The following is a 72,089-nucleotide window of genomic DNA, read 5'->3' as shown; positions in this document are numbered from 1 at the left end:
CATGGCAGCATCTAGACTATCACACAGATGGGCCATCAAGGAAGCCATGCTGGCATCATCCTCTGTGCCACATGCCATCTCCCAGGGCTAGAACTGTTCCTAGGTGGAGATCGCAGACCTTGTGGCCATCATGTAGTGGGCACAGACTCAAGTGACAGAGTCACAGGGAGACTTCAGGGGCGGAGCCCTGGAGCGTATAAAAGGAGCTGTGTGCCCAGCATGAGGGAGATGCACTGGGGACAGAGAAGAGAGAAGAGCAGGGCTTAGAAGAGCTGAGGAGAGCTGCTCAGCAGGGCAAAGCAGTAGCCCAGGAAAAGCCCCTGAAGACTTCTGTCAGCGGGGAGGGGGGGACAGCTCCAGCAGTTAGGCTCTTGGTGCACAGCACGGCACACGGCATTCAGACCCTGGGAGCTGCGTGAGGTGGCTCAGCTCTGTAACCTCTGCCGTGTGGCCAGAGACACGTTGCACAAGCCGGTGCACAGAGGAGGATCTTTGGAGCCCCTGGGATGGTTCAGGTCCTCAACCCCCAGAATGAGGCTGGGAGCTCGGTGCAGGAGGTGCTGCACTGAGGGTGAGAGACCCTGGGAGCTGCTTGAAGTGGCTCAGGTCTATAGCTGCTGACAGGGGAAAGCAGCTCAGTGCAGATGATGCAGCCAAGAGGGTCTGGGAACAGACTGAGCCCCAGTGCTGCACAAGGTTGTCCGGGCCTCCAACCCCTAGCACAAGGCGAAGCATCCACTACATACAGCGGTGCCTGTGGCCCTAAGCCAGGACGGCAGCAACAGAGTCAGGTGGCAGGAAAACCCGGTGGGGACAGAGCTTGACCTGGAGAACAAGAGGCAACCCTCCGGGACTGTGGAATAGTAATAAGTTACCCTGGAGAGAGGGTCCCCACAGGGCCTCCCACCCTGAGGGTTGGGAAGGGGCACCACGTGGGCCACTCCTGGGTGATAGCGGGAGAGCTTAGGAGTCTTTGGGGTCTTCCTCTCCTTTTTTCTTTCCCCCCACCTCCTTTCCTGTAGTGGTACCTTCGGAGTGGGGCCCCTGACCTGGGGGCACCCAGGTACTCTAAGGACTGCTGATATATTTGTGGACTGTGCTTTACAGTTTATGTGAATAATTTGAAGTAATAGTTTGTATGTGAATAGAGTTATAAGGTTGTCCAATCAATATCCTTTGGTCTGGTTTTGTTCTATTGTTCATCTGTATTTTAAATGATAACTGGGGTGTGTGTGTGTGTGTGTATGTATGTATATGTATATACATATGTATGTGTGTATGTGTATATATATATATATATATATAATAGGCTTTATTCTTTTGTAAATTTGTACATATATATATAATCTATGTCCTTACCCTTTAATGGTTTTGTTGTGATAATAAATCTGTATATAGTATATAGTTAAGTAATTGATTGACTGGACCTGACTCTATAGGGGATGGAGGCGGCCACTGGGCTGTTGTGTCCCTCCACAGCACACTGCCCTGCCAATTGGAGAGGGAAGTACAAACCTGCGTACACCTGGGCTACAATAATATATGTTCATGCAAATCCCACAGCCATGGCACCTTCCAACTTTTACAGCAGTTGAAACAAAACATATGGTAAAACAGTCTCTCAAAGATAACTGGTCTGAGGATGTTAAATTAAAGGCTGGCGTAAGTAATTGTATCTTATTAATCCCTAAAGCTAACCAAACTCAGGCTTTGTTTGGAGGCCTGCCAAAGAGTGAGTTATGTCATGGGGCTTTACTCTTGGAAAATGAATCCTCTACCATCACTCTGTTGGGTGTTTGCAAAGACCCTAGTATAAGAGTCCTGCTTCATGACTAGAGCTCCTATTCAATGAGAATACAAATAATGAATAAGAATGTAAAGAATGAGCAAGAAAATGATTCTAAATAATTACTGAGTTCTGCATTATTCAACAATTTAAAAGAACATAACCAGCAAATCTCAGAGGAAAGCCCCATGTCTCTAATCAGAGGATTGCAGTATGAAGCATCTTGTCGATTGTTCTGTAGTACAGTACATGGTAAAAGGCAATGAATAATCTTTACTTTTCATCTTTGCTATTGATCTGAGTAGGAAATTATTTTCTTGCTTAATGAAAGTTTTCAAGTAGTTAAAAAAACCTTTCTGCTCTGCCTTTGGGCCTCTCCCACTGCAGAAAAGTCAAGAGCTCTGTGATGAGGACATTTATTTCTTATACAGGAGACTGCTGTTGAAATCTTTGCTCTGTCTGTTTCAAACAGGGAACTGAACCTCAGTTTCCCCCACCCGCTTCCTCAGTGGGTTACTGACTGTTCTACAGTGGGTGAAATGTTTTCTCTGTGGCTTCAATCAGGAATTCCAGCATAGCCAAAACTAGTATCCTTCGCACCCTCTGAAGGTTTTCATTTTGACAAACTGAAAAACCATTTAATAAGAAAAATCCTGACTCACTCTGCTTAACTATGACTGTACCTGCTCCAAAATGCTCTTTGAAATGGTAGACAAATTAAAGTAAAATCTTTATTCGATCCTTACGGAAACTTCCACTGCTACTAGTAAATGGTTTTGCCTGACAATGGACTGCCCATCTGAGTTTAAAAACACAAAACAAAGCAAAACAAAAAACCCAAAAATGTGCCTTCATGTCCCTTAATTGTTGAGAAAGCTATTTGAGTAATCTCATTTCACCACAAAATCATTGTAATATGACTTTCCAGATCACTGTAATGTGCTCTGAGATACCTTTGACTTGAAAAGTGTCATATAACAAGCCAAAATCTACTCTGTTTTTTTTAAATTAGACTATTAAGGCAAGAGGCCTTTGAAGTTAGTCAAGTATATGACACAATGGTCATCAGATGAAGAGTTGAGATTTATCTTTTAATCAAACTGAAGGGAAGAGCTGCTTCGTCAAAAAAGCCCCTTGCTGACTGTCTGTCAAATCTGAGGATCTCATCAAAACAGGTTGAATAATCCAGTTTTTTTTACATAGAAATGCCAATTTTTTTCTTGAACATTGCTATTTAAAAAAAATGTTCCTAGCCAGATATCTGATTTTCCTTATATCTGATTATCTCCTTTTCCACAGCTGATGTAATAGTGATAGGAAGAGGAATGCTTGAAGAGGGAAATAACAAAAAAGCAAAAAGCTTTTAGGGAAAAAAATGATAATATTTTTAAAATAGGCTCAATAATGAATGTATAGCAATGTGTTGCCTACAAGAAAGGACTTAGGCTTTTTATGTTTTTTTGCCTGACACCTCTATAACCTAATCTACTAGAATGATCAAGATGTCAATATAAAGTCTGGATCCTACAAAGACATGTGCATGTACTTTATGAACCTTGAATAGTTCCATGGGAGCTGGAGCCCTGAATTCGGGACAATATCCCTGTTGATATAATTGTAAAAATTAGGGCTGGAAATGACCTTCTATTAGTCACCTAGTCCTTTGCTTATATCCCACTCATCCCTGAAAAAGGATGGACTTAATCAGATTATGGTTCGAGTAGACGAGGGATGTCAAAGATATAGCTGGACCCCGCTGCATGCTAGTTCCAGTGCTTACAGCACCCAGTCCAGCTGATTTAGGACTGTGCTGCATATGGCACCTGCTCCAGACTCAACCTGCATGTGGCATCTGCCCTGGACCAGCCAGTTTGGGTGCCACATGTGACATGGTCCAGAATCAGCCAGAGAGAGTACGGGGAGAGCAGGGGTCTGTGAGTGCAGTCTGGCCTGTGGAGCCATCCCCACACTGTTTATCCAGCTCAAGGATAGTCCCTATCTGCAGTAGATCATAAGCTGAACATGAGCCAACAATGTTGGCTCTTGTTGCAAAAAAGCCAGCAGCATCCTGGGTTGTATTAAGAGGACTGTTACTTGCAAATTAAGGGAAGTGGTTCTTCCACTTTGTTCAGCACTGGCAAGGCCTCACCTGTGTCACAACCCAAGGGTGTGATTTTTGTTTGTGTGTGCTTCGGCACTGCTAAATTATTTCCCGCCACTCGTAGCTTTCTTTGCAGGGTGCATTTCTAGGTTGCAAAAGAGAAATGCACGGTGCAAGGAGTTCCCGCCATTCGCATGCAAATTTGTGTCCCACTATTGGCCAGTTCTAAGTTATTTCCACGTGGCGGCTAGCGATTGGCTTGCTACCTGTATAAGAGGCTTAAGCGGTTTCCACCCAAGTTGGAGATCTCCAGAGAAGAACCCTGCAAGGGGGGACTCCATAAACATCTTGAGGAGAACTCTAGGTGTGCTGTGGAGCCTATTGGACCCAGCGCGTGTACCTTAGGGCTGGCTATAGGGGTCTGATCAGCCTCTCGCCTCTCCCCATCGCCACCTGATCCCTCGACGTACCCTTCCCTGCGCGCAAGTTTCACGGAGCCTAGCAAACTTTGTGTGAGTGTATCCAGAGCTCTGTCCGGGTTCGAGTCCTGCAGGTTTATCTTCCCGTCGCCGAAAACCCCCTGCAACGTACTCTTGTGCCCTGCAGGTTCGAGTTTTGTTTTGTTTTATTTTGTAACTGCAACTCAAGCAAGTTTTCCTGCCTGCACCGCGACCATCTTCGGTGTAAGTAAAATAATCTTTAATCAATCACTAAGCTTCCATGCCTAATTCTAGCGTGCCGCCTGCCTTCCCCGACCTGGCGTGTCTGGGCTGCTGGCCACAGCCCGCCGCGCGAAAAACCCCTGAGGGCCTCGGACAGCTCCCGGCCCGCACAACCTGGAGTAGTGTGTTCAGTTTTGGGCCTCACACTTCAAAAAAGATTTGGACAGATTGGAAAGCGTTCATTGCAGAGCAACAAAAATGATTAGGAGTCTGGGAAATGAGACTTATGAGGAAATGCTAAAGATCTAAGGTTCTTTAGCCAGAGAGGACTGAAGGGGGATTTGATAAAAATCTTTAAATACCTGAAGAGTGATTAAAAAGAAGATGGAGATGGGCTTTTCTCTGTGACTATAGGGGACAGGACTTGGAAAATGCCCTCAAGCTGCAGCAGAGGAAATTTATGTGAAGTTGGAAACCAGGAGGAACTTCTGACTATAAGGGTCATCAAGCATTAGAACAGGCTACCTAGAGAAGTTGTGGAATCTGTATGGAAATTTTCAAGAGCAGGTTGTACAGACTCTTGGCTGGGATGGTTTGGTCAGGGGATGGTTTGGTCAAGTTGAATCTGCCTTGAGCAGAGACAGGATTACACAACCTTGTAAGGTCCCTTTCAGCCCTACTTTCCTATGATCCTATGATCATATATGCAAAGTGAAGCCACAGCCTACAAAATCAAGCATATATGTAAAAGTTTCTAGGCCTGAGATCTTATGAAATAATACTTGTCTTATTATTGATTATTGTAACCTTTGTCTTTCCTTTCTATTTTTCCTGTGTTTGTGTCCCTCATTTGTCTTTCTATGTCTGGGTTTACCTTCGTTGTTTGAAAGTTAGGTGCCATTGCACCAGTCTGGCTTCCCTAAAAGGAATTTTACTAAAAGGAAAAATCTTACCACTGCAGTCCGCTAGGGCAAAGCATTATTAGGTTACAGTCAGAACTTCACCAAGATTTGAGGTGGCAGACCCTGGACTCAAAACTAAATGTGCAGACATGCTTTATTAATATGTAAAAAGAGGAAGGCAATATTTGGTAACCTACCTCACAGGGATGCTGTGAATACTGTTAATATTTGTATAGCACAAACAACTTTAAGCACTATGTAAATGTTGAAGATTAATATTACTTCTCTATCAGTCATTACTATTACTATAAAGGGATGAGATAACTCAACCCTTTCTGGGAGAGCTCCCAGATACGCAAATTAAACTACTAGCATAAAAAAAATGTCCTCTTCGAATTGCAAGGCCACTAAGGGCACAGCCTGAAGTTAAATTTGTCATGCAACTAGTCTCCTAAGAGCACTCTACAGCTATGCTATGACACATGTTCAAGGTTGAAGAGCATTTTTAAGTGGCTGATTGCATGGCAAATTAACCCTTATCAAATGAGGGATTGGATAAAGGTGCTTCACTTCGGAGCACCTTAGGGAACTTGTGTTCCCTAGAGTTAATCTGTTCTACAATTGGGCCTGGGCTGATGTAGCCCACCCCTTCCCTCCCATCCCTCCTCCCCAGCCCTCCCATCCAACTTAGACTGGGCAAACCCCAGCCCTCAACTTGCTCCCCCTTCCCTCTCCCCCTCCCTTCCTGAAGACAGCACTGGAGCTCGCAGGGGGAAGGGCTGGAGGAGAGGGGTGACTCCTCTTCTGCAAGCAGGCTCCTGCAGGCAGTTTCAGTCATCCCCCACCCTCAAACACAACATGTGAATGTCTGTTGAGTTTGGGGGTGCGGTTTAACTCATGGCGCTTTATGTAAAATGCCATGAGTTAGAACAGGGTCCTGCACATCTGTCAGTGCTCAAAGTTGTCACATCATCAGTATTAAACTGACATAAGAATGTTCTTCTGTTTGTTGGCTGTAAAACAGTTTGGTACAAGCTTACCCCACAGGAAAATATCTAAAGGCACTCTTTTTATTTACATTTCTTCAGGGCCCTGATATGTTGCAGCCTTTGCTCCAAGTGTTGTAATGTTGCTGTTTGCTATGTGGTTACTTTTCATCTTGGACCAGTGTGGGCTGGAATGGGGAGGTGAAGCACTACAGAAGCAACACTTCATTCCAGGCAAACACCAGAGAGCCTGAAGCCAGGGGCTAGACTTAAAGCTCACCTTTCAGCATTCTTGATCCTGGTGATGCTAGTCTGTCATGTATGATTTATAAAGGAAGAGCACTGACAGACTGAAAACAGCTACCAACAATCTTTTACTTTGGCCAGTGACTGGGACAGAGTTTGCCCCATATACATTTGTTTTCTACGGGATTCATGTAAATGTGCTACAGTGTACAGTTACTTAAATTAGCGCAGTTACAGAAGCTCTGGCTATTCATATGCCTGAAACAGCTTACCTCGGTTCATATTAGAAGTATAATAGTATACTGTATGCTTTCTAAACAAATCATATATCTTCAGAAAAGCCACGGGCACTTATCGTGATTACTGGTCCTGGAAATAAATCATTGATTAATTAAACAGCAAGAAATTAAGTCATTTCAAAAAGAAAAATAGGCAATGAATATTACCAATTTAAACATGGCCAATTAGAGCAAATTTGTTTGTTTCCCAGACTTTCCAAACACTTTAATCTTTAGACTTGGGAGAGAAAAAAAAATCAAGCCAAGAGATATTTATTTTGAAAAATCAATAAAAAGAGGGGTTTTTTTTAAAATCAAAAGATTAATACAAAAATGACTTACAGCAGAATGGTTTCCAAGTAACTTTAAACTTAATGTAATAGAGTCCAAAAAGTCACAATAGCAGTGATGTGAATATTTTCCAGCCTGTCTTTCCTAGCCCACTTTTTAATTTTAATTGCATAACATAGTACAGAAAATATTAGATATGGGTTGCCATTCTGTAACCAAACCATGTAAGCTATGTATCACATAGTCTGGGTTTCAGTAAGGTATATATTTGTCATGGGCAGGGAGAAGAGAGTTATAAATTACATGCTTTGAAGCCTAAGGCACCCATGATTTAGGGGAACTATGCACACTTCTTAGATTTAAACAAGAACAACTTACAATTTTTTCAACCACACCTAGAATAACCTCCCAGTGATTTGGGAAATGTTCAGTTTTCTGGAGTATATGTACATACTGGAGGTATCAGAGATTCAGAGGGAACTCAGACACCCCATGGGCCAATTCTGATCTAACTTAAACTGGTTTGAAATTGCAGTGATTTATGACATTGCTTTGCATTTAGATCTGTGGAAACAGGACTAGAACAGGAAATTGTATCAAGAGTCTTCAAGAATATATTCTGTGCTTTATCAAAGCACAGATCCATGCAGTGGGAGAAGGCATTCTAAGCATGTGAATGCCTTAGTCTTCAATCAGTGGGATAATGAATGTGCTTAAAATTAAGTATGTGCTGAAGTATTTTGCTAATCAGAGTCTGAATGTAAAATATGAACAATTACTTGTGTAAATATATGTGTTATTTATGGTATATACTAAATGTATATAATATATACACACATGTATTATATATATAATATTTATATATACACATATATACAAATATATTATATATATGCATAGTAACTTACATGATATATATAATACATATGCGTGCGTGCATGTGTGTGTGTGTGTACATATACATACATATATGTTACTAAACTTGTTTCAGGAGAAACAGATCATAGCTGTTCAAGAAGAAAAATTTCCATCTGTTTTCATTAAAAACATGTTTTACAACTTGTTTTGCTCCCTGGCTTTATAACAGTTTGCCTTTGCTGTGTTTTATTTGTCTTGCCCGCCTTCAGGTCTCTCCCCACTTGTTTTTCTTCCTTGTCTTGCTGTTCTGGGAACTGAAGTTGAAAGAGAAGCAGAGCCTTTTTTGAGGTTGCAGCACATTGCATTAACTGGGACAAACAGCCCCTCTTCCTCCCCCCTTCCCAGCCTGCTCTTTCCAAGATGAGTGATAACGTCAACAGGGCCCTTGTTCCTTGCTGTGTCCCATGTGCTCTTTCTCCTTTTCTCAGTCTGTCACTAACTTTAATTCCACATGCACCAGTGAACAGCAGCCACTGACGCTTGATCTAACCACTACACAGAAAAGGCTTTTATAAAGGCTGTAACCTGAGCTTCTTGCAAACACATTTCTAACTTCCATCTAGTCAAGATGCACCTCTCCTCACATTTCCTTTTATCATTGGGCTCTGGGGAATTGAACTAAGCAGTCTGTTTATTCTAATCTGTATGCCACTTGGCTGCTGTATGTTATCAGTGGCAAAATTTTATATTACAAGTTGCCAGCCAGTAACTAAATATAAATTAATTCTCCCTCCTCCCAGTTCAGGGGCTGAGAAAGAAAAACAGGAAAGACGAAATACTATGAAAAGGGATATTTCAATAGTAGGAAGGAAGGAAGAAGGGAAAGGCTGACTGGCTTTAATTGGCTGGCACTAAGACATCATGGTTAGAAGCACTTTGGGGCTAGGGACAGAATTTACACATAAACTGTTTTAAGCCATCAGAAACTGGTTTAAAGCTGTAACAGAACATAAATTCAGTGCACATAAACCAGTTTCAAAATGGCTGAACTGGTTCAATATAGTATCAGACTTAACTGATTTGGGTCAAACCGGTTTATGAAACTTCAGTCTCAGACCCCTTCTTGGTTTGAGTTAAATAGAGTCCTCCTGCTTTCCAGCCCTGGGTTTGGCTGTGCTGTCTGCTCTAGCAGGGAAGGTTTAGGGGAGGTGGGGAGGGGGAAAGGAAGAGTCAGGGACTGCCCTGCCCCAGGCAAACTCTGGCTGGGGGCTGGGACCAGGGAGTGGGGGGAGGTTAAACCTCCCTTCCCCAGAGTACAGAGCTGCTTTGCCCTGTTAAACTTACTGAGAGTTACTGCTGGCTGCAAATGTGGACTACAAATCCCAGAGGCACCTGGAAGCAGGAAGAGGAAGTGATGAGCAACCCTGCAGAGTCCTGCTTCTATGATGCTGGACTGCAGATCCCATAGAGCTTGGGGCCAGCAGGAAGAGAAAGTGCCAGAGAGCCATGCTGTAGTACTCCTGGCTTCTGGCCTATGCCACTGCAGGTATGTAGTGTATTTCCTGAATCAAAGGTAAATGTGTGTCCAATTTTTCTCAATTTAATCTTTGCAGCTTAGATTAACTTGCAAAGACTGAATCAATTTAGCCTTGGGCTTTTTGATTGTGGTTAAACTAGAAATAAGAACATATGATTAAATAAACTCTGTTTTTTTCTTGCAGATGGGGGAGGAGTGTTTGACCATTAGAATGGTCCTGCCATATGATTAGCCTTGTCTATTTTATTTTCACAATGGGCTTCTTGGGTATTTGGTGAAGGACCCAAAGTGGTTGTGTCAAATCTATGTATATATATGAGGCCTCTGAAAGGCCTGCCTCACCATAGATTTTTTTTTTATTATTCAACATACCCCTTTCTTCACTGCATTTTCTGACAGGCAGATGTGGAAATGTGTACCTATCTGTGAGAATGATCCTGTTATATGTAGCATGCAAGTAAGTTACTTTTTCAAAAAAAGAAATGCTGCCTTATTTTTAAATTGAAATGCATTTATAAATACTTCTGTTAGAAGATGCAGCTCCCTCACTGATTTCCTGGCTCCAAGAACCCAGTTCAAGTGCCTCAGGTATCATGATGACCTATTTAAAACTCTTCATTAAAATGAATGTGTTTCATGTCTCCCCAACTTTTGAAAGAAAAAAATTCACAACAAAATGCAAATTTAATAAAAGTTTAATAAAACTTCTGCATAAAGGAATCTGGCAGATAACATAGAGACCAGACATATCTTAACAAATAAAGGGAAAGGCACGTGGAGGAAGACTTTGAAGTTTGACCTTCAGAATATATAATAATAAGGCATTAAACTGGTTGCTAAAGATCATAAATATAATCAGTAGAGACAAAATCTGTCTAATTATGCAGCAGTAGAAAAATGTTCCCTTGAAATATCAGGAAATATTCTGAAACCAGTTTTCCCAGTGTTCCAGTCCAGTAGTTCTGCCTTCAAAAAGCAGAGCATCATCAGTCGGTTTACAACAATTTACATCACCACATACTGCAATGATGTAATTTTTGGCAGTAAGGCTTATAACAGAAAAGCTTGAGGGAATTGAATTTAACTTTAATAGTATGTCCAAAGAATTGAGAAATAAGGGACTGCTCAGAAATCCAGTGAAGTTAGCAATGACTAAATATGAAAGGCAACAATTTTAATGGTGCTATTTTTACTGGATCAACTGTGTAGTTGGGAGAGAGGTTAGACAAGTTTTGGGGTATAAAGTGCAATTTGTGCCCTAAAACTTGTACAGCATCTCTCTCAACTCTACAGTTGATTCAATAACATACATCATGAAAAATTTCTTCCCCTTCACATATTCCTGGACCATCACAGTTAAACACCATTCCAGTCCTACTCAAAATATGAAACTCATCTTTTGTGACGCCTGAATCTGAGTGAGCTCTTTTTTACTGTACACACCAATATAGATCTCTCAAAAACCAACCAACCTATACATGTATGGAGCTACTGTTCCTCCTGGTGGGCAGAGAAGAAAAAAAAAAAAGAAGATACATTACTGTTCAGCTACCTGTGAGACACTCAGAAATAAATCTTCAAAAGGACTTGACTGCCACAGTGCTGCTTCTGGCTACACAACAGCCAGCACCCTCAGCAGGGAGCTGCTTAACTCGGCCAAAAGAAAATGTTAAGGAGAAGTGTATTTTAAATCTTCTCTCTAGTTTGCCTTCAAAACCCTGATTCTTCTCTTAGTGTTAGATGCCTCAGTACTTTTTTTTTTATAGAACTAAGGAGGGCTCTTCCAAAACATAACCTGCAGAGGAACCCCCTGCCCTTTTTCTAATAGCTCAGCAATTAGGAAGCACACTCAAGCTATTGGAAACATTGTTTTATTTCCCCCCTTGTCTGACTAATGGGATTCAAACTCAAATCTCCCGGCAGAGTGCTCTAAGCCAGTGGTTTTCAAACTGAGGGTCTGCAGACTATGTCTAAGGGGTCCACAAAAGATTAATATAATCAGTCCAAAGTATGTGAATACCCATACTTACAATTCAAAGGGGTCTGCACCTCCATACAGAATTTTTTGGGGGTTCACAAATGAAAAAAGGTTGAAAACCACTGCTTTAAGTACTGGGCATAGGCTACCTTGGGTTCTTTGGGGAATGGAAGCAAATGTATAGGTCCTTGAGGAACTCTATAAGCAAAAACTGAGGTCTTGAGGGATTGTAGGTATGTACTGAGTTAGGCAGGAGCTGAGCAGGGACTAATGGTTAGAGCACTTGTACAGGAGTCTTTGTCCCAGGCACGATGTTAAACTGCATCCTCTGCTGCCTTGTGGACACTTCTTGGTTGAAGAAACTTTAAGAGACCTTCCCCTGACAGAAAAGGCACTCACGTTGAAGTGACAGTCAGTTAGCAGCTCTATTCAAGTTGCTCTTTGGCAAAAGCTACAACCTCTGTGCTACTGAACATCTAGACTTGTTCTGACCTTTGGATTTTGGCTCAGCAGTCTAAAGGGGGGACAACAGGTCTATGGCAGCCTCTGCTTCTTTATAACTCTGCCTAGGTGTAGGTGCTGAAGGTCTTGGCAAAACAGTTGCAGGGATCTAAGAAAGGCATAAGGTCCCTGATGCAGCTACTAAGGTTTCCAAGCAGCCCTGTTTAGGGATGGTTTGTTTCCCTTGCATGAGGGTGGCCCTAGACCAGGTGGGTCAAACAAGCCTTGCCTTGCTGCTTACATCATGGCTCAACTGATTTTATAAACAGAATTGCTTGCTGGCATATATGGACTTTGACCCCTGGATCTGACTTTGATCTGGATTCAGATCTGAGGACAATGAGTTGAGTGCTGAGTAAAGAGCTTGCATATTTCAGAACTGATATTGCAACTGTTTTAGAAACTTGGATCTCAGACACAGGCTTCATAAAGGAGAAGCACTGCACCATTTCCTGGCATGGCAAACCTGAATGGGCAAGGACAGAGCATGGTGTAGGTTTTGTTATCAGAAATGAACTTATGTCATCGTGTAAAGCTCCGATTGCCAGATCCATATGTACCATGACACTTCGAGTTAGACTACAGAAGAGATTCATCAGCCTTGTCAGTGTCTATGCTCCAGCTATGCAGGCTAGTGATGAGGAGAAGGACAACTTCTGTTAACAGCCGGAATAACTGATTGGGACGATTCCATGGAAGGAAGCCATTCTTGTACTTGAAGACTTCAATGCAAGGCTTGGGTCCAATGCTGAGATCTGGCCTGGGATTCTGGGTAGGCATGGCATTGGATGTATGAACAACAGTGGTCAGAGAGTTCTTGAGCTCTGTGCCAGTCAAGGCTTATCAGTAACCAACACCTTCTTTGCTGGTAACATCAAAAGAATATTGTGGAGACACTTGAGGTCCAAGTACTGGCATCAGCTGGATTTGGTACTGACAAGATGTACACACTTGAAAGATATCCTGCATACACAATCCTTTCAAAGTGAAGACTGACATAGACCTCTCACTTGTCTGCTACAAAATGAAATTTCAAGCTAAGATACACTGCAATAAGCCTGCTGGATAACCTTGTATAGACTTGTGCCAAATCAGTGATTCTGTCAAGAAATGGCTTTTCAGTGAAGAAGTAGCAAAGTTATCTGGAATGAATGAAACTGCATCAGATGCATGAAGAGTCCTGAAAACAAGTATGTACAATGCAGCAATGAAGAATTTTGGGAAGAATACTAAGAAAAATATTGACTGGTATGTAGACCATTCAGAGGTACTGCTGCTGCTTATTGAGAGAAAAATAACTGCCCTAATCACCTACAAGTCTACTCCTACAACTGATTCACTCAACTGTTCAAACACTTCTAGAAGGTGTGCTCAAGAATTTTGGGTGGGTCTCTGTGAACACATCTAACAGGCAGCTGACTCAGGTGACAGTAGACAGTTGTATGAGAGCATTAGAAAGGCCATTGGACTGACAAAGTACCAGACAGCTCCATTGAAAGACCTGGATGGTAATATCATAACTGATAAGGGGAAGCAACTGGAGAGGTGGATTGAGCACTATGGAATGATATATTCAAGGGACTCTGGAGTAGGCCAATATATGCTAGAAAAATTGCCTGGGTTTGAGGGTTATGACTTTGCTGGTTGAACAATGCATTGAAGTCCAAGATCTGACTGTTTACCTGCTGAAATTTACAAATGTATAAACAAAGGTTGCTGCAAAGATTACATGAGGTATTGCTACTCTGGTGGAAGGAAGAAACTGTTTTGCAATTTTTCAAGGACACTTGTTTCATTTAGCTCTATAAAACAAGTGAGACAGAAGTGACTGCAATAACCACAGAGGTATATCTCTTCTCAACACTGCAGGAAGAATTTTAAGCCATGTTCTTTCACCTAGACTCCAAACATTAGCTGAAAGAATCTATTCTGAGAGCCAGTGTGGCTTCTGCTTGGAAAGTCCACGATAGATATGATCTCTGTAAGATGACTGCAGGAAAAGTGAAGAGACGAACTGTATCTTGCTGTACATGGCTTTTATAGATTTAACAAAAGACTTTGACATGGTTAGTCAATCAGGGCCTCACACTGCCCTGCAGAAGCTTGGTTGTCCAGCTATACTGCTAAACTTTGTGAAATCCTTACATGATGACATGAAGACAACTGTAATTTATGAAACCAAGAGTCTGACTCCTTCAGCATCAACAACAGAATGAAGCAGGGCTGTGTACTGGCTCTCACATTGTTTAACATTTACTTCTTACTGCTGCTTCAACACATGTTCCGAGATGTTTGAGAGGGTGTTTATCTCAGCACTACACAGATGGAGACTGTTTAACATTATAAGGTTCAGAGCTAAGACAAAGGTGAAGGAGACCATCATAAAGGACCTGTTGTTTGCAAATGATGTAGATCTTGTAGGTCACAGTGTTGATGCCCTACGTCTTATTACCAAGTTCTCTGACTCATGTAAAATCTCTGGCCTAGCAATAAGATTGAAGAAGACTGTTAGCATGCATCAAGACTCTTTGGAACCAGTTCCAGCTGTCTAGATGGTACTTGTCTGGATGTTGCTGACCAATTTTTCTACTTTGGGCCTACTTTTACCAGCAATGTAGATCTTGCTGCTGAGCTCACTAGTAGAATTGGTAAAGAAGCCAGGACCTTTTTTTTTTTTTATGCAAGACAGTGTACCTGGTGCTGAAGGTAGGTCCAGTATCACCACGATGGCACCCATTTAGCACATTGCCAATTCCAAGGCTTTCCAAGTGGGTGGCAGTGGTACAGCTTTCTCCATGAGGCCTCTTCAAATCACTCCAGGGACAGCCAAAAGTGACCATTGTTGCCTGATCTGGCCCCTGAAAGTGCTCTACAGCCATGACCAAACACAAATGCATGCCTGCATAGCACTGTAAAAGGGTCTGATCCCAGGAAAATCTGAACCCTCATTCAATTGAGGATTAAGATGAAGGTATTCTAAGAGCATCCTCAGTAATTTCTGTCTGTGCTTGCTGGGAACGGGGCTCAGCTGATGCAGCCCAGCACTGCTCTCAGCACTGTTTTTAGAATGGGAAGGGGACAAGGGAGAAGAGGTATCTTAGTCAGGGGGTTTCCCAGCCAGTGATGTAGGGTGGGGTGGGTGGATTAGAGCTCCCCCACAAGGTGGTGTGCTCCAATTCACCCACCCTTCACTCCAGTGTGGCTTGGGAAACCCCAAAACAGACCTCCCTTCCCTGCCTTCTCCCCCTTCCATCCTGAGTAAGGATGGGAGCTGGGACAGTGGGGGTGAAACTAGGGGAAGAAGCTGCAGAGAGGCAGCCTCTCTCCATGGATGAGCTCCAAATTGGATCTTGATCTCTCACTATCCCGACCAACAGGTAACTTCTGTTGGGTCAGGAGGGTCGGTCTAACTCATGGCACTTTCTGTGAAGCACCATGAGTTAGACCCAGAAGCTGTACTTCTGTCTGTGCCTTCCAAGGCTAGAGAAGGGCTTTTAGAGGGTCTTTATGCTATTCCAAGCCCCTTCAAGGTAAAACAACTAGAATTGCAGTGAGAACTTCAAACACCTTTTCTTTTTTAGGCATTTTAATGTTATTGCATTCTTCATTTCCACTTCATAGCTACTAATGCAGTGGCATTGTTCGGATTGGTTTTCAGGAACCATCTGTTTGTGTCAGTAATCCTTATTTTATATCACCAGATAAGAGTTTAGCTGTGCATTTCCTGAGGATTCTTGAACTTCACAGGTAATTCACAGTGCTAAGACGTTGCTCCCAGCCTGTGCTGGAAGCAAATACACCCATGGTCTTCATTAATCCCCTTGATATGCCCAGACAATTGTGTTTTATTGCTGAATTATTTACATGCCACCTATTAATTAGCTGAATCTATCTGTACATGCTGCAGCCCTGTTTGTAATGGAATACACACATACATGAATATTTAATTCTATGATTAATGGGAATCACATGGCAGTTGTATAGGTAAAACATTTCAGTTACAGATAGGCAAGTGATATAAATTGCTTCATGTGAGTGAGTTCACTAAACAGTAGCATTTGAAATAATGATTTTGCTTAGGTAGAGTTCAATTCAAGCTGTTTCTTTACAATTAATTAATACAGAATCTATTTTTTCTTTGGTATGTGGTGAGTATGGGCTTTTGCAGTTTCTCACAAGAGAATAATGAGCTGTTTCTCCTTTGGCTAAACTGAGTTTGAAAAAATAAAAGGATTGGGCAAGTTTGCTGCCCTTCTGCAAATGAAAATAATTGCTGGATGGGTTTGAATTATTCTAATGAACTTTCTTAGTAGTCTTTATAGATTTTGCAATAGCTGTTGGTGTATGTTCCAGGTATATCTAGGCAGAATACTCCTGCTTTTCTAGTGGGCCTGGTAGGTCCTAATGTTCCTAGGAAGTGGCAATAGAAGAGTGGGTGCAATGGCAGATAAGCAATGGACAGGCTACATGTGCTACATTTTGACTGAGAACATGAAAATCCAGAGAAAGGTAGGTAGCCATGTCAGTGAGAAATCTGGCACTTGAGAGATTAACTCAGAGATGCATGAGCTTTCATAGATGATACCATTCATCAGATTCTATGAAAAGACTAGCAGAAAGGAAGGGTACAAAATCCAGGTCATTCCGCATGTTCCAAAATAAGTTCCTGAAACACCAGGATATGAATCCTAGAGATAGTGCCAGTAGAACTAGAACACATGGCTTTTTTCTGATGAAAGTATAAAAGGAAATGAGATTTCCTTTAAATGTTCTAGCAAACAGCTCTTCTGCTTTGTATTGGGTCTGGGGAAGTTTTGCTTTCCTTGACTGTGGCATGTATATGGAGGAGGATCAGGAGAAGTTGAAGTATTGGAGAATAGAGAGATTTTTTTCAAAGGATCAGAAAGGTCATTTTAAAAGATTGTGGGTGGTATTTTCAAAGATCCCTTCAAGAGTTAGATCTGGATCCTCAAAGGAATATAGGTGGTTAATTCCAATTGATTTAGCATGCAGTGGGAAAGGAATTGCAGAAGTGCAAAGGACTCTACCATGCAATAAATTTAATAGTTTTCAGTGAGAATTTCAAAAGAGCTTAATAGACTGCCCCAAATCTCACTGACTTTCAGTAGATTTTGATTACATTGACCCAGAGTCCTTTCCACCTCTGCAGTGATGCTGACCAGCGGGGAGGGCATGTAGGGTCATGATTTTTTTGTCAGCTTCCATTAATGAAAGTGATTTCAGTCTGAAGTCATTCTAGTAGTCATGGGGTGCATACATATGTACTAAATAGACCTAAAATAAGGTGACTTTAAGTCAACTTAAGTTAAGCCACAGTAGAGCATACACATATTCATATTGATATGTTGGCAGTCATCTTGTGAGCTAGGTCAACTTAACTAATGTGACTCAAGATAATACCCCTCAGAGGTGTATTATCTTGTACCATATTTAAGTCAACTCTTCTCCACATACATGTGTACGCTCTGACAGTTAAGTCGACTTAAAAAAGTTAAGTTGACTTAACTGTCAGAAAGTTAGTATGTGTGTACTCACCCACGATGCCCAAAGTCTGTAACTGACAAGTCTCTGTCCAGGGCCACAATGGTTAAGGAAAGTGTATTGCACTTTCTGGCCACTTGTACACATGATGGGAGTTTAGTCCCCTAAATTGACATGGTGGGTTTTTAATTACAACAATTAAAAACCCACCATTTCAATTTATGAGCTTCCATCATCATTATGGTGAGGGGCCTGATTATTTTTTTTTCTTTTTCCCTGGGGAGCCTGCCTGCCTCTCCCACAGCCGGGGGATGAGTTGCTGGTGGGCTGAGCAGACCCTGAGCTGTGAGGGCTCTGGTCCTTCCCTCTGCAGTGGCAGTGCGCCCAGGGCCCCCTGAAGCTCAGGGACCACCAACAGCTCGTCCTCTGGCCATGGGAGAGGTGGGCAAGCTCCATGGGGGAAAAAAAAGGATCAGGCCCCTCGCCGCTTTTTTTTTTAAACATAGAGTATATTTGCATGAGCAGCCGCCAGGCCGTGCAGCCCCTGAGCTGCAGGGGGGACCTGGTCTTTCCCTCCACAGCGGCAGCACCCCCTGGGTGGGGTGCTAGCTGTACAGGTGCTGTCCCAGTTTGCAGGCAGGATTCACTGGATCTAACTCTTCCCTGAGCCTGGGTGCTGGAAGCCTGCCGGGTGCTGCTGCCCTCGTGGGCTTGGGGAAGAGTTGGATCTGGCAGGGGCTGCCTGTGAGTTGAGGCAGCACGCATGCAGCTAGCATCCCATCTGTGCAGCCCCGGGGGCACCACCACTGTGGAGGGAAGGACCAGACCACCCTGAAGCTCAGGGGCTGTGTGGCCTGCATGCAGCTCACACGTGCAGGCTCTGCTGTGGAAAAAAGAAAAGTGGCGAGGGGCCTTACCCTTTTTTTTTTGCAGAGCCTGCCCATCTTTTCCACACCTGGGGGCCAAGCTGCTGCTGGGCCCTGAGCTGTGGGGGGCTCCAGACCTTCCTGCCACAGTGGTGGTGCCCATTGGGGCCACCTGTGTAGGCAGCTAGCAGGCAGGTGCTGCCCTAGCTCTCAGGCAGCACTCAGCCCAATCCAAATGTTCCTTGAGCCTGAGCTGGGGCAGCACCTAGTCCCCAGCAGCCCACCCAGGCAGCCTTAGTGGGCACTGCTGCAGAAGGAAGGATTGGGGTCCCCCCAACAGCTCAGGGGCCATTCATCCCACTGGTCGTTCACCCCACCAGGTGCAGGAGATGTGGGCAGGCTCCGTCAAAAAAAAACAAAAAAGGATTAGGACGCTCGGCCCACCTCCCATGCCGGGGGTTCGGGCTGTCAAAGGCTGCAATTTTATAAATAACTACATTGCAAACTAAACTACATGTGGATGTGGTTTAATTTGTAACATAGCAAACTCATTTAAATCATAAAAACCCCTGAATGTGTACAGTGTGACACAATTAAACTGTAAAAATGGGCAATTTTCATCATGTGTGCAAGCACCCTCTAGCAATAGTCTAGTCCAGTTTCCCAACAGGAGCAATAGCTCTGCTTAGTAAAGCCTGAGGGGGACAGAACACTGCCTAAGTTACTTTTGCAGGTGACAGTATGGGCTTCTTAAGAGGCTGATTTCCAACTATGCTTTTAATTATTCATTTTTATTATAGTTAAACCTAACTTTTAAATCGAATGATTGAATTTTCTTCATAAATAGATGTTGCATGTAAAAAGCTCCAATATCATTGGACAATTTTCCATTATGATTCCAAAGTTTCTTGAATCTGACAATTATCAGCAGACCAGATTTAAAGTGACCAAAATTTATTTCAATAGAGAGCAGTTATTAAAATAATATTAGAAAGATATAAAAAATAGCCTAAATCTTATAACTTAGCTCTGCAGAACTTTTTTCTACATTACTTTCCTATTCCATGCAGTTTCAAATGGGCATTGTATTTTTCTATTCTAAACTTTGCTCAAGACTGCTGTCCTATTGGACTGCTTAAAACTGCCTCACTCCACTACAAAAGGGATTACCTTATAGTAATGGTGAAACAATTATGTAGGATGTAAATACAAATCCTGAAGTTCTTACTCTTATATTATTCATGAAAACTCCTACCAAAGACCAAAGGGACGTGCCTGTTTTTTCTTTTCACTGTTGAACAACTTGACACTCTTTTTTCAAGTCCCCATAATGCACAAGCTGCTGGTCTCGTTTTGCCCATGCTGTTGTAAGAACCTAAAAGGTATCTGCATACTGCTTAACACTTTCTGGGCATGTCTGCATGAGATATTTACTGTGCAGTTGACTAGCTGTGCAGTAAATGTCCCGATGTCTACACATGCACCCTATTAGGACACATGAAACAATATATAGTAGTATATGATACATATACTACTCTGCTGTAGAGTTTTTTTGTTTACAGCAGCACACGTAGCTGCGGCCTGGCTGGCTGGGGTGCTTCTGTGCAGGACTAGCCAGCAGGCAGCCCCCACGCTGAAGCACCCTTGTGCCTCAGTCAGCCCCTCTACAGAATGTGGAGCCCGGTCAGAGCAGCTCTGGGCTGTTGGGCTATACCCCAGGTCCCCTGCCAGCCCAGGCTGCTTAACCGGGCTCCACATGCTGTACATGGATAAAATGCTCATTAATCACATGTGTAGGCATGCCTCCGGGTGTATTTACACCCTAGTTGCAGTGTGCTCTAGGCAGGCCATTCCTGAACATGCCCAGCCCTCCCTCTCCCACATGTATGCTCCAATCCCAAGAATAATCCATTGAAAACATTGGGGAGAGAAGGGGGTGAGGGAGCAGTTCTCCCCAGCAGCCACCCTTAAGCATGCTGGAGATCAGGGTCTCAAGAGTGGCAACAGACAGACACCCTGGAGCATCTTCACTAGCATAATTCTGTGTTGGAAGTGAGTGTGAGAGAATGGGTGCTTGGGTTCAGCATGACTGGGCGTGCTGCTGCTGCTGCAGTGTTAACATGACCACTGTCACAGCTTTTCATAGCTGGGGTCTCATATTTATTACTTCACTTTCTTAAAACCTTTAGCTGCTTGTAGACATTAAAAACAAAAGAAAGGTGCTTTACTTTAAACTCTGGATGCTCCTGTGCTGAGCCCACTCCATGCCCAGAAGAGGCAGCATGTTAGTTGGACCTGGGTTGCCTGATGTCTATATAGATTGGGTGGTTTAGCTGGGCTTTTTTTGGCATTTTTATCTAATAGCTGATTGAATAAGCTTTAAATTAAAGTGCCAAAAAGCCCAACTGAAGCACCCAATCTATGCAGACACTGCAGAGCCAGGTCACAGTAAGGGGCTGCTTCTTCCAACAAAGCATGTTTGGGAGGTTTTTTTTAACATCTGCATTAATATTCTCCTCCATGAGTCATTGGACATCATTGTGAAGTGCATTCTCAGGCTGCTGCTTCTGGCACTGGGAACATATTTCCCTGTATAGTTCATAATTCCAAGGAATATTCTATCTTTGTTGTCTCTTCTAAGGAATCTCAGTACCTTAATGGTGGCTTCATCTTCTAGCTCTATACCTTGAGCCAGTCTTGTTCAATGTCTTCATCAACAACCTGTAGGATGACATAGAGTGCACCTTCAGCAAGTTTGCAGATGACACCAAGCTGCGGGGGAGTCGAAGATATGCTGGAGGCTAGGGCAAAGATTCAGCGTGACATAGACAAATTGTAGAATTGGACCAAAAGGAATCTTATGAGGTTCAACAAGGACAAGTGCAAAGTCCTGCCCATAGGATGGAACAATCCTATGCACCAGTACAGGCTGGGGGCTGACTGGCTGGGCAGCAACTCTGCAGAAAAGGACCTGGGGGTTACAGTGGAAAATAAGCTGAATATGAGCCAGCAGTGTGCCCTTGTTGCCAAGAAGGTTAATGGCATACTGGGATGCATTGGTAGGAGTGTTGCCGGAAGGGCAGATGAAGTGATTATTCTCCTCTATTCATTTATCCGGTGAGGTCACATCTGGAGTACTGTGTTCAGTTTTGGGGCCCCTACTACAGAAAGGATGCGGACAAATTGGAGAGAGTCCAGCAGAAGGCAACAAAAATGGTTTGGGGCCTGGGTCACATGACTTATGAGGACAGGCTGAGGGAACTAGGCTTATTTAGTCTAGCAAAGAGAAGACTGAGATGGGATTTAATAGCAGCCTTCAACTATGTGAAGGGAGGTTCGAAAGAACATGGAGCTAGACTTTTCTCAGTGGTGGCCAATGACAGAACAAGGAGCAATGGTCTTAAGTTGCAGCAAAAGAAGTTTAGGTTAGATATTAGGAAGACTTTTTTCACTAGGAAGGTAGTAAAACACTGGGACAGGTTACCCAGAGGTTTCTGAATCTCCATCTGTGGAGGTTTTTACGACCTGGCTAGACAAAGCCTTGGCTGGGATGATGTAGTTGGGGCTGGTCCTGCTTTGAGCAGGGGGTTGGACTAGATGACTTCCTGAGGTCCCTTCCATCCCCAATTTTCTATGATTCTATGATTATAGCATCATTTAGGTAAATTGTAGGAATCTCTTTGCTATTAAAGCTCGTTTTTTTTTCCTGGAAAACATCTCAGGTACTGAACACAACCCAAACAGTAATCTGTAGAAACAGTGTCCCTCAAAGGAACTATTGAAATGCATGCTTTGTTTTAATAAGGCCATATGCCAGAATCCTGTAGATGCATGAAGCATCGAAAAATTTGTTATCAGTTATCTCTGCCTGGATCTCTGTGTAGTTGAAAAAATTCTGTCTTTGTTGTTGTTGTTGTTAATGACCAAGAAAGGTATGATTTTGTTGGTTCTACTTCCTAGAGCTGCAAGTATATCCTGTTCCTCATTTAGGTTCTGACTTAAGGTGAAGGGAACTTTTAGGAAAATTAATTGTGCAAGAGCTGGACTTTCAGCACTATTTTGTGCTCTGTCCCTTTCTCCTAAGAGAGGCCTTCCAGCTTTTCCTCCCATGCCATTTCAAAAAGTATGCCCTCTTTAGGAGGCTGAGGACTTGACACGTTTAAAATCTTTTTCAAGTTTTTTTCATGTGTTCTTTTTCAAGGCAGTATTATGCATTCTTTCTTTTCCAGAGTGGTATTTGTCCATATAATCAGATTACATACACAATTACACAGTTAGTGTGGATAATCTCACATCAATTAGTCCTTGCTTCTACTTACTTACCTTCAAATACCTATGTCTTTTCTTATAGTGCTGCAACTAATGTTTCTCAGTGCACTTTGGCTTGTATACCAGAGTTGAAATGAAAACTAATACATACCCCATTTGCTGTCAGGTTACTTCTTGAGTGGTGGCCACTTGCAAAATAATGCCATTCACTGCAGCTCTTGGAACTTATTCCACATCTGGGCACAGTGTTTGTTGATACTGGTGGTCTGTAGGCATAGCCAGACCTTTCCCATTTCTCTAGGACTGGATTTCTCTAGATTAGGTACCATTGGAGGAACCTGGTAAATTTTAGATGGTGGGTGCTGGTGCATGATATTGGGGTGGATAGCAGTGGGCACTGGGGTAGGGCTGGAAGCTGGCAGCTTGAACCCTTCAGATTTTTCTTCCTTTTTCCAACTTTATTTGATATAAACCAAAATTAAGGAACCATGGATTTTATTTTACAAGAGAGACATTTCTGGTTTTAACCAGTTCACATCAAATGTATGGCTTATTTATTTATTGGGTCTGTGATCTTTCTGTCATTGAGATAAATACAGGCAGCAGGAGAATTTATCCAGCTGTCCTTTCTCTCTGCTTTCCACCTAATTAGGAACATGTCTATGGACAGCTTCCACATCAGAGAGTTTTAATACTGCTGTTATGTAAACACATATGTTGAAATGGCTACACACAACCCAGTGATTCATTGTATTATTAAATGTCTGGGAGCTCTAGGTCTGTTTGTATTTGCAATATTCATTTTAATTGCTAACTAGACAGTGTTAATTGGGGGTGAGGTGGGGAGGGTGGATCCACAATAATGTAATTGGCCTGTGTGACTATGTGCTGCTTCTCATGTCAGTAAATCTCACTGAAAAAATCATGAAGGGATATTACTCCTATATGGGCCAAGCAAATAACTGAGTGAACATGAATAAAGTAAAAGCAAGTATCATAGTCAGTCATGGTTTAAAGCTGTTTTCCTGTCTGTTTGTCTCTGTTAGGGTACTGTGCTGCTGGTGCCCATCCCTATGCATGAGGGAATACACCCTATTTTTCATGTAGCATCAGAAGCAATAGTGAAACTCTAGGTGCAATCCACTTGGTGTTTGGCACATCTCTTAGTTGGGGCTAAAATTTATCATTTTCAAAACTTTTTTTTCAGTTTATGGTTAACAAAAATCACTGAAATTAATCCTTTGTTGTGAAAAATCCTATTTTGTGACAACTCAGTTATTGATCATGAAATAAACATGGAAGGAATATACCTAGTACCAACGGTTCCAATACCATCTGGTTAGTGAAATATAACACATTTAGGATAGATGTAGATGTTCCAGGCACCTGATCTGTGATCATGCAGCTTACTTTAAACTACATGATTGTAGATCAGGTCCTGCTTGTACAAACATTTGCCAGTACTGGGAGTCATGCCAGGAATCGTATCTAAAAATGTGAAAGTTGGGGAGGGATAGGTGCAGTCAGGGAGGTGAGGGTTGGCAGCTCCAGGACAGGGGTTGGTGGCATCAGGGGGTGTTGGTGGCTCCCTGGGTGAGAGGAGGGAGGGGGTTGTCTGGGGGATTGTCTGTCTAGGTGAGGCGGTCAGGGGTCTAAAAATAGCCTGGTCGGGGTTGGATAGGAAAAGTATAGTCCCAGGGCTGAGGTGACCAGCTGGGCTTTTCCAACATGAGGGCTATGCTCTGAACATGTACACACATTTGGTAGATTGGGCTAACCTATTCCCCATCTAACGTAGTAAACCCTCTCAGGTAATTAAGTTAGATCAGAATGGCTGTTTTTTGCCCAGTCTAACCTCTGTGAACAACTATACAATTTGGCACATAAATCAACTTCAACCTAGTTAGGCTGATCTAAGTGTAACTTCTGGATATACCCTTAGACTGTCCTTTTCCTATGACTGATGAAAAGATATTTCACTTTTTTCCTTCAAGTTTCTTTTCAAGGTTTATTTCTGTTGTGTCTCCCAAAAATAATCACTAGATAAGTACTAGTCAGAGATTCCATAGCTGATACTATTTATTTTATTTATATTTACATTTGTATTTATACATAATATAATATTATATAATAATACAACATATAATGATAGGTGTATAATATATAATATCTGGATTCATAATACAATATATAATATAGTGTATAATAATTGTATAATATATACTAGTTATAGAAGTATATTATTTATATATTATATTTATGTATAGGATATTTCAGAACTACCAGGTTATGCAGGAAATACCTATATAGATGATTTTGCCCTGGGACTGGGAACTTAAATTAAAAGCTTGTTGGGAACAGCCTTGAAGCAACTGCAGAAAAAAAAATCATGTCATAAGAAAAAAACTACCTGTCTCCATAAATTACCCTGGATAGAAGCTAGAGTAAATTTTCATGGGTAAGGGCTGATTGATCTGTAATTCATGGGTTTGTATCATGTGGCCACAACTTTTTTTCCTTTGGGGCAGCTGAGATTTTATTAGGAAAGAAAAATCCTCATTTATGTGTCCCTAACTCCAGTCAAATTCATTAGCTAAGTTAGATATAAGCTCATGGAGACTGTGTGTTCTCAAAGAGTTCCTGTATTTGTGAAGTGCACCACAATAGGCATTCATTGGGACTGAAACATTTGCAACACAAACAATAAATAATATTAAGTAAATTATAGAATGATTCATAAAGTCTTGGAGCTTACTTAAGTTATGTGATGTAACCTTGCCTTTTGCAGATTTTAATCTTTGTCCATTCAGGCAGTTGTTCTTCCCAGAAACCATGCAAATATGTTAATAGGAATTTTAAAAAAAATCAAATTAGAGCTCCATCTACCTCAGTATCTTGTCTTTAAAAGCAGCTAGTTCATGATACGTCAGAGGAAGAATTTACATTTATACTAAAGAAAAAGGAGAAGCCCTTAGAACTAAGGCTGAAAAAAATTCAGGAAAGGGCCAAAGTTGAGAATATATTAGAATGTGAAGTAGTCACTGATTAATCTCCATTATACAACAATAAAAAATCCCCAGCTATTTTTAATAATCTGAAAAGCTGAACACTCCTCCCTCCCAACCATACCTTACATGACATGACATATCTCCAGTCAAAGCACTTTTTTTCCTCATAATCCTTCCTTTGATCAGTTATTCTCTTTCAAAATATCTGCTTGCAGCTCCTTCTTTGATCACTTTTGACAGTACTATAGTGTTGAAGACCAGTGTCTTTGGAGAGCAAGGAAAATGTCAGGATCTGTAAAATATTTATATATGGAGTATATAGTGCTATGGACTGTGCTCTTATTTCCAAAGCAAAGACAGAAACTAAAATTAAAGTGTAACAGTGCAAGGAAATGGCAGAAGCTGGGGAAATTTGTATGTCTTTCTGTGGTACTGCAGTTCATACTTTGCTTTGGGACTCTAGCAAACAAATCTGTTTGAACTTTGAGGGCTAGGATCAGTAACAGAGTTTCTGTCTTCAAACAGATGTGCTCTCTGCCCCTCTATGGGAGAACTGATGATTATCTCAAGCTAGTCTTATCTATAATTGCAGATACCTATTATCTATACAATATTGCTAACGTTTGTTGCATGTAGAAATCTATAAAAATGAATGGTGAGTATAGTAGAGGACAGGGTTGTGGGACATATGCAGTGGGGAGAACTAAGAGCAAAGGATGAATGAATTAATAAACTAGAACCTTTTAAAATTGTAACATGAATAAGAATTTAAGCTAGCAACTTTTCAGAGTGCGGGCTTGAACAACCTAGCTCAGGTTTGAGGCTGGCTGGCATTCTGATGTGGTTGCCACTGCTGCTGTAACAGCTGCTTTTCCCTGCCACCTTTTCTCCCTCCTGCGATGTGGTCCCAGACCAGCTGTTCGCTGCCCAACCCTTCTTCTTCTCCTCATGTCTCTACACCAACGTAAAAATAAAGTTCCCCAGTTCTGCAGGCCCAATCTGGCCCACAGCCCATATGCTGCTGACTTGATTTAGGCAGTATCAACCAAAAGTCATCATTTAGCATTGGGATGTACCCTTAATACCAGGACATTGCTTAAAAACTGCATACTTGTATTCTGCTCTTCCAGTTACTCCGGATTCTAGGTTGTGTTTATGTACTTCCATTATTTATTTTTGCATTTGTTTTTCACACTTGATTTAGCAGACTTCTTGGCCAGACAGATAGGAGAAACTCATCTCACTGTGATATCTCCCTCTCTTAATATTTCCTTTAAATATCATCCTTTGGTATCTTCTTTTTTAACTATCTATAAGTAAATTAATCTATATTTGTCTCAATTTCCCATCCAGAAAAAAAGGATAAAAATGTTTACTTATTTTATAGGGGCTTTATGTGCTAATACCCATTATACATTTATACTTTATCCTGGTAAAATGATTTGAGAGTGTTACAGGACAGGTACTATCCAAGTGCAACATATGCTATTATAAAAAAATTGAGTGATAACATGGCATGTTATTAGACCTTACATTCATTGGAAACAATAATTAAAGGTGACTCCAGCTGTTTGCTGTTAACATAGGTAACACTTCACAGACACATCGTAAGATTTTCTTTGGTTATTTTTTCTTTTATTTTGCTGTTGCTAGCTATAGTGTAGTTGAATCAATCTCAAACAAACCCAGGTTTATGTTCCAAAGTATCCTTCCTTTGGTTATTTATTAACAGCCATAGCAGTTGTGCATTCACATAGGATATGTCACCTGATTTTTCAGTTAATACAAAAAACGTTTTCTCTAGGAAACTGCGAACTGGATTTAGCTTTTTGTAAATAGATATTTTTCTGAGGAAATCAAAGATTCACTACTCATAGGACCATAAAGAATTTGATTTCCTAAAATACTAATAAATATTTAACCTTCTGTTTTAACATTCTATGAATACATGCATGCATTGTAGTCATAGTAAGAAAAAAGTTCAGTAAGTACAATGCTTGGAACTAATACAAAAAGTCCTTACTAAAATAATGTATGAGCTTAGCTTTCAAATGATCTTCTGGCAGCAATTATGGCAATTTTCTAGTGCAGAAAACTTGTGAAGCCTTGTGAATCTCAGTGTAAGAACAATGGGATTTTTTATGTAAAGATGTCCTCAAAACTTGTAGAAATCAGACATTTTTTTTAAAAATAGTAAAAAACTTCTTTTGCCATTGTGAAACAACCTTGATAGAATTTTTTTTGATCAGCCCTACTGTAAGTTAGCTAGAATTATGTACAGTAATGATTTACCAATCCTTTGCTACACTGATTTTCAACATCAAAGTGTCTACACATGTGGCATTATTATGCCATAGTAAAATAATCAGCACTGCCATATGTTAATACTTGTAAACACAAGTACTATTTTGCACCACAATGAACATGTAGAAGCTCACGGGGCTGGCTGGGGCATGAGGGTGCTTCAGTGTGGGGCCTGCCTGCCAGCACTGAAGCATCATCGTGTGCCAGCCAGCAACTCCGCAGCACATTGAACTAGGTTGGAGCAGACCCAGGTTGGCAAACTGACCCCCTGGACTCCTTACCAGTCAGTTCTGCTCTGACCCGGTTCAATGTGCTATGGTCCTTGGCACATGTGTAAATGTGGTGACAGGAGCAATAAACTTCAGAGCAGACTGCACTGGAGTTTATTCAGTCACATTAATAGCACTTGTAGATGCATCCAATATGGCTCAGTTAGCATCACTCTAAATTGCAGGCAAAGAGCATTAGATAACCTCAAAACCTCATGTAGCTTGCAAGGAGTTAAATTACAGCTCCAGGGCTCCCCCCATCATTTTGTCTACAACAGCAGGTACAGTCATCAATTCCACCTCCTCCAGCTGCACTTCCTGCCTTCACTCTGGGGATGAGAGGGGATGCAGTGCAGGGCAACTTAGGAGGCTGAGGTTGAGGCTAGGCTGTGTGTGCAGGAAAGGATTGGCACTGTGTTAGGGGGAGATTGCTTCTGAATGAGGCAGCAGGTGTGGTGCTGTCATTGGCAAATGGAGCAACAGAAAGGGGTGTCCATCCATTGGGTGGCCTGGTGGCTTCTGCCTCACCTAGTGTGGCCCACACAGTGTGTGGCTCCCAATGGTGTGGGCCCTGGGAGCTTTAAAGTTGGACATCCCTGACCTAAGCCATTGCTTGGGAAAGCACTCCAAGAGAAAAGTACTCCATAATAAAAAGCCAATATCTAGTTTCACTGATTTAATTCCTAATTTCTCCCTTTATCTGTTTTACTTCAAATTCATTGCAGCTTTGTAAAGTATGGTAATCCATGCTGACCCCTTTAATAAGCTCCTTTTTGTCCAGGTGACCTTTCACTTTATCCCTAATGACATTTTCTTGTATCATCTGCACAATTGAAATTATAGTCACCGTGTTTATACATGTAATTCTTTCTACTGGCTGGGTGCTCTTCAGTTCATCTGTTGTTAGCTCTAGTGAATCAATCACAACTTTCACTTGCTTGTACAGCTACATTGACTTTGCTCTCACCTGCTGGATTTGTACCATTTACCCATGGGATACCTTCATTTATCTTTGAACAATTTTTGTTTCCACTCTGTTTCCTTTCCCTTCATAGCATTGTCTCATTTGATTTCATCCAAAGCTGCCTGTGTTTATTTCTTTCTCTGAAGAAATTCAGTTTCTTTGTCTCCTACATGCTGTCAATGTTAGTGATAATGGCAAGGTTAAGTCATTCAAACACAATCTTGTTGTGTTGAAGGCTGTCCGCCTTCAATTGTGTCTTTCTGTGTTACTCAGAAAAAGAGCCCTGGCGTGTTGTGATATCTGTAGAACTTGTGAATCTGTAGAACAGAAGTAAACAAATTGGGAGCCTATCACAGATAGCAACAGTAGCAACAACTATATTAATAGTGCTGTGGTAGCACCTACAAGCTGCAGCCATGGAACAGGACCAGATTGTGATGAGCATGCTTCGGAAAAAGAACGAAAAGATGACTAGTATGCTTATATAGTCAATACAAGGCCTCTCTGCTTTCAACAAACCCGCCATAATAGACATAGGCTATACTAAAACTTTGCATGGGAATGCCCTGTTCTTGGGTTAAGTCTAGATTTCAATCAGAACTTGACCTCTCTGCTAAAGCCTTTTTATGCATTGAGTATGATCATACCTGCATGTTTGCATAATTTAGATCAGAACTTTGTTCATACCTATATAGAATAGCCAAGAAAAACCCTTTGGGAAGAATAAAGGTGAAATTTTGTCAACAGGTGCATAGCTGGGAGTCTGAATGAAATCAACGGAAAACAAACATACCTGAATCCTAGGACACCATATGGTTTTAAATGAGATGTGGGTTAAATAAGCAAATTCAGGTTTCCCACCCAAGCTAAATATATTTCAGCCTGTACAGAAGGGTAAATACAGGATAATTTGAAGTGGCCTGACCCCTCTTTTTAACTTGTTCATTACAACATGTGTTTCTTTTACTAAAGAAACTGGCATGACATAACCTCACCTCAAAGATTATATCCAAAGTGGGGATCATACCAGAGTAGGGTGATCATCTAGGGGAGTAGAGCTGGCAAAGGACCTTGTAAGCAACCATGCTTTCTTCCGACTGGTAGAGGGAAGGGTCAAAGGAGATCTAAGGCTTCAAAACACTCTAAGGACTAGATATTTAGGTGCCAAACTGCTTTTGAAACAAATGGGACTTAGCTACCTAGATGGAATTTTGATACCTAAAGGCCTTTTGGAACTGGGCTCAGCTCCTTCTTTAGAAATGAACTTGCATTCTTTCAGTTGCAATGGTTTAATTCATGGCTGTCCACCTGGTGGCTCATGCAGCCTGTGAGGGGTAAATGTGTGGCCCCCCCCAGCTCTGACCCAGCCACTGCCCCCCCTGCAGTTGCTCCAACTGCACGAGCAACTGGGGCCTCCAGGCTTCTGTTTCTCTCCTCCAGCTGCTTCCTGCCTTCTACCCAGGGGTGGAGCAGTGTGCCAATGTGGGGAGTTGAGGGTGAGTCCAGAGCCACACCTGGAGTGAGGATCAGGGCTGTGTGTGCAGAGGGGATCATGCCTGAGTACTACAGTAGTGTGTGTGTGTGTGTGTGTGTGTGTGTTGGGGCGGGGGGGAGGAATGCCTGTGCAGGCATGCATTGCAGCAGTAGGACGATCGTACTTGCAAACCCATGCAGCACAGCATGGAGGAGAAGGAGCATCTGTGTGGCATGTCTAATATGGCCTGTGGGGCATCAGCTGAACTGGCTCCTGGGCATGTGATCCCTGTGATCTATGTGATCTCCTGGGCACGTGATCCCACAGCTTTGGTTTCATTGACTAGTTTAAAATCTTTGTGTGTGAACTTTTTATTTCAGTTTACAAATGGGCTATTTTGTTTTTGCTTAAATCTATTCTCAACTGACTTGAAATCAAGATAAGCCATTCTTAAACTGATATGAGAGTGTCCATGTGGGGATTTGTCCAGTCTAACTATATTGGTTTAAATGTTTAAACTGATGCGACTCCTTGTTCCCACAAGTTGTAGATAGGACCTCCCTTATAGTTTCAAAACTTGCTCCCACAGGTCATGCCACATCCCAGATTTCGTCAACCTTCCAGGTATGCTACAAAGCCCAACTTTTTTGATGTTATTAAGGAGGGAGAGGGCTAACCTCTGGGGAAGTTACCTTCATTGGGAGTGGAGCCTGGGGTAGTACTTAGTTCTGTACTTCCCTCTCCAATTGAAGGGAAACATTAGCAGGCCAGGTGCACTGTGGGGTGAAACTGCTGCTGCACATAGTTTCCCTCCTATGCCTATAGAGCCAGACCTGGACACCCTATGAACTTAACTGTGTACAAATTTATTTAATAATAAATACAAGTTAAAAGACACACACACACACACACACACATGACCTGAAAACTATATGCAATATATCTATATCTATCTATATACAATCCTATACACCCTCTCAGAATACAGGTAAATAATGTGAAAGCATCAAAACCAAGGTCTCGAATAAAGATTATACAACCTTAAACTCTATACAGTGTAAGCTTACCAACATAAGACACAAATACACAAAATATAAGGCACTAACTTACAAAATATGAGTGCAAGAACATCAGATATAAGCTTAAGCCTTGAACAGCACAAAGAACAACCCGGGCTGCCTCTGGAGCAGTGGCAGCACTCCAGAGATATGGGAGGGGAAAAGATCCCCAGTGCCTCCAGGCCCTCGACCCCACAACTGATATAGTCCAGGAGGGAAACATTCAAACCCAGAGGTCCCTCCCATTCAGGCTTCTCCTCCCGAGGTTAGGCTCACTGATGAGCGATTCCCCTCTCCCCTGTGGGAAATCCCCTTTCCTGGCACACACAACTCCGAAGCCCAATGAGGCTGTCCCTGTCTCCCTGATCATGGTGCCTTCTGGCTCGGCAGGGGCCCACAGCTGCCCTGGACTCCTCCCGCTGTTGACCTGCTTAGGGCCCTGTGCACCATTCCTTGCACTGGTTGCTCTCCCTTATGCCAGGAGTTGGAGACCTGAGCTGCCTTGTGCAGTGCTGGGGTCTCAGTCCACTCCCAGACCCTCCATGTGCTGCCTGTGCACCGATGGTCTGGCCTCATGTCAGGGGTTGAGGAGCTCGAGCTGCCTCAAGCAGCTCCCAGGGCCCAGTCCTTCTCAAACCCAGCATGCACTGGCTGTGCACTGCTACCTGGTCTTGTGCCAGGGGAGTTGAAGAGCTGAACTGCCTCAAATAGCTATTAGGGTCTCAGTCCACTCCTGGACCCAGCGTGCACCATCTGTGCACCAAGTTTCTGGCATCATACCACAGGTTGGAGACCCGAGTCGCCTCGAGCAGCTCCCAGGGTCTCGGTCCACACCCCAGACCTGGCATGCAATGTCCATGCACAGTGTTCCTGGCCTCGTGCCAGGGGTTGGAGAACCGAACTGCCTTGGGCAGCTCCCAGGGTCTCGGTCCACTCCCCGGACCCAACATGTACCATCCGTGCACTGCTCGCCATGCTCCCTTGCAGCAGGGCTGGGGAACATGGCCACCTGCCATTTCCCATTCAGTGAAGGGGGTTCTTCGGGACAACAGCTCTGCCTTGCTGGCCAGCTCTGCCAGCTCTTCTTCACCCACCCTCTTCACTGTCTTTTGACGAAGCCACTCGTGTGCCAGGCATGCTGCTCTTTTATCCCCTCCAGAGGGTCTGCCTCCAGATTGCAAGCGGACCAGACAGGGAGAGTGGGGTGTAGTCCTCAGCAAGGTCCGTGCTTTTTGCCTTGCCCCAGGTAGGGGCAGGGCAAGCCTTGCATGTGAGGTTTGGCGTGGGGGGCAGATTGCCCTGCTTCAGGGAGACTGCCATGAAGAGCTGGGGGACAGCTAGAGGAGGGGAGACACTCTGACTAGCAGCCAGAGCATTTCCCTGGAGGACCAAGCCTCCATGTCTGCTGGTGCTTGCTCCTGTGGCATGCGCTGTGCTGCTTTTTCTCATGGCACTTATTTTGCTCGTGAGATTTCCAAAACTTCATGTGCCTGTACATCTGGATCTGACCTGAGGTGGGGATTTAATAGCAGCCTTCAACTACCTGAAGGGGGGTTCCAAAGAGGATAGAGCTGGACTGTTCTCAGTGGTGGCAGACAGAGCCATCCCTACGGGTGTGTGGGGCCTAGGGTATATCAGCCTGTGCAGGGCCTGGACTGGGGGTGGTTGGTGAGCAGCCAGAGCTGGCAGTGCTCGGTGGCTGTGGCAGGGCCTATGCAGCGCTGACTGCGAGGCCCCCCAAAGCACAGCACCTGGGGCAGTCACCCTGATTCCCCCCTCTCCCCAGGGATGGCCCTGTGGCAGATGACAGAACAAGGAACAACAGTCTCAAGTTGCAGCAAGGGAAGTTTAAGTTAGATATTAGGAAGAATTGTCTCACTACAAGGGTAGTGAAGCACTGGAACAGGTTACCCAGGGGGTGGTGTAATCTTCATCCTTGGAGGTTTTTAAGACCTGGCTAGGCAAAACCTTGGCTGGTATGATATATTTGGGGACAGTCCTGCTTTGAACAGGAAGTTGGACTAGATCATCTCCTGACGTCCCTTCCAACCCTAATTTTCTATGATTATCTTGTGTATTTATACATGTAGCACAGGTGTTTCACACATAGTATTGATACTACATACATATGGAGAAAATAAGAAAATAAATGTATCCACATTCTAAGGAAACTGAGGCACTGAATTCTTTTCTTTGTGTGTCTTTGTATTCCATATGGATTTTTTTTTTTATCAGGAAAAATTCTCCAGATTCATAGAAAACTTTCCTTCCACACCATTGATAAACCATCATAATAAGATTTTTGGATATGATCATCCCATTTCTTTGGTTTAGGCATGAATAGCTTTATTCTTGGGCTCCTTCCTCTACATAAATCAAGAGTCTGATAGCACTACAAAATACTTTGATTTATATTACAAACATTGTGGTATTAATGGGAGTTACACATGAGGCTTTAAGGCTTGGTGTGTTCCTTTGTGTGATAAACAGAAATGGCTGTAAAGAAGGGCTTTAAACCAGATGACTGTGAAAGAAAACTCATTTTTGGATACTGCATGCTAGAGGAACTTTGTATAAATAAGCAAATGAGCAGCATCCTATCAACTCCATCTATTTGCTTTCTTTTCAAATGTTATGAGAGCAGCATAAGATGACAGATAAATGCTTCACACTATAGGACTTTTGGTTGTAGTCTGTTGGCTTAAGGACATAGGCAGGCAAGGTTCTTTGAGTAGATGTGATATCTTTTATTAGACCAACTGAGTAGTTGGAAGCTTTTGGGCACAGTCACCCTTCTTCAGGCAGGAAGGGAGACTTCTACTGATTTATTAATTATAATGTAAACATGTTAGCCCCCAAATTATGTTTTCTGATTTTGGAATTATGTTTAAAATCATCACAATGTCAGTGCAAATACTTTGTGTGTAAGGTCTCTATTTTAGAAAGCATGAAACATTACTTTCACTGACTCCTAGATTCCTGAGTCAATCTCCCTAAATACTCCCTAAATACTTTTGAATATAGGTTCCGAATGTTTAAGGGAACATGGAAGTAAGAAAAAATTCAAAAACAATGACTTAGAAATAAATGTATCTGTAATAATTTGCATATAAGGAAGTCACTACAGGTACCCGTAGACATAGTTCGTCCCAAAGTGATGCAGTTTATCTATTTTAAAATTGGTGCAATTTCTATCACAGGTACATAAGCACACTTTTAAGCAGCAGTTCTATACTTTCTTTATGATATTAATCCAAACCCAAAAGGCTTATAATGTACCATATTGGTCATTGGGCAGGGCCCCGGAAGAGACAACAAGAGTTTCAAGCCATGGTAACTCCACAGCTCAATACTGCTCAGTATGTGTGTGTACTCCAGGTACTCCCCACAGAGAAGCCATGTCCTAATTAGCCCCCAACTCTTAACTGGAATCATGTGTTGTTGTCACGAGTCCTAGGATCCCCTCAAAAATTATGTGCAGAGGAGGCACAGGGCAATCTGGTCTGGGTCCATATCATGGAGGATGGGGCTACATTAATCATATGCAACAGGCTGAGAGTGGGGGTTACAGAGATTCTGGGTAAGCTGTTTGAGTCCCTGTTCAGTGATGTATGGCAGAAATTTAAGGTTGGTTCAAGACAGGACTCATTTGAAATGGGAAAGAAAGATGCTGCATAGCAGTGGGAGTGAAAAGGAAGTGAAAATATGTTCAATGTAGGGGCTTACCATGACCTGAAAAGAGTGCTGTAGTAGTGGGAGGGGGGAGTGCAGTGGGACCTACTACATATCTTATTTAGATGGGTTACACTATTTTGGGAGGGGAAACACCGTGACCATCAAGGCGGTTTTCCTAGTCACTGGGGATAATCACTTTTTTGGCAAGGGGTAGTACCCAGGCAGAGGTAATATATAGTTAAACTCCTACTTTCATTTCCAGTGGGAATATCTTGGCTTTATGCCCACTTTATGGAAATGGGGACTCCTCCTTAACTTGCTCCTGTGGCCATATGGCTGAGGGCAAGCGAAACTCAGGAGCATCTGAACCCCAAGCCTCCAGGCTTGGGACTGCATGTAGATTTGAAATGATTTGGGAGTATCTGAAGCCTCAGGAGGGGGTGGAGAATGTTTGCTGGTAGTAGGGCCACATGTGGTTCTTGAATCACTCACAGATTTGGAATTGATTTGGTTGATTTGGCTTGGAACGTGAAAAATTTTCCTTAAAAAAAATAAAAATTCCTTGTAGTAGGCTCCCCTCAGTATGTTTGTCCTATATAGGCCATGTTCTCTATAGTCATGCTCAGTGTTGGCTTCATTTAATCAACATTATAGTTGCTTTCCATTATTGAGTGAGGTTTCCTTGTATGTGAATGTAAAACAAGGTTCCCCCCCGCATGTTGATAGAGGGGGAAACCCTGTCTTATAATTGCATAAATATGGTATTACTTGTAAAGAAACAAAAAAATCTGATGAGCCCCATCACCAAGGTTTTGCCATCTAATCAAGAGGGTGTATAGGAGGTAAAAGGCTACAATAATGAGACATCCTGTGGTAAATTTTGTAGGAAGACCTACTTATGTAACAGGATATCCTAATATGGTAATCCTGTGCTTAACTACACAACAGGGCTCTTTGCCTGTTTTGTTTCAAATTTAATTGCAGCAGTGTCGAGAAAAAGGTTTGGCAAGAAATTTTAAAGGAAAATGTCATTTACAAGATAATAACAGACAACTTAACATGTGATATCATTTTGTGTTGTGTCATCAGTGTGTGGATGTGTCATCTTGAAATGCAAACACAAATTGGGACTTTCATGAATGGCATAAATTTAGCAATTTAAACTCATGAATAACTATGAAAGGGTGAAAGGGAAATGGTTAAAACTGTCAGTGCCCACTCACTGTTGAAAAAATAATCACATGGTGAAGAGGGTGAGTCAATAGGAAGAAATGAGTAATGCTGGCATCCTCTTTGGCCAGCTCATCCCTGTTTAGTCCTTTGCATTTTCTTCTACATTTTACCTCAGATCAGCATTGATTTACATTGATTATAATTATCTGGCACACAATAAGATGCTTTAGTGGACTAGTGTCAGTAATTATTACTCTCTTGCTTATGCTACAGCTGATGAAAATGGACACTTAACGGGTGGTTGATTTCTGAGCAATAAAAACCCTTGTAGCTGTTAAATCCTTTAATCATATTCATTTCTGAAACAGCTAAACTCTACTTAGTTTATCCAAACTAGTTTTACAAGTTTTCGTGTCCTTTCTTGCTGATCCAGTGTATGGAGGTATAGAGATTTGAAAAAAGGAAGTAATTTGTTTAGTTTTTACTTCCTCGTTTTTTACTGCTGGCCCTATAGCTTAAGAGTCAGTTTTTGGAAAGTGTAAATATTCATAACACCACTGAAGTCCATCAACATGTGCCCATTTACATCAATAAGTAATTTGTCCCAGATTATATATTTAGTCTAAAATCAAAGAACTTACTGAATGATCCAAAAGCACAGCTAATGAAACTTTGTGAATATATCTGATAAAAATTGTGCCTGAATACTTGTCATGGAAATAATGTCACTAACATTACTACCATCTTAGAAGATTAGACAGAACTTCATTGGGAAAATACTGGTTAAAAAGGTAAAGTTTGTATCAGTTTCAATAAAATCTCATTTGGAATAAAATGAGTAAAATCTCATTTGACCCTTAAGTACATCTTGCAAGTGGTCCTCTATGAAGTTTGAGTTGCATGACCTTCCTCTAGGAGGCTGATGTTTTCAAATCGATGTTATGGATATTTGGAAAATTAGTTTGAATGATCAAAACCTTTTTCCACTGTAATTCAAACATATTTTCTTTCAAGGACAATTAATTGTTTTTGTAAAGAAAGGAAACTTGGTGCTGTGTGTCGGGGGCTCCATCTCACAGGTGCTCTCTGGAGAACTTGGTGGAAGGGGCAACTGGAAGCTAAGAGGAGGAGGATTTGTTGGGGTGACTTGGTGTCACAGTGTGGTGCTGAATGAGGATAAGAAGGGTATTCTCAGTGCATCATTAAAAGAACAACAAATAGTGTTAAGAGGCAGGTTTTTTTCCAGGCTTGTGCAAGTTATGAATTTGCTGATGCATCTGTAAGTGACAACTACACGGCATTAGAGAGCTTTCTTTGTGAAAACCCCTTCAAGATACTATACTTTTTTATGCTCTGTAGATGCCAGCATTCACAGAGCCATAGCAAAGGATCTTGTACTCAAAGCTCTCTTACTGATACTCAGGCACTGCTCATAGATGAAGTGAAAGAAAAGTGGTTTGATAAGTAATTTGTGAAATTTAAAATAACTTCTTATTCACAACGGGCAGGCAAAGAACTGGAGCTTGCAAATCTGTATTCATGAGAATGATCCACTTGGCTTCACAGGACTACTCAGATGATGAAGGCCTATTTATATGTAAAAAGAGTTGCAGTTTTAGGTCCTAATATTATAAGCATGTATTTTAAATATTTTCCTGGGCTGCGACCAAAAGATGCCCAGTAGCGCTATGACTCTTTTTATCAATCCTAAGGCTAAGATGTCTGATGTGGACTGGTTAGGCAGAGTGACCGATCTAGACACTCTAAACTAGAGTGATCTACCTGTCCATCCTTATATGGTATACAAATGCCAGTCAGTGCTGTTGGAGGTTGCATTTCAATTACCTGAAATATGCTTTCAGTTTTCTGCTCAACAGTTTAATTCTGTGAATAAATAGCAGCAAGCTGATCCCTAAATTGTGTCTGAATACTTGTTAGTTATACTGTTTGCATTTTAGAAGATTAGATTGTACTTTGTTGGGAAAATACTGGCCAAAAAGGTAAAGTTTGTGTCAGTTTCAGTAAAATCTCACTTGGAATGACCACTATTTTATTTCTCTTTATCACAAAACACATATTCACTGGATTATTATTGTCCCTTTGAATTCATTATAGCATGATAGTTAGGGACCTACTTAAGTTGTGGTGAGACAAAAGGTTTTTCACAGCTTGCTTGTGGCATTCAGAGCCAATTTTGCTGGCATTTTGAAGTGGCCTCGCTCTTCAGGGCTGATTGGTGGAAAGGTCGTGCCCTTCAGTGCTAAATGGTGGAGAGACTCCAACAGAGGGAGGAGGAATGAGGGGGCAGCTGCTATCTTGTCTGCTGTCTTTCATGCCACCCCACCATCCGATGCCTTCTCTTCCTGGCAGCGAGGACCCCTGGGTCTCATTGGGGAACCTGCATTTAATCAAGTTTTTTTGTTGATTTCACGGATTTTGCAGACAATCCCAGATTTTGTGTTTTCTGCAAAATCCACAAAACCTTGAATTAAGTAGGTCTCTAATGATAGCAAATGCCCGATCCCTGAGATAGCGGGTTTCGTAGTAGAGCAACCCCAACCACAGAACTGCTTTGCACAGGGCCTGAGTTTGACGACAGTGGTGTCTTAATAGTTGGTACTTAATAGTTCCTGAGCTTGTATAAAACCAAGTCTAAATAATATTTAAGTTGAAAAAGTGTTGATATCTTTAAAAAATAAATGCAATATTATTATTATAATACCATAGACCATGCCCTGAAATAGAATTACTGAAATTACTTTAACAATTTCTTTAAGAATTTAAAAATACTTTAAGAAACTAGCTTTATAGATTTTAAATGTATTTGAAACCAGGAACTAGTAGCCATTTTGTGAGATCTTCTTAAGCAATTTCCAGCCCTATTCCTTTGCAAAGATTTGAATATGTTTCGCCTTCATTCTCAGATATTTATCCAAAGGGAAACTTTCAAACTCTGTTTACTATAGGCACAAAAACTTAAATATGTTCTAAATAATATAGGTTTAAAAAACCAGTAACCCTAATGTAAACAGCAAACAAAATAAAACAATGTCAGGCTTTCAAAACAAATTACTAACTTTCATATATGTGTTTTTTATTTATATGCAATGAAATAAAATGCACCTCCTTTTATTTGAATATAAACATCATACCAGATTAGATCAGTCCTCACTCCAGAGGGGATGTGTGAAAACTCATATTCAACAATGATGAATAACCTGCTTGTCAGAGGAAGTTTCTGTTTAATCCCTATCAATTAGTGGTTGGTTTATGCTATGAAGCATGAGGATTTACATCCCCTTTAAAAATTAATTTTCTCAATATAGAAAAATCTGAATTCTTGTTACACATAGTTCCTGTACAGCACTATTTACATTATATTCTCTAAGGCTTATATTCTACACCCAATATTTTTACTGCAAACATCTGTAGCTATAGAAAAAATGGACTTTGTACCTTGTTTCCTGTTAAATTAAGACTCTGGACATTGCTCCTTTTCACAGTTATAATATAGCTTTAAACAACAGGTTATGAATAGTACTTGGCAGTTAAAATTAAGTTGTGCAACAGGGTTACAGCCCACATAACTATCTTGGTTTGCATAGTTCTAGTCAAACAGACTTAGTTAATTTGCAAACGTTTGTTCTCAATCTGTTTCAGTTTTACAAAAATAGGATCACATTCAGGCCCCACTGAAGTCAATGGAAAGACTCTAACTGATTTCCATAGGAACAGGATTCTATTTAAAAGCTCTAAGCAAAAAGAAGAACAACTCCCTACAAAATGCATTCGTTTTATTATGACTTTCCCAGGTCCTCCTGCCTTGTCTTGAGGTTCCTTCTGCAGGAGAAGGAGAGGAAGTAACCTAAAGTAGCAATCTTTGGAGGAGTCCCTATCATTGGGGTCTATTTGGGATATGTACCAGAACACCAGAATGAGTGAGGGAAAAACCCTTTGAAGTGACAACAGAAATAGGACCTGAGAGGAAAGTCTTGAGAGTGGTAAGATACAGGTACTCCTCACTTAACATTGTCCTGGTTAACGTTGTTTCATTATTACATCACTGATCTATTAGAGAACATACTTGTTTAAAGTTGTTCAACGTTCGGTTATAACATTGTTTGGCCACCACCTGCTAGTAGGTAACTACTGTGATGTAATTGGATTCGCTTAACTTCATTTCACTTAAAGTCACATTTTTCAGGAAGGTAACCATGCCATTAAGTGAGGAGTTGCTGTATTCACACACCAAAGAGATGTGAAGAAAGTGACTCTATCTGTTGCTCTCTTAACTGAGAAGACTGATCACTGTCCTACCCAGAAGACACCTATAAATAAGGAAACTCGTAGTTTATTAAGGAAGGGTCTTAGGCAGCACCACATTTTTACAAATTTCCCTATACTTTAGTGAGTTTGGACCACATCAAAAGTTGAACTAAGCTAAGCAAATATTGGTTCATGTCAGTGTGAAAGTTCAGTAAACCCTATTAAGCAGCTCATAAGGGTTAAAGTGAGATTTTCAAGAATCCTCAATGTTGTCCTATTTCTGATTTCATAGGGCGCATCTACACGTCACCTTATGGCAACATAGCAATGTGCTGCATCACTGTACAGCACATGACAGTGATGTAGCAATCATGGTTCTACATGTGATCAGCAGCTATGTTGCCATAGCAGCACACTCCCCCATTATAGCGTGCTGCTATGGTGATGTACTCGTGAAATCTAACTGTATGCTGTGCACATGGCACAGTAACCACCTGTACTGCACCACGCTTTAGTACTTCCAAAAGGAAGTACAAAAGCATGGCACTGTAGCAACATCACTATATGGCGACATGATGTGCCCATAGACATCTATTATAAAACTCCCATTGACTTCCATGAGGGCTGAGTCTCTCCTATGCTTATATTTTTGAGAACTCCATTTAATATCCTTTAAATATTGCTTCCTAACATTTAAAAGTTGTTGCCAATTTCTCTTGCATCTTTTTAATGTTATCATTTTATCTCACTACTGCTTCTGATGAAAAAACCTAATAAAAATTTCAAAGTAAAACTAGAACACTTTTTACAAAAATGCATTGTAGAAGTGCACTGGCTTACAAACCAGGAGATTTTCATACGCTTTCAACTGCCTGCAGTCATTAATTAATGTTTACAAGAAACAACATTCATTTAGCTTTTTAGAAAACCATATAAATAATTACATTTACAGTACTTTACAAAGTGCCACAGGAGATACAGACACAGTAGATCACATCCCTGATTTATCAGTCCTGACAGAGGCCCTTTAAACAACTTCTCAACAAGGTGTAAATCCCACTACATTAGCGACCTTTTTGTTGTAATTTCTAGGGAATCATTTTTTACTCATGCTGTCTGCTATACTGGAAGTTTAGAATTGTTATGAAGACCTCTGGGTGCTAGTTCCTCCTAAGTATAAAGTTGGTTACTAATACAGGGTTTTCAGATTCCCACTACATTTGGAGCCATATCAATGAATACTTTATTTGGAAATATTATTTATGAATGTATAAATATATAAAGACAATACACATTTTAAGTAACAGTAAAACAATATAGACAAATGCCCTGTATTCTCAGATGGATAGCCTAGGTGAGAAATAACTACCGAGTCACTAACAAGTACATTTTTTCTTATTTAAATAAAATTCGCCTGACTAGTAAGCCTATAGTGAACTTAGTTAAAAGTCAATTATGAATAATTAATTAGCCCTCTAAGTGCAATTTTGGTCTCACAATATAAGTGGAAATAATTATTTCTCATGGTTATAACAACTGTTTTACAAAGATGCTATTACTCAGTCCTGTTCTTCTCCCTCCTACCTGCTCATGACATTTTCCATGATTAACAAAGAATTAAAAGTGCTGGTCAGGTGCACATTCTCTCTTCTGTATTCCTGCACGTGCTTGGCTTATTGGGGTGAGATCATGGCCATAATCACTGCAAAGGGATATTTGGCTACCAAGTGTGTATAACCTCATTGGAATTTTGAGAACGAAACCCCATTTTCCTGTATTAGTTACAATACAGGTTTAGCAGCCAGGTAAAGTCCAGGATGAGAATCAGAACATTATATCCATGGTAATATGGAGTTCAAGTTTAACTTTTCAGCACTCCAAAATGTTGGGACATCCTCTAATCATTGTTATGCCACTGACTTTAGTACAGGTACTCTAAAATAATACCAGTATAACAGATTGGAATCTGTTTCTTAATTGATTTTTGTCACTTTTTTGTGAGTTATATTATCAGGAATAACTTGAACAGGGCAAGACATTTTCTGGCAACTAATGGCTGTTTGGACCAAGCATCTAAAGCATAGCCAAGGGCCACCAGCTCCATCTGCCACTCATTTAGACCTCATATATATATTAATGAACTAAACTGCTTTAAAATGGGTGCATCTACATGAGATGCTTTACTGCAGAGCTGATTAATTAGCTTTACAGTAAAGCATCACCATCTACACATGTGGCACTATTAAGCCACAGTAAACTAATTAACTCAGCTGTAGGATAGTACTGCCCAACAGAAGTGCTGTCCTACAGCAGAGTAGTTACATGTGGTGAAACACACATGTAGATGGTGACTGGGCTGGCTAGGGCATAAGGGTGCTACATGTGTGGGGACTGCCTGCCAGGTAGACCCACACTGTAGCACCTGTATGTCCCAGGCAACCACTCTGCAGCATGTTGAGCCAGGGTGGATCAGTTCTGGGCTGGCAGGCTGACTCCCCAGGATCCCCTGCCAGATGGGGCTGTGCCACCCCAGCTCAGTGTGCTGTGGTCCCAGGAACAAATGTAAAAGCTGTGCCCGGGAGCAATAAACTCCAGCACAAACTGTCTAATTCTTAACATAGTTGACTCTTCCATGTGTTTCAGAACTGTATTTATCCATATTCTCCAACTATAGTGTTAAATATTCTTTCCCACTGTCTACCCCACTGTGCTGTATGCTGGTCTACCTGGAGACTGGATTTTCTAATTTGGCTTAACACTCATGGGAGAGGCCGTAGAAGACAATGAGAATTCAAAATGTCTGTTAAGCCCTGTTTATAAACTTATAGTGTTTGGTCGACACCAGTCAGGCAAAAAAAACCGGGTTTAAATCATGTCAGCATGTGCCATGTTTAAAGAGTCGTGCTAACAGCTTCTCTGGAAGTGCAGGTGGAGCCTCTATGCCAGGAAATGCTTGACCCAAAGGTCGTTGCCACTTAATTCCTGCTTCCTCCTCCCCCAGGCTTGCTGACAGATTCACCATCCATTAGAGTCAGATGTGATACACCAATCTTCTGTCATGATTCAGAATGGCATTATCGTGCAGTGACCTGCATCATGATGGACATTGCTAGCTATTTTATTAGCTATACTTGCTTCTGTTCTTCCAGGAGCTTTTACTTCCTGCCATCTCATTTTGGCACAGTTCATAATTTCCTCTTCCCACTGTGCTCGTGGACACATATTTGCTTCAGGCAAGGACTGGGTCTGCCTGGTGAGGAAGAAAAAAGAGAAGAGGGTACCAGGAAGATGAGTTACCATAAGCCAGATGGTAGAAAAAGTTTGCTGCTGATCTGCTGGCCTATGATCTGTCTTGCTCAGCCTCCATTTTTGGGAATGTTTTCATTCTAAAGAAAGAGAAAAAAAGCACTTAAGGCATCAGAATTGAACAGACTAGTCTAAACCCTAATTTTCAATTAATCAGCTTCCCACTACTATTAATGAAATGTAGTCCCTTCCCGAAAAATCCATCATAGTATAATGAACATGCTTTTTTTTTAAAAATACTTTTAAAGCCTGTGGTTGGTATAAACTTCATATTCTTGATTAAAATCAGAAATGAGCATGTTCAGCTTTAGAATGATATATATCCAGACATAATTAGATAGTGACATATCTAGTTAGTGCTACATTTCCAGACATAAGCTAGTTAGTTAGCTTTGCTCCTAGCTAACAGTAAAAAAAAAAAAAAAGTGTTCTGTAATTATCAGCCTGATAAACAGATATGTAGCTTTTTAATTTTTTAGTGTTTTACCAGTCGTAATACACTTCATGAAAAATTAAACCAAGGACATGAAATATTAATAGAAAAGTGCCTAATGAAAAAAAACTGCAGGTTTTAAAGACGCTATTTTACTATATTGAGCTTTAGAATCTAGAAAATATGCTCAAAGGATTCTTTTCTGTTTTTTGAAAGGTGCTACAATTTCAAAAGCCCATATAGTGCTTGGTGCTTGGATGAATATGCCGAAAAAGTCTGGGAAGCAGGCTGCTGAAAAGGAAAGAGAGCATATGGATTTCAGTTTTTCTGGTTTTACTCCATTAGCCTCCATAAGTCTGTAACTAAAAAAGGTCAAAGGAAGCTGGAGAATTAGCTCATCATCTACTCCCTGGGAGTATTCCACCTTTTTGTAAGCATTTTGACAATATACATGATTTCCTGTGATCAAAATAAGCTTAACATCGAAAAAGCATGTGGGTTGTATGAAACAAATATCAAAATCACAGGGTCATCTTCACTAATTGTTTGGTGGTGATAATTGCTATTTGCTCTTATTTAGGGTTATTTATTATGAAATGTTTATATTGTGATAGCTCCCAAAGGTCCTTATCCCTGTGGGAATTATTGGTATTTGTAGTTGAGATTTTAGCACTGATTTCATTCTTTTGAAAAGTCTAAAGTGAGCACTAGTAAGGTTTCTCTGATTTCTCAGTAATTATATTATTGTAGACCAGATGTTCAACTGCTGAAAAGTATCATAGCTCCATTGCTTAACTACACCAGCTCAGAATTGGGCCCAGTATATTTTATATATTTTAAATTTGGCTTACCACATTAACCTTATGGACAAGGGTTTCCTAAACTACAAAAACCTTGAACATATATTTTTTCTAGGATGGAAACCATAATGTAATGTTCCACTCTTACTATAATTTCAACTTAAGCTGGGGATGGTGTCATTTTTGGCAGTATGGAACAAAACTGAGGGAAAAGCTACTCTCAGCCATATGGTACCTTGGTTATTAAGAATTATGGTTAGCATTACTATACCTTCATTTGCATTTAGTTCAAATGAACTAAACTAAACCAGGGCAGGGGAAACCTCAGATATTTGGTTCACACTAACCTTCCTCCTATTCTGTTAACCATCCCCTGTAAATAGTATATTTAAAAACTATTTTATATAGTTTATTTGAATCATTCACCAGGTAGTTTCAAAATTATGCTATGCTGAATGAACATTGATGCTGGTTGCAAAAGCAATACGAGGACTCAGCAGTTGGATGTGTGATGGACTAGCTAAAGGGCGGAGGGGGAAAAAATTAACATTTGGTTTTGCAGCATGGAGCTGCAAAGCTTCTGGTGGGGTGTGGAGCTCATGTGAGTAAACTTCCTGCTTTCCATGTGTTCTAGCACCCTTTCCCAGACTTCCTTTTATATTGTTTGTCTATTTAGGTTGAACATACCTTGAAGCAGTTACCGTCCTTCTCTTGTCATCTGCAGTGTGAACCCAATTACCACCTAACGAATAAACAGTAAGAGGGGTCTAATAGCTTTCCCTCTTTGATATTGTCCATGTAACCTATATGACTTACTATAGCTGTAATCCTGAAACAATATCCAAATCCTAGACCCACAAACCTTTAGTTTTCCTTATGTAAAGAACCTTTTGCTATATGATGTCTGGTCCTAGCAGCCGGAAGTCAACCAAAACTACCTGCCTCATCTTTACCTGTAGCTCCTGCCCACAGCTGCCAAAGTTTGTATAAACCTCCTTCTCCCTCTCCCATTACCACTGGTGAGTAAGTGAGATTTCTCACTGGATTTGGGAATGGAGCTGTCAGTGAGTAACCCACCTTTGGGATGTCAGTCTCATACTTGACAACTGCTCCTATCTTTGAGGTGTGGATAATTGCTGGTTGAAATCTTTTTGTGAAAACATTTCCCCTTCTCAATCAAAATGGCTTTTTTTTTTTTTGCCAAAAATCCACATTTGAATCTTTTCAAGAATTCAATGAAAAACAAATTATTCCGTGTAAAAATAACAAAAAAGTATATCGTCTCTTAATTTTTTTAAATGGATATTAGAATAGTTTTCCCTAGCAACCACTAATCAGAGTCCTCATTTTTAGACAACATTTACTGAATTTCCAACTAGCCTCTCAAAAAAGTTTCCTTCCTCTCTCAAAAAAAATCTCTCAATCTATTCTGTTTCAAAGGAATTAAACAGTATCTTCTCTGTTACAAATGATCTCAAGATATTTAATACTGCCCCTTAAAAACTTGCCGATAGCCAGTACTGACAGAGAGATAAGGATAAATCCCCCATCATATTAGGATGCAAAAAAAAAAAAAAAAAATTAAGTATGCTTAGTTTATATCCAGCATCTTCCATTAATCTGAGCTTCAGAGAGGGACATTCACTTGCTAATTCATGTGTAATTTGGCAATAATTCTAGTGAGGTGATTGTAATTTTACATTGAAAAATTGGAAACATAGGGAGGAATCACAGGGCTAGTCTGTCCTCTACCAGGAATAGGCTCAGCTAAAGTGTCCAATATCTGCATGCTGTTAGGACTGGACTCATTTCAAATATTGTAACTCCCTCCAAGACTAATGAGTGTCCTCAATATACAGACTATGATTGTGATAAATTCACAAAGCCACATTTACCCCATCATATAAAGGATTATCTAATGTAAAGTTTGTACATTACATATAAAGTCCAAGGCCTACAGGCTGTTTGGATTTGGGACTGTAAAGTTTGCATATAATGGGTGCTTTATCTTGCAAGTAGTAGATTATCCCTTCTAAACTGGCTAGGAATGTGGTTCTTGTGAATGGTGCTGCTCTTATGAAAATCAATAAGCAGTAAATCAGCTTATGTCAGAGCTGAATTTGGCCGATTTATATGGGAAGTACTGCTTTCCCAAAATGTCTGTTTCACTTTTAAAAAAAATATATTTTGAATATCAAAGTGTCCCTGTTCAGCAAACAAACCACAGAAATTATTTTGAAGCTCTATTGTTGGAATTCGAAGGAAGAAAGCCATGTGGCCTAAACCACAAAACTTCTCCAATTTCAAGAGAGCCAAATCAATTAGTATGAAACAGGACAGAAGGAGCAATACCATTTCCCACTGAAGAGCTTACAGAATGCCAGAAAACAGCAGGAGCAAACTTAAGGGTTAGGCAGAAAGCTCCCCTTTCCAAATGATATCAGTTAGAAACCCTGACATACCCCTACTTCACTGGTGCCTGTACCTAGTTGTAGGCAAAGAGGGGCTACGAAGAGAAGCGGGTGGGGGAAGAGGGGTGCACTAGTAGGACATAAATATAGACTCTCCAAAACACTAAGAGTTTCAATTCAGTTTATTTTATCTACACTACTATAATTAAGGGTTAGATAATTTTCTGGGCTTCTCTTGAGTTTCATGTAGCAGAAACTGGTGAAAACAAGCAATTTACAAAGCAGGAAAACTGCAAAAGGCAGACATCTCTTGTAGACACTGACTATATACTTTCATGGGGGGGGGGGGTGATCCATCCCCAACCAACTATATAACTACATTCATGTTCCATAAAGTCCCAGACTCCTGTTTTCCAGAGAACTTTGTTCCCCAGAACTAGGCAGTGCATAACAGTTGAACACAGCTTATCACCATTCATACAACAGACATGAACTCAGGTAAATCACCTACGTTTTAAACATAGATAAACAGAAATTCACATGGCTGGGCTTTGCACACACCTTGAGTTTACCAGGCTGGAATGCATGCTGAAAGGAGAAGCCTTCAGGCAAGCTCTTGGAGCACCTTATTAGTCTCCTTGGCTTTCTTACACGTGTACAGCCATTTGATTATCCGAGCATTGCGCTCTATCACTGAGGTGCTGCTAGGGACCTGCTCAGTCAGTTCTTCCTCCAGCAGCCCATCATCCCCGCTGTGCCTTGTAAAGTCACTTTCAGATGTCGCCACACTGATGCTGCGAATCCTGAAGGACACATTGTCAGAAACCACTGAGAAGTTCTCTCTCCCCAGATCCTCAATGACCTCAGGCTCAAGACCACAGTATTTAAAAAAAGTATCAAACTCAGAAAAGGACTTGGAGTACCGAGAGCTGATATCCGATTGGGACCGATGCAAACCTTTCCTCCTCGCATCCTTGACCTCATCAGGTGCAACAGTCAGTTTTGGAGTGTCCCCGTACTCTCCGCCATGGTCAGCTGGCACTTCTGTTTTTGCCGGAGTGGTTTGTTCAGTCCCATGGCTAGTGAGCTTATCAGCAGCATGTTTTAAAGAGAGATTTTCTTCATTTTCTGGTGTGGTGACTTCCCTTATTACTTTGGGTGTCTGCATCTCAGGAGAAGCCAGTTGCTTTTCTTTTATGGGTCCTTGGAACAGCCTCCTCACCAAGCTCCCTCGTGTACTCTCATTGCCTTGCCCTTTCACAAACTCACATTTCTGGCGGTAGATCACGAGGGAATCTGGCCTTATCTGCCTCTTGGGCATGCTGCGCCTTGCTATCGGGGGGACGTGTTCCAGGGGAGGACAGCAAGAATATACAGCATTAGCCAGGTACAAGTTTTTTGTGTCTTTCCCTCCACCAAAGTCCTTAGTAATTTTTTTGCTTTCCACTGAACAGTTCTCACTACTGCTCTCTGAGGCTGAGCTAAGCACAACCACAGGTTCCTGTTTAGTGCTGATTACCTGCTGACTTTTTACATACTTGGCCTTGTCAGCTGCCAGTCTTTCTACAGCACTCTTCCTGCCTGGGGTGCCTGCCTCCATCTGTCTGCGAAGGTATTCCGGCCCCTTGTTAAGAAGTCGCACTGTCAAAGAGGAATGAAAGTCCGAGATGGCATGCATTCTCACGGCATGAGAGATTTCAGTTGGCATATCAGTTTCAGGTACACTGATCCCACTTGCAGCTCTTAAAAAAAAGAAAAGAAGCCCACTCTCTGGATGCTGCAGCTTCCACCCCTCCTGCAGGAGTGCCCAGGAATCCTGGCATGAATTCCACAAGCCTGTTTCTGGGGTGGTTACTTACTTAGGACAGATGAGAACTCGTCAGGCTGAGCGAAGCCCCACGGTCTGTGTCTGCTGCACTCTGACTACACACCTCCACACAGCTGCTTCCTTGCACATTCACCTTACAGTGAAGCCAGCCCCTGCAAGCTCCACACAGCCAATCATGTCTGAATACAGAAGGCCCTGTGACATCAGCAGTGAGCTGGTTCATTGACGTTAGAGGAGTGGCTCAGACCATCAACACTCCATTGCCTCCAGCAAGGACAAGCCCTAATTAAAGTATGTGTACAGCATATGCTTTCAGTACTTCCCTCCTATGGCAGTCTGACTGAATCAAAACACTGGAGAAGTCTTGATAAGGCTGATGTTGCCACTGCAGGCATTTGAATGTTATGGGAACTAAACTTCAGATGTGTTTTTTCACAGAGGTGTCTATAATTCTGTGCTGTAAGCTCCAAACCCTTGTTTCTTAAAATTTTTCCTCTACTTACATAAAGTATTTTCCCCAGTAACTGTCAGCAGAGACAAACAGGGAACTCTGGGGGCTGATCTTGCAAGGGCTGATCCTGCAAAATACAGCATGTTTCCCAAGAAGAGCTGAATGCTTTATTCTCATAACCAGCTACTCTTATAGGGCACTCAGCACATTTCAGGATCAGACCTCTAAACCTAGACTTGCTGGGTCCCTTTGTTACATATTTTTTATAAACTTTCTGTTTGGCTAAGTACAGGCATTCAAAACACCCAATCCTAAATTGATTTAACCTTTGCAGGCGGGTCTAACTTGCGTAGACTGAACTGATTTGCAAGTAAATAGACATTCACTTTTGATTCTGGAAATGCAGGAACATGCCAGCAGTGGCTCAGGCTGGAAGCTGGGGGGCGCTAGAATGAGTCCTCCCTTCCCTTTTGGGGCAGCTACACAGCTGGGGGGGGAGCTGACTCGGGGTGAGGGAGGGGTCGGTGGCCAGGCACTGGCAGGCCACCGAGTATGATTATGGAGGGGTTTAAACTCCCATCCTGGCCTGCAGGGACCCTCGTCAGGATATGCCTGGAGGGGGAAAGGGAAAGCAGCACCTTCCAGGTTTGTCCTAGAGAGCAGGGGGGCCATGACCAGACACCAGCCTGGGCAGCACATCAGGCAAAGGCAGCCAGGGAGGGGGATTAAACTCTCCTGTCACCCCTCTCTCCCATCCACATGGGACCCCAGCCAGGGTCTGCTCGGCTTTCCCCTCTGCTCGCTGCTCATGTGGGGGGGGGGGAGATGGCCAGAGCCTGTTGAGGCACCAGCCTCAAGAAAAGCGGGGAAGGAAGGGGGATTAAATCCCTCATCTCCCCTCTGTCCCACTGGCACAGGGACTCCAGCCAGGGTCTGCCCAGCTTTCCACCCTGCTGACCACTCATGCAGTGGGGTGCATGGCCAGATCCTTCCTGGGCAGCACCTCATTACTGCTTCCCAATCCCCTATCCCATCTCACAGGGGGTCATTCAGGGATTACCCATCTGCCAATGATGTGCTATAAGTGTATTGCATCACCTGGTGCTTGCTGGCTAGCTAGGACGGAAGTTGGGAGTGGCTTGTTGGGACACAAATGTACTCGGTGCCCTGAGGTTTTGCTCCAAACAGATCCTTCTCAGGCAGTTGCCTGTCTGTGCCAGCTTTTTTTTTGTGCAGCCAGGAGACTTGGGGCTGGTAGGGGCCAGTGCTGTCTGCTCACAGTGAGTCCCTGCCAACCCCAAGTCTCCTGGTTGCACAAAAAAAGCTGGCACAGACAAGCAGCTGCCTGAGCAGCAGAGAGATCTGTTTAGAACAGAACCCCAGGGCATGGGGTTGGGACACTTCATGTACCAACAAGCCGCTCCCAGCTTCCATCCTGGGGAACCAATAAGTGCCAGGTGATGCAACACATTTATAGCATGTCATCGACAGATGGGTAATTCCTGAACAACCCCCTGACAGATGGGAGAGGGGATTAGGGAGCAGTAATGAGGTACTGCCCAGGCCAGCTCTGGACCTGCTGTGCAAGTAGCTAGCAGGGTGGAAAGCCAGACAGAACCCAACTGAGGTCCTTGTATCAGTGAGAGAGGGGAGAAGGGGCAATTAATTCTCCTCCCTCCCCCACTTTGCCTGAGGCTGCTGCCCTGGCAGTCTCTTGCCATAACCCCCATAGCATAAGTGATGAGCTGGGGGGAAACCAGGCAGACCCAGGCTGGGGTCCCTGTGCCTGTACCTTGTACAGGGAGGCAGGGGGGTTTATTCCCTGCCCCCCCCTTTGCCTGAGGCTGCTGCATGGTCAAACTGTGGCCACACCCCCTGCTTTGCGAGTGGCCAGCAGGGTAGAAATCCAGGCAGACCCCAGCTGAGGTCCGTATGCCAGTGGGAGAGAGGAGAGTTGGGGGATTTAATGCCCCACCCTCTGCCCTTTGCCTGAAGCTACTGCTCAGGTGGGCTCTGGCCATGCCCCCTGTTGTGCAAGCATCCAGCAGGGTGGAAAACCAGGCCAACCCAGCCTGGGGTCCCCATGCTGGTGGGACAAAAAGGAGACAGGGGATTTAATCCTCTTCCCCCCCCCCCCCCCCCCCCGTTTTGCCTGAGATGCTGCCTGAGCTGGTTCTGGCCACACCCCTTTCTGCGTGAGTGACCAGCAGCATGGAAAGGTGGGCAGACCCAGCCTGGAGTCCCCATATCAGTGGGAGAGGGGAGGCAGGGAGGTTTTTTCCCCCCTCCCTTCCCCTAAGCCTGCTGGCCCATGCACATGCACACCCTCCACTCTAGCAGGGAAAATTCTGGCTGCTCTGCCCCCAACTAGGCAGACCAGGCCATGCCAATTGGGTTTCTCACCCTCACCTCCTTGCCAGCCAGCCGTCACTGCTCAGGCTAGGGAGCAGAGGGCTAAGGAGTAGGGCCAGCCCTACTGTGCTCAAGTAGATAGCAGAGCCCAGCCCAGCCCAGCTTAGCCCAGCCCAGGGCTGTAATGCATACTGGGATGCTGGGGGACTGTGATTTAACTTGAACCAGGAAGGGGTCTGGGACAGAAGTTCCATAAACTGGTTTCATAAGTTTCATAGATTTCATAGACAATAGGGCTAGAAGGGACCTCAGAAGATCTTTGAGTCCAGCCCCTGGCCCCAGGGGCAGGAAGTCAGCAGAGGTCATAGGATCCCAGCAAGATAAACATCCAAATGTCTCTTGAAGTCCTTCAAAGTAGGTGCTTGAACCACCTCTGGTGGCAGTCTATTCCAAACCTTGGGGGCTCAGACAGTAAAGAAATTCTTCCTTATGGCCTGAAATGGTCCTGGAGGAGTTTGTGACTGTTCCGTCTTGTCATCTCTTGGGGCACTCTGGTGAACAGACGTTCCCCCAGATCCTGGTTTGACCTAAATCAGCTAAGTCTGATTCTACATTTGATCAGGTTCATCTTAAACCAATTTCGGCCATTTTGAAACCGGGTTACGTGCACTGAACTTCTGTTCCTTTACAGGTTCAAACCAGTTTCTGATCACTTAAACCAGTTTATGTGTAACTTCTGTTCCTAACCTTTGAGATATAAACTGAAATGTCTTCAAGAGCCGTCTGCTAAATGCTCTAGGCTCATCCAGGGAAAAAGAGTCTTGCTGTGCTTCTGAATGTACTAGGAACACCTCCATAGTCCTGTGATATCAGTAAGATGTTTTTTGTGGATGGCAACAGCCTTGTGTAGGTACTATGGATTGACACCAGCTCTAATTTAATTTCTAATTTCTTTTTTGTTGTTAAATGTGGGGTAGATTTCCAAAAGGTTTCCTTCTGGAGCCAGCAGGGGTGTGTGTGTGTGTGTGTGTGTGTGTGTGTGGCCAGTCTCATTAAGCACTAATAACAGAATGTTAGAAGAAAACTAACTACATGATATGGAAGTGTGGAAGGTCTTTGTACCTCCATATTTGCTACATGTCTAAAATCTGAAAACAGTTGTATGTGCCTTTCTCCGTGGGCATTGGTACATTATTATTTTATGGGGATTGGTACATTTTTTTTGGTAAAGACTAACTCAGATCATCATTTTTACTATCATAAAAAGTGTGGCTGATAGACCTTCAATCACAGAAAAGGGAGTTGGCATATGTTCCCTCCTGGATCTCAATACTTTCTGTTAGGATTTGTATCTTTGCCTCACTGTGTGGCTGTAGAGCGTCCTCAGGCAGTGACACTAACACAGTTTCCAACACAAGGGGTGCTCATCAGGTGTTTGGAAATGGGGTATACTGTGCTGCACAAAGCTGAGCTCTGTGGGGTCTCCGTGCATCCAACAGGGAAGCTGGTTCCATAGGCTTTGCTGCTACAGTAAAAGCTCTGTTATCTGGCATCCATAGGGAATGGCGAGCACCAGTTAATCAAATATGCCAGTTATCTGAGAGCTTATCTCTAGCCGAGCGGGTTGGAGACGTCTTTGCCTGGCATCAGTGTGCTGGAGGACAGGAAGGGGGGTCCTGTGCAGGCTGCTTTGCCCTGGGCCATAGTCCTCGAAGAAGAAGTGGGACTCGGCCATGGTGGGACTTCTGGTTTTGCTTTTGTCATGTCAATCCACTGCTGTAAACAACAGATGCTGTCTATGACAGATGCCGGTTAATAGAGCATTCCGGACGGTAAAGTGCCAGATAACAGCTTTTACTGTATATGGTTCCTCTTCCCTTCCTGCTGAAAAAGCATCAGTTTCTTAGCACTGCACAAACAGCTGTTTAGCTACTCCATGGATTGAAAAGGAGCTCTTCCCCTAGCACTTACCAAGATGCACAGAATGAACTGATTTGAAGATATCCGTATTAGGGCAGCTGGTGTGACTAGCAACCATGGTAGTTTAGCTCAGGGTGAACAGCCAGAGACTATTCTCACTCCTGTAGGTGTAATCCCCTAGGTGCGGTGCTGGAATTTCTGGCAGGACATCCCATGGTTCACTGTGTTGTGGTAATCTGAATTTTCCCAGTAAATTGTGAGGGGAATTTGCCTTTCCTTCTGAGCACATGGGGGAGTTCTTGGTATGCAGTGGAAAACAACACTCAGCTGTCCTTACTGCTGTGTCTTACTTTAGTCTATATCCCCAACAAGCCTAGCTCAAGATGAGAACACTGCTAAATTGGGGTGAGAGGCTTTTGTGCATGGAGGAGAGAGGGCTTATTCTTATTGATTAGAAGCCCTGGCTATCTCTGCAATGATGATATACCCAAATGTAGTAACACTGAGCAAGCATTCTCCTCCTGACACACTTTTGCACACATCTCTCTCTCTCTCTATGTCCTACTGGTGGCTAAACATATTATGGGTGCATACAGAAGTTGCTTTTGTGCCATTTAAAGCACTTTATTGCTATAACTTAACAGAAGGGCACAACTTTACAGCACTTTAAAAATGGGTATAGTGTTTTAAATTAGCTCTTGTTAAATGAGGTACTAAATTTGAAGCTCTGTGTTTTACAGCACTTTATCAACATATAGTGCTTTAAATAACTTCTGTATGCTGGTCAAATTTCTGACCAGTGGAGAAGCTCCAGGAAGGTGTGGAGTACCTCCTGCCTCCTAGCTTGGAAAATGCAGGCGACTCAGAGTCCTTTCCTCTCCCCCTGTCCCACAAACACTGCACTTCTGTCATGTTTAAGAGTGCTGTAACTTTATAGTGCTATAAAAAGTGCCCTAAATTACAGAGTTGCAAAACAGGCACGGTGCACTTTTTTATACTTTTTTACACACCCTTGGGTCCTGATTTGGGAAAGTGCATAAAAACATGCTTCAGAGTGTCTCTATTCAGAAAGCACTTTAGCAGATTAGTTATAAGTCCATGCTTCAGGTTTTTTCTGTATAATGAGCTTTTTCCTGAATGGGAACCATAGTTTGTATAGCACTTGGAGATCTTTGTACCAAAATCTTTTTAAACACACAAGGTGTTTGTTTGGTAAGAACTTTTTTTTTTCTTTAGTTATGGATATAGCTGACAGTCATAGCTGGCAGCCTGAAAAATAATGCCCTTAAAAATGAAACCACGAACATAAAAGTATAAGCACAGTTAATGACCAGGAAGCTTCTGACTGTTAAAGCTGCTCACCTACAGATGCCAACTGTCTATTTACAATTATTAGAAATTCAAATGTGCCATGGAAGGTTAGGCCTGTAGAGAAAGTTAATTTCTTTTCAAAATAAAACTGGGTAATAAGCTACTTAGAATGGATGTATTGATACTGATAAGATCCATTTTTCATTTTGGTTCCTGTATTGACTCATTTCTTCTAGATTTTTCCTTCAGTACTTTGAGGTTCTGACATTTAAAACAGAAATATTTTATAGCACATACTTCTATTCCCCTTTGCATGTTCATTTGTATTCGCTTCAGTGTCTGTAGAATAATGCCTTGGGCTTGAGTACTGGACAAAATGCAGACATCTGTTTGTATTTGCATTCATTTGAAATTAATTAAAAAGGAAAAAAAAGACAAAAATCATATGTACTGATATAAAGAAGTGAGCTGTTATCAAGAGATTCTTGTCAAAATTATGCAGTCTATTCATTCCTCTTTGTATGCATTGTATATTCATTGGGGCTCCATAGGGTATGTGCAAATGTTACATTTAGAGTGATCTAACTAGGGTTAGGACAATTTAAATGATGATCCATGCAGAGGTTCAGGGGATTAAATCAGGCCAAAAATGGCATATTTTTGGAACGTAACCCTGGGACTGGGAAAGCCCAGCCACTCACCTCAGCTCCAGGGCTGTGCTCTTCCTCACCGCCCCACCACCCCAGCCCCGACTAGGCTATTTTTAGCCCCCCAACCACCCATCCTCATGGACCCACAAACTGCCCCCCCAGACCTGCCAGTCACCCCTGATCCTTCCAGTCCCTCCCACAGACTTGCTGTCTGCCCAAATCCCACTCACCCATCCCCTTTTTTCCCTTCCCAGGTTCCTGGCAAGCTTCCTAGTGCTGGTGAACATCTGTATATGCCACTCTGGATCTATGGTCACATAGCATAAAGTAAGCCACATGATTGTAGACCAAGTGTGGCAAACATTTGCACATACCCACATTGCATAATTCAGTGGCAGGTTATGTCCCCAAATTCCCAGCCCTGCAAGTTGGATGAAACAGCACTGTAGGCTGAATCTTGTCCATGGACAATACGGTCAACAGCCCTGATTTTCTGTAAGACTCTTCTACAGCATCCTGGCATTCTAAAGGGGATCAACACTAGGGGCAAACAGGATCAGGTCATTCACCTAAAATTGAGCTTGTCTTAAGAAATTCCCCTAAAATTCATGAGGGAAAGGGTACTCCATTCTTACTGTCCCTAAATTCATACCATGGAGGATACACCAATACTTGTATATCTCAACATAGTATTTGGGGTAACAAAGTTGCATGACAATATAGTGGGTGAAACTGTGGTTCCATTGATATTGGTTGGCATTATGCCAGTTACTTCAGTGGTACCAGAATGTCATCTATTGCATCCCCTTTTAGGCTAACCCAGGAACGAAGTAGTATTCAGTACAGAATTTATTAGCATGCTTCTTCTTACGTAATCCCTGGCTGCCTGCATGTCTGATGTCTAGCATTTCTATCAGAAAATTGTTCCTTGATAAAATTAAATGAACTTGCTTACAATTATTTCTATCAACTTCTATATTTAATGGACCTCTCCCCCATTTAGATTTTTAAGAGAACCCCCCTCCATTTGAATTTTACAAGCCGATGGAGAATTGCCATGGGCCATTTAATCTGGTTACTCATTTTACATCATGTTCAATCATGATGTAAATAAACACAATGTAAATAAATGTGACTTATTTATTTAACAGGAAAGGGAGAAAAAGGGAGAAAAGGAAAGGAAGAGAGGTGAAAGAAAGGACAAAACCCCCACTTGAACAAAAAACATAAATTCAGATGATTCAGCTCTATGTTGAGTACCTCTTATAAAATTTGAGTGTAGGATGAAGTGTGAAACTTTAAAAGGCTCAGCTGTCAAAAATGTTAATAAATGGAAAGATGATTCTATGTTAATGTGCTTAAAGAGATTGATTGGGTTGATCCAAATGAAATGACTGACCCAAATAGCAGCCTGTTCAAGGATCATCATCATGCAATGATGCATGAATGAATGGGTACGAGCTGTGGTTTCCACTATTTATAAACAGCTGAGACTGCAATGGAAAGAAAATATCTGACTCCCAGAACAAACCAGTTTTATCCAGATAAGGAAACTAAGATTATGTGTGTGTGTTTGTAAGATGTATTCCACCATATTGAAAGAACCTATGCACTGTTCAGAAAAGAATGATTCCTCTTTCTGTGGCTGTCCTTTCTCATATGTGTGAGCTGGCTAGTTTGCCTAGCTTATATATCTACTTTGGTCAATCTATAAAGTGCAGATTGACCCATCCTTCTACTTGACTTTTGACTAACACAACTAATTATATTCCCCTAATACCAGATCATACATTTCTCCTTTCCACCTAGTAGCAGTAGTTTCTTGCAGTTCTAGACAATTTATCTAATGATTTACAAGCCTTTTGCCCACATTAATTAGGCCTGGCTGGTCTTCAAGTAGGTATAGCTTCTCCCACCTCTTTAGCCACTTATAGGGCCACTATTATTAAAGCAGTGAACACCTCACAATCTGCAGTGAATCTATTTTCACACTATCACTACACTGCATGGGAGTGCTGTTATCTCATTTTTTCATGTGGTATGCTGAAGCACAGAGAGCACTTATTTGTTTGTGAGCCAAAAGCCCTAGCTCACACCTAAGGGAATTTGAAAATTGCTCTCCCACTTTCCAGATAAGTGCACTAGCTACTGAGCTATTGTCTATATACTCTCCCTCCCTCCCTCCTGGTTTGCCATATCTTAGGTGCCTATTTCCAGGTCAGAGAATATGGCTGAGAATCCCAAGTGAAATTAGGTGCTAGAGGCTAAGCTCTGGCCTCTTTTTAGCATTTCCTATTGGATACTGCAGGCAGCTCCCAGCTCAGCATTCTGGCTTCTGCAAACCCCATTCAGACTTACTCTAAATCTCCTTTTGCATTGTATCAAGAGAAGATTGGAAATGTTCCAGAAAATGTTGAATCATTGAGCCCAGAATATTATGTTTGAGACATCCTTGATTCCACTGACTTTTACCACATTCAAGGAAAGGTTCCAACAGGCTCCTGCCTGCATTCCTGGTGGACTGCTCCAGGGTGGGGACTTCTTGTTGCCAGTGTAGACCAAAACTAAATTTCTAAAAATAAATTTTCCTGTAAACTGGAAACCCTAATTTCAGAGGAAGCCTGGGCTTCTTATTAAGGGCTGAGGTGATGAGACAGCTAGAAATTAGACATTGGAATACCTAGCCCCCTTTGTATATTAGCTCTATCTAACTTTCATGTGGTCACTATAGAAGTCTGTTGTGGAACAGGAAATGGATCCCAGGTTTCCTGAGTCCTAGGCTAGCAGTGTAATCATGGGACTACCCTCCCCCTTCTGTGCTCTGTTTTATGACAGTAAAGAATTACTTCATACAGTTAAAGCTGTAGGAATTGAGACAGACTGTATTGCAATTTGGTTAGCTGTCATGTTACTCAGTGTGCAGGGTAGGTTGTGCACAGAGGACCATAACAATCTGAAATTAGGCTTCATTCTGATTTGGAATGAAAAGGGGCCTTGTTACACCTTATGCTTTAAGCCGCACAAATGTTTATCCACTTAGTGCTAGCTTGGAGTTTGGAGTAGTCACATCTTAAGACTAAAGACTTTCTCTGACTGTCCCACACCTTCGCAGCTGTGACTTGCCACTAGAGCAGGGGTGCCATCCACTCTACCAGTGCTGCTGGGGCTGGTCTCCATGGAAACCCTCATCTCATGCTCTGCTGCTCCTGGGGTCTCCATGGAAACCAGCTGCAGCAATGCAGGCAGGGGCTGCTGGGAAATGGAATCTGGCCACTGGCTGGATCCACCATTTTGCTCTCCCCTGTGCTAGAGGCTGGTAAGCAGGGACCTGACTAAGAGCTACAGCTGTGAGTTGTCAGTTCAGGGCTGGTGAGCCAGAACTTTTATTCATAGATGGTAAGGCTGGAAGAGACCTTGGAAGATCATTGGGTCTAGCCCCCTGCACCAAGCAGGAAAGATAACTGGGGGTCAGGTGACCCCAGCAAGGTGACTGTCTAGTCTCTTCTTGAAGACTTCCAGGGTAGGTTATTGCACCACCTCTGGAGGGAGTTTATTCCACAGTCTGGACACCCTGACTGTGAAGAAGTTTTTCCTAATGTTAAGCCTGAACCGATCTTCCAGGAGTTTGTGGCCATTACTCCTAGTTTTCCCCTTGGGTGCCTGGTGAACAGTTGCTCACTGAGTCCTTGATGTACTCCCCTAGTGTAGCAGGAAGCTGCTACCAGGTCCCCTCTCAGCCTTCTTTTCTTCAGGCTGAAGAATCCCAGATCTCTCAGTCTTTCCTTATATGGCTTGCCATGTAAGACTCTGATCATATGGGTGGCTCTTCTTTGGACTCTCCCAAGCTTGTCCACATCCTTGTTAAAGTGTGGTGCCCAGAAGTGGATGCAGTACTCCAGCTGCAGTCTCACCAGCACTGAGTAGAGCGGAAGAATCGCCTTGGTTTTGTTGGAGATGGTTCGATTGATGCCAGAGTATTATTTGCCCTACTGGCTATATCATACTGCCAGCTTATATTCATACTGTGGTCTATTACCCCCAGGTCCCTTTCATTTGTGGTGCTAGTCAGTTTGGTGCCACCAAGCCTGTAGGTGTGTTGGGGGTTCTTCATCCCAAGGTGGATCATATTTCTACACATTGAACTTCATCAGGTTCTGATCTGCCCAACTTGCTAGCCTGTCTAGGTCCGCCTGTATCTGTAGCCTATCTTTAAGTGTGACCACGCTTCCCCATAACTTGGTGTTGTCAACGAACTTGGCCAAATTGTTAATAAAGATGTTGAAAAGTACTGGACCAAGCACTGACCCCTGCAGGACACCACTGCCCACTTCTTGCCACAATGACACAGATCCATTCACTATGACTCCCTGGGTCCTATCCTGCATCCAGTTCCTCACCCACCTGACTGTCGCAGAGTTAAGCCCACAATCCTCCAATTTTCTCATGAGGACATCGTAGGATACTAGATCAAAGGCCTTTTGGAAGTCAAGGTACACAATGTCAACCTGCTCTCTTGTGTTCAGGTGGCGAGTTACCTGGTCATAGAAAGAAGTAAGGTTGGTAAGATTATAACTGCCTGTGACGAAGCTGTACTGGCTGTCATTCAGAATCTTACCGTCTGCAAGCTTATCTTTACCTTCTGCAAGCTTATCTTTGCTCTATGGACAGGGCTCTGATAGATGGGTTGGGCTGGAGGTTGGAACATGTTAATATCACCTGGATTCTCTGGAGCCTGGCGTGGGTATGGGCAGGATGCTGGTGGCTTGCTGTGATGAGGCAGTACCTTTCCCTCCTTCACCTCCTTCTCCCCACCACTGCTGCCACTGCTGCCAAGGCTGCTAAATGCTCCCACCAGCTATGGCATAACACTGCAGGAGGAAACCAGTGGGATGGCATGGTGGAGAGAGCCATCAGTGCCTCTCTGGACCAGGCAGTAAACCCAGTGCCAGATCCCCACCCCCACCCATGCAGTGACCTCTGCATGCTCAGCACTGCCTCACCTGGCTTTCCTTTTTCTCTTGTGCTGGGCCTGCCCCATAACAGCATCTTGGCACACAGGCTCCAGCTTTACATTCCTCACCTGCCTCCTCACTTCTTGCCAGCCCCAACTTGCCTCAAGCTTTCACCGTCTTCAGCTGTGCACAGCAGCACCATGTGGGGTGGAGGGAGGGGAGGGGTCACTGCTTCCTGAGATACTGGAAGACTTCAACTTGAGCAGCACAGTTGTGGGGAGTGGCCACACCTTAATGGAACAGGAGCAAAGTTATGGATCACAGATAATCCTGCCCTGGAGTGGCATAACTTTAAGCCACATAATGAGTGCTTTAAGCCACTTTAAGTTGTTTATATATAGCCAGTCCAGGGGTTAAGAGCTCCAGGAGCTGCCTAAAATGACTCTGTAACAACACCCAAGGAAATTTTGAAATTTTCCCTGAAAGGATATAAATTCCCTACTCTTTGGCACATAGTGAATTGCTGTGTAATTGGAAGCCATAGAACTTGAGCTCTTGAGGAGCCTAGTGAGTTATAAGGGAACTGGGAGCCTGGAAACACTGGCTAATTGAGAAGCCTCAGAGCCTGAGCTCCTAACTCCCAACTCGTTGGTAGCCAGCATACATCTATAGAAGTGCCAAGGAGGCTGGGACCTCGGGAGCTGATTGCCAAGGAGCCAGGCAGGTGAGATGGCAGGAGACCAGACAGCTGCCTGGAATGCAGTATTCTTGCCTGGGTTTTATTATAGCTTTGTCAAAGTTTAACTGCCTCTATTATGGTGATCTCTGACAAACATTTTCTGCTGTAGAATTTTTTATTAACCCCATTTCAATTTCTGATTGATTCTCTTGGAAAAAATAGTATGGAGGTTTTAATGAAAACAAGCAGTGAGAGCTTATAGCTTGGTAAAGACAGTACATGCAGTGGCTGCTGAGATCAAGCTTGGGAATTCATCCAATACCCACCTACCCTAGGTTTAGAGGTCTTTGTTTCAAGCTTTGGCTCAGCCCAGCTTTGTTTAGTTAGTGAGATCTCACAGAATTATAGCACAAAGTGGCAAGAGCATGGTCAGGAAAAGCAGCTTTGGATAATCACTCTATTCAGACAATTAGTCTTATAGATTTCATAGATTTCATAGACATTATGGCTGGAAGGGACCTCGGAAGATCATTGAGTCCAGCTTCCTGCCCGAAGGGCAGGAAGTCAGCTGGGGTCATAGGATCCCAGCAAGATAAGCATCCAATTTTCTCTTGAAGGTGTTTAATGTAGGTGCTTGAACCACCTCCGATGGCAGGCTATTCCAGACCTTGGGGGCTCAGACAGTAAAGAAATTCTTCCTTATGTCCAGCCTGAAATGGTCTTGTAGCAGTTTATAACCGTTTGACCTAGTCGTCATCCCGTGGGGCGCTCTGGTGAAGAAACGTTCCCCCAGATACTAGTGGTTACCCCTGATAAACTTATAGGTGGCCATCAGATCACCCCTGAGCCTGCGATTTTCCAGGCTAAATAGTCCCATAGCTCTCAGCCTGTCATTGTAAGGTCTGTTTTCCTGACCTCTGATCATGCATGTGGCTCTTCTCTGGACTCTCTCAAGCTTCTCCACATCCTTTTTTAATTGTGGGGCCCAAAACTGGATGCAGTACTCCAGCTGTGGCCTCACCAAGGCCGAGTACAAGGGGAGAATTTGAAGGCTCATATTTATCTTGCAGTCAATGATGACCCCGAAGTCTCTTTCTTCCATAGTGCTAGCTAGCATAGCACTGCCAAGCCTATAAGGAAGCTGCAGGTTTTCACTCCCAAGATGGAGAACCTTGCATTTTTCAGTGTTAAACATCATCAGGTTCTCATCTGCCCATTTGCTGAGCCTGTCCAGGTTAGCCTGGATTGCCCTCCTGTCTTAAGGTGTGGATGCTTTGCCCCAAAGTTTGGTGTCATCGGCGAACTTGGCCAGTCCGCTTCTGACTCCAGTGTCCACATCATTAATGAAGATGTTTAACAATATGGGTCGAGGGACAGAGCTTTGGGGGACCCCACTCGTCACAGGGCACCACAACAATTGACTTCCATCAATTAACACCCTCTGGGTCCAATCACGGAGTCAATTTCCCAGCCAGCAGATCGTGGTGGACCCAAGGCCACAATTGGCCATTTTTGCCAAGAAGTGATCATGGGATACCAGATCAAAGGCTTTTTTGAAGTCAAGATATATGACATCAATCTCTTCTCCCTTGTCCAGGTGATAGGTCACATGGTTGTAAAAGGAAATGAGATCGGTCAAGCAAGACCTACCTACCCACAACAAACCTGTGCTGGCTATCCCTCAGGATGTTGGCATTGGCCAGTCCATTAAGGATGGCCTCTTTAATAAACTTTTCTAAGACCTTCCCTGGGATAGAGTTCAGGCTGATGGGCCTGTAGTTTGCTGGATCCACTTTCCTCCCTTTCTTGAAGATAGGCACTGCATTGACATTCTTCTTGTCTTCGGGCACTACACCAGAGTGCCAGGAGTTCTCAAAGATCCATGCCAGGCTGTGATGCTCACCAGCTCCTTGTGGACCTTGGGGTGTAGATTGTCAGGGCCAGCTGGCTTGAAGGCTCCAGCCTCTCAAGGTGTTCCTTCATGAGGTCAGTATTGATGGATGGCAGTGGAACTCCCTCACCCGGACCTCCCCGTCCCATAGGGGGCATGGGCGTCTCATGGGACTGATGAAAGATCGACGCAAAGTACCCATTTAATAGGCTGGCTTTTTCCTGGGTATCAGTTGTCAGTTGTCCCATCTGGTTTAGCAGGGGTCCAATGTTGCCCTTGCTTTTCCTCCGGCTCCCCACATATCTGAAAAAGGACTTTTTATTGTCCTTGATACTCAAAGCTAGTTGGAGTTCAGTTGCAGCCTTGGCTTTCCTGGTTTGCTCCCTACAGGACTCGACCAGTGCAGAATATTCCTCCTTGGAGGTGAATCCCATCCTCCATCCTTTGTAGGCCTTTCTTTTTAGCCTCAGGAGGTCTGCTAGATCCCTGGAGAGCCAGGGGGACTGCTGTGCCCTCTTTCTGCCTTTCCTCTGAGATGGAATAGAAATAGCTTGTGCATTGAGGATTGCTCCCTTGCGGAGCAACCATTCTTCCTGAACTCCCCTCCCCCTGCATTTGTGGTCCCTTAGGGCCTCACTGAAAAACCTCCTAAGCTTGTCAAAGTCGGCTTTCCTGAAGTCAAGGACTTCAGTGTTGCTGACTGACTTGCCAGCTTTACGGAGGATGGTGAAGGTGATCAGCTCATGGTCACTGTCACTGCTGGCTTTGCAAGGGTTGTTCAGCAGGGCAGCAGTGGGAGTAGTCCCCCTGTCCCCCAGCAGGCTTTGTTTAAAGCCTGGTGGAACAGATCAGCCTTTGTGACTGAGAAGAGCCTCCTCCCCAGCAGAGAGAGGTGGAGGCCATCTCTTCCCAGTAGCTCGCCGCCTCTCACCAAAGAGCGGGCTATGGTCATGGAAGCCAAAGCCTTCCCGATGACACCAGTGCCACAGTCTTTTTTAACTACCTGGATCCTCCTCTCCCTCCTCAGCTCATACCCCGAAACCAGGAGGATCAAAGAGAACACCACCTGTGCCTCCAGGCCCTTTAGTCCCACTCCAAAATCCCTGTAGCGCCTCATGACCCAGCTGGGAGCTCTCCGAGCCATGTCATTGGTGCCCACATGAATAAGGAGCATGGGATAGTGGTCTGTGGGCTGGAGGAGCTTAGGGATCCTCTCCGCAGTGTCTCAGATGTGGGCCCCTGGGAAGCAGCAGACTTCCCGGGCTAAGGGATCAGGGTGGCAGATTACCCCCCCAGTCCCTCTCAGGATGGAGCCTCCCACAACAAACACTTTATGTTTTGTCTTGGGGAGAGCGGGGGCGGAAGCTGCAGTTGAGCCTGTGTTGCCTGCGGGGGCTGGCAATTTAGCAGGCTCTGGTGGGGCTGCAAGAGGTTCGTACCTGTTGCTCAGTTCTGGCGGGGCAGGGGCCTTGGTGCGGCAGACCTTAGGGCCCTTGACCACCTTGGTCCATCCCCTTGACTGGACAGAATGGGAGGTCCCGGAGTCCTCCCTTGTCCTGGAGGGAGACCGTGGTCTACCCTCCAGCTCCCAGGGGAGAAGGGCCTAGCAGTAGGAGTCTATCTCCTGCTCACAGTCCCTAATGGCACACAGTCTCTAGACTGTGGCCTGGAGCTCCTCCAGCTGGTGTGCCAGAGACCCCAGTAGGGAGGAGACCTCACAAGGGGAGGTAGCCATGCTCCTGGGCCCCAGAGCCTGAAAAAGGGACAGGCAGCCCCCACAGCCAAGAGCTAGGGGCTCCATCTGCATAGAGTCTGGAACCATGGTCTCTGTCTGGGTGGAGGTCTCTGAGATGCCAAGAGGGGGCTGCAGACCCCGAGGGGACCTGAGGGGTGCGGTGAATGCCCATCCGCAGCATGCCGCTGGTACGTGGGCTGGGCCCGAGTCTACCTACCTTAGGGGGCTCGCAGGCGGGGCCTTGGGTCCTCCCACACACCCTCCTGCACAAACTCCGTGCTAACTCACATGCCAGCAGACAAGCGTGCCTGTTTGCGCAGCCTGTTCACATAGCTCCGGTCGCGTGGCTCCCTGAGGGGCTGGGCAAAGTAGGGGCCTGGGCAGGGCAAGACCTGGCCCGGCTCCCACTCAGCCACCTTCTCCCACTCTCTAGGGGTTAACCCCCCCCCACCATGGGCCCTGCTTACCTCTGGCTGTGCTGGGGGTTGGTGGGTGGCTCTGCGGCTGCTGGGGGGCCTCTGGGGGGCTTTTGGGGGAGCGGGGGTGCAGCGGGCTTTCACCCACGCATCTCTCGCTACTCCTAGAGCCTAACTGAGCCTTATCTTGTCCTTGTTTGGATATCTCCTCCAGTTGCCAGGAAAGGTAGTCCTCATAGGTTTCTCCTCCAGCATACAGGAAAGGTAGTCCTCATAGGTTCTGGAGTCAGTGAAGCTGACTGTTTGTAAGTATTATTCTGACCTTTATTTCACCCCCATTTTGACAGACTAGAAGCTTGTATTTTCAACTAAAAATGTGGGTGCATTCGTTCCTTTGAGAAAGATCATGAGGACTGAAAGGACCAAATCCCCTTACCCCAAATAAATTCACATGAAGCGAGCCCTTTAATTCTTAGGCAGAGGCCTGTAAAAAACACCAGTGGTTTCTGGGATGGCAGCAGAAGGGGTAGCATCTTCAGTGTCTTCTGAGCTCCAATAATTTCCCCTACTATTAAATATGCATGCAGACCTGGCTGGCTGTGAGGGAAATGGCAGCAGATGTAAAGAAGTGCTCAATCCACATGTTGTCTATAAACTCTCCATTTTCCCACCATATTTTCTGACCCATACTTCTGGATGGAGGCTGTCATTAATGTTGAGTTTCACAAATGATCAGACCTAAGGAAGAATTCCTTGTATTCAAAAGCTTGCCTAACTATATTCCAACTATATAGGTGGTCCAATAAAATATATCACCCTAAGGAATCCTTGCACCTCCTGAAATATTTTGAAATTTCAGTTGAAGCTTTTTCCCAGCTCTAATTACAAACAACAAACATATCTGGGAAAACTGTGGCGGAACGCTTCATAAAAAGGCTTCATTAAGATGTATTGAATATATTGCATATAGCAAATTAATTCAGCCCTATGCAACATGGAAATCTGGGCTAAATCTGATGGGAATAAGTATACAGTCCATTAGTTCCATATCTCAAAGCTGTTTTGCCACAGAGGTAAAGATATAAAGTATAGAATACAATGCTTAAGAAAGTGGAAAAGTATGAACTCCATTCACTCATGACTGATTTTTAGGGCATCCAATAACAATCATTTTGATGAAATCAGAGTGCATCTATATGAGACTCTTTACTGCACAGTAGTCTAACATGCTGTGCGGTAAAGCATCACTATCTACATGTGCACAGCAATTAGGGTAGAGTAGAATAATTTACTATGCTGCCAGATAGTCCCCTCAGCTACAAGCGGTATCCAGCAGAGCAGTAAATTACTGTGCTTAAATGCATGTGTAGATGGTGATGTTGGGATTAGTTTACTCTGGCTGAAATAGAGCTGGAGTATATTTAGTTGCATTAATTGCATGTGTAGACATGGCCTCATAAATCATTAATGTTCCTTTTACAAAGCTCTGTACTACCTGTGTAATGCTGAGCTGCGGCTTATTTGCAAGCTGTTGTAGCATGCATTAGAAATCTGTAAAATCTTTCACAACCTTAACAGTGTTTTCATTCTTTCATTTTCACATTGTTCTTTCTTTATCTAATCTATCTTACTGAAATGAATCTTTATTCTATGTTTTTCCTATAGATTACTTCATCACTGCAAAAGAGCTTAAAGGAACACTATAATCACCTTAAGAACTTCTTTTGGAAGCTGTTCTACTCACACTAGTTACAAGTAACACCCAATATTCACAGAAATGGAAAAAAATGCATTAGATATTTTAGCCCAAAGGAAGTTGCTGATTTTTAAGCCTTTGTCAGCCCTTTTTGTACAATCTTCTCTGTACAGCCAGCTAGTCAGCTAGTCTTGCTATCTGCATGGTTCATTCATTTTTAAAGATAAGCAAATGTTATTGTTTAACCACAGAAACAGGCAAAAGGGCTCAGGCACAGGTGTAAACTATCAATGGTCCTGTCACATAGGGCACCTATATATGTGCAGAGAAGCTGCTCCAACGCACTGTAATTATAGCACTTGGAGCAGACTCAGTTAATCGAGTATGCTGGAGCATGGTAATTACTATATTTCAGCAGACTCCAGTGTCGTATGTATCAGCATCCCCTCACTGCAAAATGGAGGCGGAGGTGCTTTAACTACAGTTCGTTCGATGAGCTTTAGTTAAAGCTCTCCCAATGCCATTTTTCAGCACAAGGATGCTGATACATGTGATGCTTCACGTGCTTTAATTGGAGGGGCTCTTAGAGTGCCCCCCACCCCTCCAACTCCCAGAGCACATGTATAAATGCCCACAGACCTGGTCTAGCTCCCCAACCTGGACACTCTCCCAGCTGCTGTATTTGTATCCCACCATGCTAAATGTGTGTACACTTACACTTGTCTTGGTCTGAAAAGACTCCAAAACTGTCCCTTTCCTTTTCTGTCATATTTCCTGTGACTCCCTCATACAAATGGGACCTCATGGGACCAGTATTGACCACTCACTAGTTTAAGGAGCTCCTTTCCCCAGAGCTGCAGCATTTGCAGTTTGCAGTTCACTCCCTTCAGGGACATGCAGTAGTTGAAGCAAAGAGGCTTATGGGCTTTATAATGGTTCCAAAAAAACATTGCTCTACTTCATTAAGACAAGAAATATGCCAAAGTAGACCAACTGCACACTTCTCTGCATTTTCCTGCTTCAGTTTCCTCTTGAGCATTCTTTGAAAGTCCTTATTTCCCCCCATCTGATCATAGCTTCAGCTTCATGGCATGTCTTTCTCCTCTATAGTCAGCTTCCTTCTGTTCTCTCTTTTAGGTGACTGCATGAGAGACCTCCAGTCTCCTGGTTAGGTGACTCCTCTACAGCCTCATCTACTGATCAAAATCCCTACCCTCTATTGGTTTATTGCTTAGTTGCTTTCATCATGGAATTCAGACTTGAAAAACTGGTTTGTCTTATGTGGTATCCATTATTTTGTCCAACTGTGTTCCATTTTAATGGACAAGCTTCTATTGTTAGCCTATTCCTAGGTTCAATAGTTTCTTCTTTCTCTTTCTATAGATTTAAGCTCAATAGGAGAGTAAGAAACAATAGAGAAGACAACCAAGTCTTATATTAAAAATGGATTTTATAATCTGACACAGATACACATAGAGAATTCCCAATATAAATCAAAATTCATAAGAATTTTATCCACCTGAAGATGCCCACTTGGGCAGGCAGTCAATGATTTTGTGCTAATACTCCAAGTCCACTGAAGTCAAGGTTTTCAGTTTAGGGATTTCTTAAATATTTTATTCTATACTGCAAAGTGAAACCATATACCATATTTTCTCAGATAAATCATACACAGTTTTTTCCAAAAACTATTTGGAAGAAATTTAGGTGTGCATTATATATGAGAAATATAGATCCACAGAGGGCTAGAGATTTGCTGGTGGGGGACAGTGCCAGTGTCAACTGCCATGGCTCCCCGAATGACTCCCACTGCTCCCATACTACCAGACTTCTGGACCGCTGGAAATGCACCCCCTCCACACACTTCCCGGGACTGGTGAACATGGCCCCATGCACTTGATCAGGCTGGTACATGGGTTCACAGCTGAATGTGGCATGCAGCACTAGCCATGGAGACTTCAGATCTTGGGTACTTACCTATACACCAAGGTTTTCTTTCTGGGAGTATTCAAAAAACAGTGTGTGTTATGATCGGGGGAGTGCTATATATGAGGAAATATGGTATAATAATATCAGAGGTGATCTCTGCTATATGAATTTCCTGACATGGTTTTCTGTGTAGTGTAATCACACCTTGGGTAACAATTTAGTTAAAGTGTTTCATTCCCAACTTCAGAGCACTTTGGAAATGCACCCTAGGATCCCTTGAACTGTGATAGGCAAAAAAGCATAGAAAAACCTTGATATGATCTGTTTTCTTGCTGCAGGTTATTTTTCTTTCTTCATTATAAAAAATATCTCATAAAGGATAACAGACTTCCACTAATCAGATTCACTCTGAAGATTAAATAACATTCTGGATAACAAGGGTAAAAAGGCCCAGCTCTTCTGTATAATTATATCAATTCCAAAGCGATACAAAACAAATAAGCTTAAGCTCTAGTATTCAAGCCTCCTTAGGTTTATGTTGTAACAGCTATATTAAACAAAATCACAGATGTAGTCAGATCTTATCTTGCTGGTATTGCAGCAACTGCTCTGGACAGGATCACAAAAGTTGCTCATACTCAGGGTTGTTTCTCTGGGGCATTGAAGTCCAGCTTTAAACAACTCTAACCTGCAAACACTTGTGCATAAGAGAAGTGTTCAGATGCTTTTTCTTAGGTCAAGCTGATATCACTCGAAATATGTGCAACGCTGACAGCTCACAAAAACATAGGAAAGCAGCCCTCTGAGACAGTAAGGTAAACATCTAGCTGCTACATCCTCATACCCCACAATTGTGCTGTTCTGCAGCTAGAAGGAATGACAAAGATTAAAGTTCACAGAAAGTGCAACTCAAGCAGGGTCTGAGCTGTTCATGCAATCCCTGATTGAATTGTTAAATTGTAAGAATTCAGATGCAAAACTTGTTTATTTGATTGAGGGAAAACGAGGTAGGAAGTGGGATAGGACATGGAGCATTAGAAATGTTAACAGTTAACTTATATTTAATTATTCAGGCTGGAATCAGGAAACAACCACCTACCTATTTCCCAGCAGAAGGGTACTAGTGATTCTGAGTTACATATTACCTTACAAAAGAGGAATGTATATCTTCAGGAATTGCTATGATATATATCAAATGTGAAAAAATAAGAATAACTAACTTTGTGCTTTTCTAAGGCAATTGCCTAAAGTTGTTATCATTTAATAAAGAGACTGAATTGGATATTGGAGCAAAGGGAAACATAATATTGGAGAATTCTGTGAGGAGAAGAAAACAGAATAAGCCTTCATGGTTCTAGAGGCTTGTATACCTGATCTGAAGTCCATTTAACCCAATATGAATGTTTTTCTGCTGACTCACTGGTCTTTAGATCAAGGATTTTGATATAAAGAGGGATGCTGATACATGTCTCATTTTGGAGGATCTTTTGAAGTAGGAGAGAACTGGTAGGGATGGGAAAAGCATGGAGATATAGCACGGAACAACAAGCTAAGGGCCTAGGGCTGCAGTGAGGCAGGAGTCTGTACTGTTGATTGGTAAAGTAAATGTGGGCAATGTGAGTGAGCAGTTATAGTTTTTAGGATAGGAAAAGAGAGAAATCTTGGTCAGTTAAACACAAAATATGTTTTTAAACAGCATAAATATGTTTATCAGTTGTGAGGGTTTTATAGATTTATTAATGAAACAGATCATTATTACATGGAAAGGTTTTGTCCCTTTGAAAATAAGGGAATATTTTTACAAATTCTGTAAAAGAACTGAGTGTGACAAATATTGGAATCACCCAGTTTTTGTAAACACTTCTTCCATTTCTCTTATTTCATCCTTATTTTTGTCATTGTAAGGAGGAGAAGAAGATGGTGCTGATACTGCTCGGGAGCAGGCAGGAGCCCGCAAAGGAAAAGAGAGTTTCCCAGGAGCTGCATTTCCAGAGCTGCTGCTCCATGAAGTTAGAGCAGCCCTGGAAAGAGGAGGAAACAACGAAGGACCCGGATGAAAAAGAGGGGAGTGACGATGTATGGCAAGGAACCTGGGAAGATGAGTGGGATGGTCTTGGGGGCGGTAAGCCTGCAACCAGCTGGCTTCAAAGAGATTGAGGGATAGTCAGAAGTCGGCTGAGCCCCTTTGAAAAAAATTAAAAACTTTCCTTTTAGTTTCTATAGTTTAAAGGGCGAGCTGAGCCAATGAGTAAAGAGAACTACAGGTTCTAGAGACTGAACCACTGATGCAGTTAGTTGGGTTAAAGGCAGAAAAACACCCTTTGCATGTTTTGTATATCTCTAAGAGAGTGCTGTATTGAGCAACTACAATCCAG

The 72,089-nt window shown here is 42.8% G+C and overlaps 1 protein-coding gene across 2 annotated transcripts; it reads right to left on the bottom strand.

The window, feature by feature from the left end:
• Positions 1–39,761: 39,761 nt before the first annotated feature.
• FAM110C (family with sequence similarity 110 member C) lies at positions 39,762–49,901 on the bottom strand. 2 transcript variants are annotated; one of them, XM_019492731.2, is made up of 3 exons: positions 49,764–49,901; positions 48,466–49,545; positions 39,762–44,340 (listed from the first exon to the last, which is right to left on the bottom strand). In XM_019492731.2, coding segments are annotated over exons 1-2 (1,038 nt in total). In that variant the 5' UTR covers positions 49,765–49,901; the 3' UTR covers positions 39,762–44,340; positions 48,466–48,508. The 2 variants fall into 2 exon arrangements, with proteins under 2 accessions (XP_019348276.1, XP_006267239.2); XM_006267177.4 differs by having other exon boundaries at positions 48,466–49,900.
• Between the last annotated feature and the right edge of the window lie 22,188 nt (positions 49,902–72,089).

The sequence above is a fragment of the Alligator mississippiensis genome, chromosome 1 (assembly GCF_030867095.1).
Source record: "Alligator mississippiensis isolate rAllMis1 chromosome 1, rAllMis1, whole genome shotgun sequence".
In the NCBI taxonomy this organism is placed as follows: Eukaryota; Metazoa; Chordata; order Crocodylia; family Alligatoridae; genus Alligator; species Alligator mississippiensis.
This window is presented reverse-complemented; position numbering and strand designations above follow the sequence as displayed.

Bases quoted from the DNA above. Each gene is read 5' to 3' on its own strand.
- FAM110C (XM_006267177.4), bottom strand. From the start codon at position 49,612: ATGCCAACTGAAATCTCTCATGCCGTGAGAATGCATGCCATCTCGGAC.